Source organism: Xenopus tropicalis, chromosome 7 (genome assembly GCF_000004195.4).
Source record: "Xenopus tropicalis strain Nigerian chromosome 7, UCB_Xtro_10.0, whole genome shotgun sequence".
Taxonomy (NCBI): domain Eukaryota; kingdom Metazoa; phylum Chordata; class Amphibia; order Anura; family Pipidae; genus Xenopus; species Xenopus tropicalis.
The window spans coordinates 47,149,608-47,221,696 of NC_030683.2; the positions used below are offsets into that span (position 1 = coordinate 47,149,608).

At 37.8% G+C, this 72,089-nt stretch overlaps 1 protein-coding gene across 1 annotated transcript; it reads left to right on the forward strand.

The window, feature by feature from the left end:
- Positions 1-47,367: 47,367 nt before the first annotated feature.
- LOC116412355 (fibrous sheath CABYR-binding protein-like) lies at positions 47,368-49,896 on the forward strand. The gene is made up of 3 exons (XM_031906498.1): positions 47,368-47,411; positions 48,480-49,290; positions 49,597-49,896. The coding sequence occupies exons 1-3, from the start codon at positions 47,368-47,370 to the stop codon at positions 49,645-49,647; spliced, it is 906 nt and encodes a 301-aa protein (XP_031762358.1). The 3' UTR covers positions 49,648-49,896.
- The last annotated feature ends 22,193 nt before the right edge of the window (positions 49,897-72,089 follow it).

The following is a 72,089-nucleotide window of genomic DNA, read 5'->3' on the forward strand; positions in this document are numbered from 1 at the left end:
AGTGGGGTCCCTCAGGGTTCTGTACTGGGTCCACTTTTGTTTAATTTGTTCATAAATGACTTAGGGGAGGGTATTATGAGTAATGTATCAGTGTTTGCAGATGACACAAAACTCTGCAGACCAGTCAATTCTATCCAGGATGTGACATCCCTGCAGCAGGATCTTGACCAACTGGCAATCTGGGCAGCTAAGTGGCAGATGAGATTTAATGTGGATAAATGTAAGGTCATGCACCTGGGATGTAAAAATATGCAAGCCCCGTATACCCTTAATGGGACTGCACTAGGCAAATCCATAATGGAGAAGGACCTTGGAGTCCTTGTAGATAATAAACTTGGCTGTAGCAAGCAATGCCAGGCAGCAGCTGCAAGGGCAAACAAGGTTTTGAGCTGTATTAAAAGGGGTATAGATTCACGGGAGGAGGGGGTTATTCTTCCCCTTTACAGAGCGCTGGTAAGGCCCCATCTAGAATATGCTGTTCAGTTTTGGTCTCCAGTGCTCAAACGGGACATTATTGAGTTAGAGAGGGTCCAGAGAAGGGCAACTAAGCTGGTAAAGGGTATGGAAAGCCTCAGTTATGAAGAAATACTGGCCAAGTTGGGTCTGTTTACACTGGAGAAGAGGCGCTTAACCCTTTTACTGCCAGCCATTTTGGTCAAAGCGGAACTTGTATTGCCAGACAGTTTTTGAACATTTTGCACTGTTTCACTTTAGGGGCCTTTCCTCGGGGGGACTTTTAGTTTACCAAGGAAAACAATATATCGTTTTTTTCAGAACAACCTAAGCTTTCAAAATATGGTAGAATTTTTGTGTAATTCCAATTCTGTAACAAGATATAGGCTTCTAAATGTCTAAAAATGCAAAAAAAATCAAATTTTCCATAATATAATCACACATACTAGAAACAAAAATTATTTTATGCACGAATATACAACTGATTTGGAAAGTCCCATGTCTCCTGAACGTGCCAATACCAAATATATATAGTTTTATGGAGATTTCTCACTTGTATAGGTCAAAAACTCCCAGCAGTACACTACCAAATTCCCAAAGCACTGCTCCAAAAAAACTGCATACTTTGGATTTCAAGGCCAAAATTCCACTAACAGAAGGTTTATCCCAGAAAATTGTACATTTTTGGAAAGAACAGATTCTGGGGAATACAGAATAGGCACAACTGTCTGTCTACTCCAAACTATCAAGTCGCAATGCTTTCCTAAAGTTATTGGTTTTTATCAAAATTTGTGATTTTTTTTAAAAATCGCTTCAAAGCTTCCAGTCTATAGTATCTTATCTCCTACAGGTCATAAAGTAACCAAATAAAACACCCTAAATATGAATGCCTGGGGTCCACTGAACAGTTTGATGCCCAATATGTATAGGTTTACCTAAGTATGTGGCATGTAGGGGCCCCAATGTGAACATACCCCATATGAACTGTCATTTCTGTCATTTCAGCTTCTGCAAAATCAACACATTTACATCATTATATGTGGGATAAAGCTAGTAAAAAGTATGCTCACCCCAGAAAGTCATATATTTTTGGAAAGTACACATTCCCCCGAATCTAAAATGGGTACCCATGTCTTTCTACTCCAAAGTACCAAGCCGCACAGCTTTTCTAAAGTTAGCAATTTTGATGACATTTCCAAAAATCCCCTCAAAGCTTCCACTTTGAAGCATCTTATCTCTCACATAGCATTAGGTACCAAGATAAAACACCCTGAATTTGAACGCCAGGGGTCTACTGAACAGTTTGATGCCCAATATGTATAGGTTTACCTAAGTATGTGGCATGTAGGAGCCCCAATGTGAACATACCCCATATGAACTGTCATTTCTGTCATTTCAGCTTCTGCAAAATCAACACATTTACATCATTATATGTGGGATAAAGCTAGTAAAAAGTATGCTCACCCCAGAAAGTCATATATTTTTGGAAAGTACACATTCCCCCGAATCTAAAATGGGTACCCATGTCTTTCTACTCCAAAGTACCAAGCCGCACAACTTTTCTAAAGTTAGCAATTTTGATGACATTTCCAAAAATCCCCTCAAAGCTTCCACTTTGCAGCATCTTATCTCCCACATAGTGTTAGGTACCAAGATAAAACACCCTAAATTTGAACGCCAGGGGTCCACTGAACAGTTTGATGCCCAATATGTATAGGTTTACCTAAGTATGTGGCATGTAGGGGCCCCAATGTGAACATACCCCATATGAACTGTCATTTCTGTCATTTCAGCTTCTGCAAAATCAACACATTTACATCATTATATGTGGGATGAAGCTAGTAAAAAGTACGCTCACCCCAGAAAGTCATATATTTTTGGAAAGTACACATTCCCCCGAATCTAAAATGGGTACCCATGTCTTTCTACTCCAAAGTACCAAGCCGCACAGCTTTTCTAAAGTTAGCAATTTTGATGACATTTCCAAAAATCCCCTCAAAGCTTCCACTTTGAAGCATCTTATCTCCCACATAGCATTAGGTACCAAGATAAAACACCCTGAATTTGAACGCCAGGGGTCCACTGAACAGTTTGATGCCCAATATGTATAGGTTTACCTAAGTATGTGGCATGTAGGGGCCCCAATGTGAACAAACCCCCATATGAACTGTCATTTCTGTCATTTCAGCTCCTGCAAAATCAACACATTTACATCATTATATGTGGGATAAAGCTACAAAAAAGTACGCTCACCCCAGAAAGTCATATATTTTTGGAAAGTACACATTCCCCCGAATCTAAAATGGGTACCCATGTCTTTCTACTCCAAAGTACCAAGCCGCACAACTTTTCTAAAGTTAGCAATTTTGATGACATTTCCAAAAATCCCCTCAAAGCTTCCATTTTGAAGCATCTTATCTCCCACATAGCATTAGGTACCAAGATAAAACACCCTGAATTTGAACGCCAGGGGTCCACTGAACAGTTTGATGCCCAATATGTATAGGTTTACCTAAGTATGTGGCATGTAGGGGCCCCAATGTGAACATACCCCCATATATACTGTCATTTCTGTCATTTCAGCTCCTGCAAAATCAACACATTTACATCATTATATGTGGGATAAAGCTACAAAAAAGTACGCTCACCCCAGAAAGTCATATATTTTTGGAAAGTACACATTCCCCCGAATCTAAAATGGGTACCCATGTCTTTCTACTCCAAAGTACCAAGCCGCACAGCTTTTCTAAAGTTAGCAATTTTGATGACATTTCCAAAAATCCCCTCAAAGCTTCCATTTTGAAGCATCTTATCTCCCACATAGCATTAGGTACCAAGATAAAACACCCTGAATTTGAACGCCAGGGGTCTACTGAACAGTTTGATGCCCAATATGTATAGGTTTACCTAAGTATGTGGCATGTAGGGGCCCCAATGTGAACATACCCCCATATATACTGTCATTTCTGTCATTTCAGCTCCTGCAAAATCAATACATTTACATCATTATATGTGGGATAAAGCTACAAAAAAGTACGCTCACCCCAGAAAGTCATATATTTTTGGAAAGTACACCTTCCCCCGAATCTAAAATGGGTACCCATGTCTTTCTACTCCAAAGTACCAAGCCGCACAGCTTTTCTAAAGTTAGCAATTTTGATGACATTTCCAAAAATCCCCTCAAAGCTTCCACTTTGCAGCATCTTATCTCCCACATAGCATTAGGTACCAAGATAAAACACCCTGAATTTGAACACCAGGGGTCCACTGAACAGTTTGATGCCCAATATGTATAGGTTTACCCAAGTATGTGGCATGTAGGGGCCCGAATGTGAACATACCCCCATATATACTGTCATTTCTGTAATTTCAGCTCCTGCAAAATCAACACATTTACATCATTATATGTGAGATAAAGCTACAAAAAAGTACGCTCACCCCAGAAAGCCATATATTTTTGGAAAGTACACATTCCCCCGAATCTAAAATGGGTACCCATGTCTTTCTACTCCAAAGTACCAAGCCGCACAGCTTTTCTAAAGTTAGCAATTTTGATGACATTTCCAAAAATCCCCTCAAAGCTTCCATTTTGAAGCATCTTATCTCCCACATAGCATTAGGTACCAAGATAAAACACCCTGAATTTGAACGCCAGGGGTCCACTGAACAGTTTGATGCCCAATATGTATAGGTTTACCTAAGTATGTGGCATGTAGGGGCCCCAATGTGAACATACCCCCATATATACTGTCATTTCTGTCATTTCAGCTCCTGCAAAATCAACACATTTACATCATTATATGTGGGATAAAGCTACAAAAAAGTACGCTCACCCCAGAAAGTCATATATTTTTGGAAAGTACACATTCCCCCGAATCTAAAATGGGTACCCATGTCTTTCTACTCCAAAGTACCAAGCCGCACAGCTTTTCTAAAGTTAGCAATTTTGATGACATTTCCAAAAATCCCCTCAAAGCTTCCACTTTGCAGCATCTTATCTCCCACATAGCATTAGGTACCAAGATAAAACACCCTGAATTTGAACGCCAGGGGTCCACTGAACAGTTTGATGCCCAATATGTATAGGTTTACCTAAGTATGTGGCATGTAGGGGCCCCAATGGGAACATACCCCCATATGATCTATCATTTCAGCTCCTGCAAAATCAACACATTTACATCCTTTATGTGGGATAATGCTACAAAAAAAGTACATTCACCCCAGAAAGCCATATATTTTTGGAAAATACACATCCCCCCGAATCTATAATGGGTAAATATTTCTTATTGCTACAAAGAACCAAGCTGTAAAGCTTTCCTAAGTTTGCAGATTTATATGACATTTCGAAAATCGCATAAAAATGTTGCAATTTGCCGCATTTATCTCTCACAATTTCTTGATAAAGATCAGATAAAGACAAATCACCCCAAAAAGGAACACCAGAGGTCTACTGAACAGTTTGATGCCCAATATGCATAGATATACCAAAGTCTGCGGTATGTACTGAACCCAAAATGAAAATAGCGCATAAGGATTTCTCGCCTGCCAGCTCAGCTTTTGCACACAGAGCCCCCTGTCAGTGTATTATATGCCAAAACTTCCCCTAACCATACAGTGACCCCCACAAAACCATATATTTTTGGAAAGTACACATTCTGACAAATCCAACAAGGGTAAAGAGTCCTTTCTACACCAAAGTACCAATCTGCAGAGCTTTCCTAAAGTTATTGGTTTTTATGACATTTCAGAAAATCGCCTAAAAATGTTGCAATTTGTCGCACTTATCTCACACAATTTCTTGCGTACAAAGGCAAGTCACCCCAAATAGGAACACCAGAGGCCTACTGAACAGTTTGATGCCCAATATGCATAGATATACCAAAGTCTGCGGTATGTACTGAACCCTAAATGAAAATAGCGCATAAGGATTTCTCGCCTGCCAGCTCAGCTTTTGCACACAGAGCCCCCTGTCAGTGTATTATGTGCCAAAACTTCCCCTAACTATACAGATCCCCCACAAAACCATATATTTTTGGAAAGTACACATTCTGACAAATCCAGCAAGGGTAAAGAGTCCTTTCTACACCAAAGTACCAATCTGCAGAGCTTTCCTAAAGTTATTGGTTTTTATGACATTTCAGAAAATCGCCTAAAAATGTTGCAATTTGTCGCATTTATCTCACACAATTTCTTGCGTACAAAGGCAAGTCACCCCAAATAGGAACACCAGAGGCCTACTGAACAGTTTGATGCCCAATATGCATAGATATACCAAAGTCAGCAGTATGTACTGAACCCTAAATGAAAATAGCGCATAAGGATTTCTCGCCTGCCAGCTCAGCTTTTGCACACAGAGCCCCCTGTCAGTGTATTATGTGCCAAAACTTCCCCTAACTATACAGAGACCCCCACAAAACCATATATTTTTGGAAAGTACACATTCTGACAAATCCAACAAGGGTAAAGAGTCCTTTCTACACCAAAGTACCAAGCTGCAAAGCTTTCCTAAAGTTATCGGTTTTTATGACATTTCAGAAAATCGCCTAAAAATGTTGCAATTTGTCGCATTTATCTCACACAATTTCTTGCGTACAAAGGCAAGTCACCCCAAATAGGAACACCAGAGGCCTACTGAACAGTTTGATGCCCAATATGCATAGATATACCAAAGTCTGCGGTATGTACTGAACCCTAAATGAAAATAGCGCATAAGGATTTCTCGCCTGCCAGCTCAGCTTTTGCACACAGAGCCCCCTGTCAGTGTATTATGTGCCAAAACTTCCCCTAACTATACAGATCCCCCACAAAACCATATATTTTTGGAAAGTACACATTCTGACAAATCCAACAAGGGTAAAGAGTCCTTTCTACACCAAAGTACCAATCTGCAGAGCTTTCCTAAAGTTATTGGTTTTTATGACATTTCAGAAAATCGCCTAAAAATGTTGCAATTTGTCGCATTTATCTCACACAATTTCTTGCGTACAAAGGCAAGTCACCCCAAATAGGAACACCAGAGGCCTACTGAACAGTTTGATGCCCAATATGCATAGATATACCAAAGTCTGCAGTATGTACTGAACCCTAAATGAAAATAGCGCATAAGGATTTCTCGCCTGCCAGCTCAGCTTTTGCACACAGAGCCCCCTGTCAGTGTATTATGTGCCAAAACTTCCCCTAACTATACAGTGACCCCCACAAAACCATATATTTTTGGAAAGTACATATTCTGACAAATCCAACAAGGGTAAAGAGTCCTTTCTACACCAAAGTACCAAGCCGCAAAGCTTTCCTAAAGTTATCGGTTTTTATGACATTTCAGAAAATCGCCTAAAAATGTTGCAATTTGCCGCATTTATCTCTCACAATTTCTTGCGTACAAAGGCAAGTCACCCCAAATAGGAACACCAGAGGCCTACTGAACAGTTTGATGCCCAATATGCATAGATATACCAAAGTCTGCGGTATGTACTGAACCCAAAATGAAAATAGCGCATAAGGATTTCTCGCCTGCCAGCTCAGCTTTTGCACACAGAGCCCCCTGTCAGTGTATTATGTGCAGTAACCCCCCCTAACTATACAGTGACCCCCAGAAAACCATATATTTTTGGAAAGTACACATTCTGATGAATTCAAAATAGGTAAAGTTATTTTTGTACACCAAAGTTACACCTGGCAAAGCTACGCTAAAAACAGATCAGGAACACTTATATAGGGATAAAATGTGATAAAACCACAAAAATTGTGCAAATCAGTGAAACAACAAAATAAGTTACATGACAGTGTAATTAGTGGCCAGAATATCTGATCCAATAGTTACGCTGTCAAAATAAACAGTTTTTAGGTAAAAGAAAATAAAAACAAAGTGGTAAAATGAAAAAAAAAAAAAAAAAAAAGCAAAACAAAAAAAAACCAAAGTGTTTGTGTATACATGTGTGTACATGTGTAAAAGTTGTGTGATAGTGTGTAAGTGTGTATATGAGTGTAAATAAGTGTATAAAAGTGTGAAAAATGAAAAAAAATAAAATAAAAAAAATAAAAAAAATGCTAAAATGTGTGCTGTAAGTGTGTGTAAATGTATGTAAGTGTGTATAAATGTATGTAAATGTGTGTATAAGTGTGTAAAAGTGTGTAAATGCAAGAAAAAAAAAACTCCTTACCTGTTCCTGAAGACCGATCGCCTCCTTCCTCAGTTGGGCCGGCGCTGGGGGAGAGGGAGGAAGCAGGAAGCAGCAGACGCGATGCGATCGCGTCTGCTGCTTCCTGGAGGGTCCTGCGAGCGATCAGCTCGCAGGACCCTGATGACAGCCCCCCTGGCACATTGCCCAGGGGGGCTGTCATTGTTAGAAGCCCTCTGCAGCGGCAGCACATGCCGCCGCTGCAGAGAGCAGCGCTTAAACGCCAACGACGTACGAGACACGTCGTTGGCGTTTAAGCCCTTTTACTGCCAGCACGTATGCCATACGTGCTTGGCAGTAAAATAGTTAAGAGGTGACATGATAACTATGTATAAATATATAAGGGGATCATATAATAACCTCTCTAATGTTTTATTTACCAGTAGGTCCTTCCAACGGACACGAGGGCACCCACTCCGTTTAGAAGAAGGGAGGTTCCATTTAAATATTCGGAAAGGATTTTTTACAGTGAGAGCTGTGAAGTTGTGGAATTCCCTCCCCGAATCAGTCGTACTGGCTGATACATTATATAGCTTTAAGAAGGGGCTGGATGGATTCTTAGCAAGTGAGGGAATACACGGTTATGGGAGATAGCTCTTAGTACAAGTTGATCCAGGGACTGGTCCAATTGCCATCTTGGAGTCAGGAAGGATTTTTTTCCCCTCTGAGGCAAATTAGAGAGGTTTCAGATGGGGTTTTTTGCCTTCCTCTGGATCAACTTGTAGTTAGGCAGGTTAGGTATAGGCATTATGGTTGAACTTGATGGACGTATGTCTTTTTTCAACCCAACTTATTATGTTACTATGTTACTATGTAGTTCAACCTTCCTATTTGTAGTGTTAAATGAGTCAGGTATTCATTCAGTTGCACATAAAATGGGCAACAACAAGTTTCCCAAGGTTCATGCTGACAAGCTGGCATTAGGCTAATATCCCACATACTTTATTTCTTAATGGTGTAAACATTCTAGTGAAAATGCAATGTTGTTGTAAAAATATGCCTAAAGTATTGAGTCTACTTTTGTTAAACAAGGAGTAAAATGTTGCACTTTAGCAAATATGTATATAAGCCCTCAGTATTCAGACTACATTCCAAAATCTCAAGCAAGAGCAACATACTGTAGCATAAGGTGGTGCTGTCATTCAGAATCTATCAAGGAAAACTATAAAATCATGCAGATTGTACCAGGTCCCTAAAAAGCATTCCATCATCTTAACTGAGTTTTACAATGCAAGGCTGGTTTCCATTTTTAACCAAAATTCTCCTCTGCAATCTTACTATGGAAAGACTGGTGGTTCCAGCTCTGGATGTATTTGTCCCCTTGATGTACAAATTGTAGCAGACATGAAAAGAAAAATAAATGGATGAGGTTGGAATTTAGTTTAGGGTTATCTAAACTAAGTTAATGTCGATCTCCATAATCTTGGTAATTTACCTGTGTACTTTGAGACAAATATACCATATTCCTTCTCTTTTGCATGGGTGCTAATTAGGGGGTAACAAGCATACCATGCTGTGGCCCATAACCTTACCTTGTACACCCAATAAATTTCCAAAAATGACATGACAACATTTTGGATAAAATTTGTGCCACAGCTTTATTAATAACAGTTTTAACAATGAATAATAACATTATGCCAACAGCTGCACATGTAGCTGGCACGACTGTCCCCAATCACCAGGAGTCTCCTGCTGTGGCAGGTTCAACCCGTAGGCTGCTGAATGTGCTCAGCTTAACTCACCAAGTTTTCCATATTCAATTAGGTTGTGTGTAAGACCCCCTCTACTAAGATAAAGCTGTGACAACAAAATGTGAGAAAACATTAAACATATATATGACAATAGAAGCATTAAAAGAAGATGCGGGTGGGAGGGTGGGAATGTTGCCCTCTGCATGTTCTACCAAGTGCTGTAGGGTAGAGGGACTATTTAACTCCTTTGGTCCCAACACACCTGTGAATAATTAGCCACAGGTGAGCCAAAGGGGAGGGAGAATAATTAAACACCTGACTAAATGGTATTGTCTGTCACCCAGCAGCCATGCCTCTCCTCACTTAGTCAGCTGGTAGAGTTATCTTTATCAGGAGTCAGCACCAGTGAACCAGCTAATTCTTGGCCTGCCCTGTGTGACTGCTACGGGGAACTATAATAAATATGAACATTTAATACAAGCTTTATGTCATCGAAATATAAAACTTTCAAATTAAACAATTCTGTACTTTTCTGAAACAATCAAGTTACTCTTCACTATCAGCTACTCAATAATCTATCTCTCTTTAGGGCCATGGTAGACGGTAAGACTAGTCACCCGCGAGAATGTAAATCGACGGTGGGATTGCATACGTGGCGCCAAAAATACTGAAGTTTGCTCTCAAGGCAATTTACATTCTCGCCAGTGGGATGGCATTTTGGGGAGATCAGTTGCCCGCGATAAGGGAGATTTGTCGCTGGCAACTAATCTCCCCGTCTGCCACGGCCCTAATTCTCTCTTCAGGCAGAAGTCGAATTTTGATTGACAGGAAGGTCTAATACATCTTTAGTGGGGCTCCCTTTCCTAGCAGATGTGTTAGAGCTCACACAAAAAAACAACTCCAGTACAAACAAAATGACTCCAGTACACAGCCTGCATGCAGAGAAACAGGATTTCCATCAGAGACAGTTATTTTGAAAAAATGAGCTCTACTAAATCCTCTAGGTAAAGTGTTCAACCCCCCCCCAAAAGATCTATTAGATCTGACTGTCAACAAAATCTGACTCCAACTCCTGCATGAAAAGGGAATGACGAAAAACAGACGCTGGGAGGACGGTAGTGAAGAGTAATTTAAAAAAAAAAAATTAGAATTTTTTTACTTATTATATTTATAAAGTTTCTTATTTCAGTGAGATGAAGCTTTTGGTGATTTTTTATTTTACCCTTTAAGCTCTGCTTAACTGAGAAACTGATTCACTTTGATTGTTTCTGTTCCAGAACTTGCGGCAACAGTGTCAACTAAAATGTCATGTGCTTATTGTTATAGAAATAAGTATGTCAAATGTTCTTATGTTTGGAATGGGTCAGGCAAATTAATATAAAAGCAGATTAACCACTTAACATTTGTCTCTCTTTCTTAAAAGGCTTATTATCTAGTAATTATTTGTAATTATAGCAAAAAGGAGTCAACACTGGCACTAATGTACAATAATGATGTATAATAAGGATGTTGGCCCAGTAATATACTAAAATAGATGCTGATATAGCATGGAAAGTAATAACCTGCACTGCTGATTTCCTCCCATTTCTCAGAAAAAATCCATAATGTATTAAAAAAACAGTGTATGGAACAGAATGGAATACAGGTAATTACAATGTTTATTTTTTTTATATGTTTTTACTGCACTGAGGCTTACATGGTCACAACCACAATAAGAACAGAATATGAATTTAGCCATTATAATAATAGAGGTTTTCAGCTTTCCCTATTCCCTTCATTAAGAATTATCCTTTTGTGACATTACCGTTGTTGTAAACATTTTCTAGACCTATCTAGGCACATACTGCCTCCTCTTTTATTGTTCTAGAAATATAACTGTATGATATTTACAGAAAAATATAACATATTAATGCATGAGTGTGTTTATTAATGTGATAAAACAATACATATTCTTCATACATGCTATTTTACATACTGAGATAGACACTTCTGTGTTTGTATATAAAAGCTTTATGAAATAAACATGCTGCCATTCGCCTAAACTTTTCCAAGAAATAAAGTACCTTTAATTTTGAATGCTGTTGTTTTCTGATGCATTCTATTATACCGAGAATTCAGATTTAATTGGGCATTGCTTATTGTGCCAATATAGAGCAAATGATCAGATTGCATTCAACTGTGGAGCTCAGGACACATAGTACCGACATGAACTTAAAAAGACTAATAATTTAACACTGCTTTTATATTAATTTGGCTGGCCCTGTCCAAACTTTAGGCAGTGCAATTTCTTTCAATCGACTGTTTTCACTGATTGCTGAATAAATGGATTAGTCTTGTTTTAAATTAAATATGCCAGTATTTTAACCACAGAACCCAAAGAACCGCATGCTCTGCAGCAGCACTGAACACTAACACCCATCTAACTCCTCAATAATGTTTTACAAAGCAGTAATATCTCCAGTTTCAGTTTCAGATTTATTTCATAAGCAACTGTTTCAACTAAACCTGTTTGAAAAATATTTTGCATATATTATATTGCTGCTCTTAATTTGGTAAAATGATAAACAATTATAAATAGTTATTCCCATTTACCCGTGGCTGGCCTTTCTTGCTATAAAACTAATGTAAACACATCTAAAGGAGTGGTTCACTTACATAGTTACATAGTTACATAGTTACATAGGGTTGAAAAAAGACCATTGTCCATCAAGTTCAACCCATCCGAGTAAACCCAGCACACAACCTATACTAACCAATCTATACACTCACATACATAAACTATATATACAACCAGTAATACTAACTGTAGATATTAGTATCACAATAGCCTTGGATATTCTGCTTGTTCAAAAACTCATCCAGGCCCCTCTTAAAGGCATTAACAGAATCTGCCATTACCACATCACTAGGAAGGGCATTCCACAACCTCACTGCCCTCACTGTGAAAAACCACCTACGCTCTGTTCCTCTAATCTATAGGGGTGACCTCTGGTGCGCTGATTGTTTTTATGGGAAAAAAGAACATCCCCCATCTGCCTATAATCCCCTCTAATGTACTTGTACAGAGTAATCATGTCCCCTCGCAAGCGCCTCTTTTCCAGAGAAAACAACCCCTACCTCGACAGTCTAACCTCATAGTTTAACTCTTCCATCCCCTTAACCAGTTTAGTTGCACGTCTCTGCACTCTCTCCAGCTCATTAATATCCTTCTTAAGGACTGGAGCCCAAAACTGCACTGCATACTCAAGGTGAGGCCTTACCGGGGACCTATAAAGAGGCAAAAATATGTTTTCATCCCTTGAGTCAATGCCCTTTTTTATACAAGACAGCACTTTATTTGCTGTAGTAGCCACAGAATGACACTGCCTGGAATTAGACAACTTGTGATCTACAAAAACCCCTAGATCCTTCTCCATTAAGGATACCCCCAACACACTACCATTCAGTAGATAGTTCGCGTTTATATTATTTCTACCAAAGTGCATAACTTTGCACTTGTCAACATTGAACCTCATTTTCCAGTTTGCTGCCCAGTTTTCCAATTTTGTCAAATCGCTCTGCAAAGCGGCAGCATCCTGCATGGAACTTATAGTTTTGCACAAATTAGTGTCATCAGCAAAAATAGAAACAGTACTGTCTATGCCCACCTCCAGGTCATTAATAAACAAGTTAAAAAGCAAAGGCCCAAGGACTGACTCCTGCGGTACTCCACTAACCACACTGGCCCAATTAGAAAATGTTCCATTTACCACCACTCTTTGTACTCTATCCTTCAGCCAGTTCTCTATCCAATTACAAATATTATGTTCTAGCCCAATATTCCTCAATTTGATCATTAACCTTCTGTGAGGTACTGTATCAAACGCTTTAGCAAAATCTAAGTAGATGACATCAACTGCCATTCCAGCATCGAGGTTCCTGCTCACCTCCTCATAAAAGGCAACTAAATTAGTCTGGCAAGATCTGTTACGCATAAAACCATGCTGGCACAAACTAATAGTATTGTGAACTGCAATGTATTCAACTATCCTATCCCTTATTACCCCTTCCAGAAGCTTTCCTACTACTGATGTCAGACTAACAAGCCTATAGTTTTCAGGCTGAGAACGAGATCCCTTTTTAAATAACGGCACCACATTAGCAATTCGCCAGTCTCTCGGCACCATGCCAAACCTCAACGAATCCTGAAAAATTATGTGAAGAGGCTTGGCAATCACAGCGCTCAGCTCATTTAATACCCTGGGATGAATCCCATCCGGCCCTGGACCTTTGTTTACCTTTACATGTTCAAGTCTCTTTTGAATTTCCTCCTGAGTGACCCACACGTCTGTAGCTAAATTACTAGCACTGGGTATATTAAAAGGGAAGCCTTCATTAGGTGGCTCCTCAGATGTATAGACAGATGAAAAATAAGAGTTCAAAATTTCTGCTTTTTCCCCGTTCTCATCAACCAACGTACCCCCCCGTGATAATAAAGTTCCCACCCCTTCTTGCTTCATTTTTTTACTATTCACATAATTAAAAAATAATTTTGGATTCTTTTTACTCCTAGCTGCAATATCCCTTTCCATTTCTATTTTAGCTTGCCTGATAGCTTTTTTGCATGCTTTATTTGCTTCCTTGTACCTGATGAAAGTTTCCGCTGTCCCAGCTAACTTGAATGCTTTAAAAGCACGTTTTTTATTACCAACCTCGACCCTAACTCTTTTATTCAGCCATAAAGGTTTTGCTTTGCGCTGCCTCTCCTTGCTTACAAGGGGAATATACTGTTGTGTATACCTGCAAAGCAATGTTTTAAAGATGTTCCATTTTCCTTCTGTGTCTAACCCCATGAAAAGCCTTTCCCAGTTGACACATTGCAGAGATGCCCTTATACTGGCAAAGTCTGCACGTCTAAAATTGAGTGTTTTAGTGACTCCCTTATAGAGCTGTCTCTGCAGCATTATCTCAAAGGAGACCATGTTGTGATCACTGTTCCCCAAATGCTCACCCACACAAATGTTAGAGATGAGTTCATTATTATTAGTGTAGCCCACTTATTAAATGTTGTGGCACTACCTGCTGATATGTCACTATACTTGGCGCTTCCAGGAGTCCTGAGCCCCGCTTACTTTTGGGGAACAGCTATTACTTTGTTCTGTGGCGTGCCTCCACCCAGGATAGGGATAGAATGAACTATAACTCCCCTCCTGGGACCTTGATACTGTACTGCAGTGTGAGGACTCCCAGCACCCCTGGTACCTTGCCCCCTCCCTGGGGTAGTTGCTTACCAGGCAGGTGGATCCTCCAGATATGCAGAGACAGGACACTGGATGGATTGTTTAACCAGTGGAACTTATTTATTGTACAGATGTATCAGACAGGCAGATTATACACAGGAGCAATGAGGCAGTCAGGGTATACTCCCTCTTCCTTAAGAGACCCTCTCTCCACGAGATATTAGCAGTACTACACGCCAGATGATTCCCTTTAAGGGCTCCCTCCGGTACTTCTCGCCAGAAGCCCCTCTCTAGGGCACTTCCCGGTACTCCCGCCAAGCGGACACCCCCTCAGCAGACCTCACCCCGGTACTTCCACTTAGATACCCCTGGATTAGGCAAATCTCCTATACTTAGCACTTTATACCCTGACTCCAGCTATGAGTGCTGGTGGATCTTAATCCATTACACCTCCTGTCGGGGCCACGCTGCCCAACTAGATAACCTGTCTCCCACTCCTAGAGTGGTCTATAACAAATCTCTAACTGTCTAACTCTAACCTGTTGTTAACCTCTTCTCCAAGAGGGGTCCCAGGCTGAAAGACCTGCAGGCACATGGCTGCACAGCCTTATATACTGTGTGCACCCTGTGGCCTAACTATTGAACTGCAGGGAAGCTAAATCCCAGTTAACCCTTATAGTGCTAACCACCCAAGGTATCCCACTACTAAAGTGTTACCCTCCCTGGAGCCTATCCTGGGGGCAACCAACCTAGGGGACCCAATTTCTAGAGAACCCTACATTAGATATTACCAGGTCCAAAATAGAATCATTCCTAGTAGGTTCTTGAACCACCTGAAATAAAAAGTTTAGTCATTTAGCATGTTTACAAACCTACTAGCTTTTTCTGACTTAGCCACCCCATTACTCCAGTCAATGTCCGGATAATTAAAGTCCCCCATAATAACAACTTGACCCAATTTTGAAGCCTCCTCCATTTGCAAAAGTAGCTGGGACTCATCCCCCTCATCTATACGGGGTGGTTTATAGCATACACCAATGATCATTTTCTTTGTGACCTTCAGCCCTACTGAAATTTCTACCCAAAGAGATTCAACGTTTTCATTGGTAATGTCTTTATTACATGGCTTTAAATCTGACTTTACATAAAGACAAACCCCTCCACCCTTTTTAATCACTCTGTCCCTCCTAAAAAGCGTATAACCATTTAAATTCACAGCCCAGTCGCACTTTTAAGTTAACTTTTAGTATGTTATAGAATGGCCTATTCCTAGCAACTGTGCAACTGGTCTTCTTAATTAATTTTTTTGTAGTTCTTGAATAATTTGCCTTTCTCTTCTCCCTGTATACAGATTTCAAATGGGGGGCAAAAATTATTGCTCTGCGAGGCTACAATTTTATTATTATTATAATTTTTTATTACTTATTTTTCCATGCAGGCCCCTTAACTATTCATAATCCCATCTCTTGTTTAAACCTCTACCTGGTTGCTAGGGTAAATAAGACCCTAGCAACTAGATAGCTGCTAAATTACCGAATGGAGAGCTACTGAACAAAAAGCTAAATAACTGAAAAAACATTAAAAATAAAAGAGGACCAATTGTAAATTGTCTCAGAATATCAGTCTACATTATATTAAAAGTGAATATAAAAGTGAACTACCCCTTTAAACTAAGTCAGTGGGAACCGCAAGAGGTAGTTGGGAGATTAATTTTTTACACCAGCAGTGAATCCACTAAGTCTCATATTAGCTGTAGGTCAGTCTATGTATGGCCCATCTTTAGCCTTCCCAAACAAAAAGGTCACCCTCCGCCTATGTTTAAAAGGTAAATACATCATCGATGATGCTAAGACTGCTAGGTACATGATTCTCAACAATAGCTGTAAGCCTCCCCATGTAACCCCTAGCTAACAGTGCTATTACCAGTTAAATGCCACCAAATACAAGGAGGTTGAGAGAGCACTATTACTGGTCTGGCAAAGTTGAGATAAGCAGGCAAAAGAAGGATTGATCAAAGCACATTCCCTTCATCATTGTTTTACTTGTACTTAATTCTTTGCTAATTCAAATATTTTCAAAATCAGGTGTTTTTAGTCACAAATTTATGGTCATAAAATGAAGTCAGTAAACATATGTCAAGTTATTTCCCACATGTAGCTCCTAACTATTGCTGGCCCTTGGCTTCATTAATAGTGATGAGCGAATTGTTTCACCAGGCATGGATTTGCAGCGAATTTCCCCATTTTACCATTGGTGAATTGTTTTGCGGAAAAAAAAATATGTGGTCACGTCAAATTGGGTGCAACCGCGGCAAAATGGGCGTGGGTGCGTAAAAAAAAAAAAGATGCGCACAACAAAAAAGTAAAACGCGGATTCTGCAAATTTTCCTTTGTATGAAATGAAGATAACATTTGTTCGTTCTAATTCTGACTTTGTATTTACATATTTCTAACCCAAGTCACTTGTAATCCTAATCCCATTCATCTCATCACAGAGACATCAACTGTTCTGAACTGTTATGCAGCTAAGGATCCTTGTCTTTATAAGGAGAAATCTGAGACCTCCCATAGATATTATAACTTAGATATGATAATATATTATTGAGCCTTTATTTTAAATGGGAGATATGCCCTTCCTTTTCTGAGGACCTTAAAGAAGAAGGAAAGACATTCTGGCATTTTACTGCCAATAGATTTGCCACATTAGTGATACTTAGAACAATATATTTATTCTGCAGAAACCATTACCATACTTGAGTAAACAGATTTAGAAGTTTTCTTAAGATAGCAGCTGCCATTTTAAGTAGCTTCCTGCCTGCAGTCTAGCCATTATAGCTCAGATCACACATTCCTAAGGAGAGTTCTTAGCATTCTGGTGGGAGGGGGAGCAGGAGGGGGGAGAGAGAAGAGAACTGCGCAGACTCTGGCCATGGGAATTAAGGATGTTTCTGAGAGAGGAAGTCAGACACTGGAACACCATGTTTACAAAAAAAAAATACAAGAAATCCTGGGTTTCTTTTGATAGAGGACTCAGTACAGCATTACGGTAACTGCTTATGGCTGTATTTACATAGACCTTTCTAAAAAAAAGCTTACTTAGTTTTTACCTTTCCTTTTCATTTAACAAATGTTATACTTCTATGTTAAGATCTCTTGATAAGAATCTTCTAGATAGAACAATTAATTCAAAGAGGAATCTTCAGTGCACATACTGTATGGAATGTGATTTTATACAAATATTTTATATCTGCAGAATGTGCAAGAACCTGTTATACATATATAGAAATAAGATCTTTTTTTTTTGTTGTTGTTTTTTGTTGTCATTTCTTAACATAGTAGAGTTGTAAGATATATATAGAATAAGCCCCAAATTTAAGAGTGGTTTAATAGAATACAAGAGAAAAGATTCATCAAATAGATTAAATCTTCCATTGTCCTTTCAATTTTATTTTTTGTAAAATTCTGAGTTTATGGTGACTAACCTTGCCTGGCATTTGTGAAATAGTAGAACCCAATTTGATGCAATGAAACATGAAAGGTTTTGAAAGGTCAGTTATAATACTTATTCGGAAATAATTCTTCGGTTCAACGCAAGTGCCTTGGGACACTTTGTAAGGATATGTGCAATGACCATTGCATGTATGGACACTGCTTTATTTTACTTAATTAAATATGTAAGAATTTCATAAATTGTAATACAGAGAATATTAATTCTACTGATACAAAAAGCTTTATACAATCTAATATAACTTACAGTGCCCTGAATGCCCTAAAACAAAACCAAGCTATTATTATATATTATATATATTAAATGCAAAAGTACAGTAATATGCATTTTATGTACATTGATGTGCTAGATTCAGCTCGACAGGATTTGATATTTCTCACTGTGTTAGGAAAAGGTCAGTCAAGGACATACATAAACTTTTTCTGGATGTCTGTCAAAGGAGCACATTGAATTTGCAGTAATATATGGTGTCCTAGTGATTACCGGTTAAGCTTGATTTTAAAATATTTAAAATGACATGTGAACCACAGACTTTTCTCAAAATGTGCCAGTAACAGGAAGACTAAAAAAAAAAGCTAAAACAACAAACCACTTTGGTTAAAATGGCTGCAGCATTTTTATTACTATAACAACATAACATAGCCATTAACGCCAAATTAAAGCACCAATATGCTCTTTATATTTGCTATAGAAACATCAGAGCTTGAAATCAAGCACCTTACCCAAACTAACACTGCTCCTTCATGATATTGTGCATAACATAAGCACTTCCATAAGAAAAATCCTACGTGTCTCCAGTGCTCACTCGCCTTTATGTACTATAACAGATTAGCTATAATACACCATTACTCTTAACGCTGAATTCCAGTAATATGTATTGATTTGATTTTGTGCAATGTCAGCAGCCTTTTCAGAAAAGTGTGGTGGCCCAAATGTTCCATTGAAACCTAAAATTGTGAAGTTTTTTAAGCAGATTATGTGTGGTGTTATTTTTATACAACTTATTAAGAAAATATCTATATTGTATTTAAAAGAAGTTGAATAGACAAAAGTGATGCAAGGCAAAACACTATTGCTTAAACGTTTATAGTGCACATTTATAAATGCAAAAAAGCTTAGCAGGCTGTCGAGCAATCTGAATGGCGGAGAAGCCCAGTGTACATGAAGGAAAACAGGAGCACCCAGGTAGTGCCTTGCTTTGAAGCCAAATCCATGGGTTGGGCCAGTAGAGGTGATAAAGGATCTTCTGCTGCAGCAATCAACCAGAGTCAGATCTAGAGAAGGAGAGAGCAGCATTGAGAGTGGGAGTTATGTCCGGAAAGTGAAGGAGCTGTCAGTTACAAAAGAGGCTGCGGTGTGTCCGTCTTTGACCAAGCTTTGAGAGTACTCCTCAGTGCCCACTAGGTGGAGTCACATAGTAAAGTGGTTCAGGCTACTGTATTCCAAACAAAGGTAACCAACAAGAAAAGAGAGAGTGATCTGATTCTACAGGAGTGTGGTAAGGAAAGGGTTACACACATATATATATATATATATAAAAACATTTACGTCATGTCATTAGGAAAATGTACAGTATGTCTTTAATAAGCCGTCTCAAAAGTTCTGCAGTTGTTTTGAACCATGACATTCAAAAAACCCTATGGCAATTCTAATTTAGCTGCACATGCATATAATGGAAATGCACGTAAGAGATACATGGAGGTTGTTAATCTCTGATCCTAACAAGTCCTATTGGGTAAAATAACACTAACTTCATGCTGGCCCAGAAAGGTATCAAGCATTACTTGCACATAAATCATAATTTTCTCTGTTAATCAAAAAATTTAATTGATGTGATTAATCATGCTATGCTACAGGGTACACTTTGTCAAATCCGAGGTGCTATTAATATATATTCCTTAAATAAGAGACCAGTTTTTCAGTCTGAAAAATTAACCATGCAGAGCCAGGCTAAATTGTATTCCAAATTCTAGTTGTCCCTTTTCCTGTATACTGTATATGGAAATGGTCTCTCTGTTTCAAGTCAACAAATGACACCCCTCTGCTGGGATACTAGCATATTTAACTAACCTTTTAAAAGCTCTAAGCAACCAAGTTTCTGTTTGCAAACAAATGTTGTATTAACATAATGTTTCTATTTATAAAAACTCCTTATACTGTATAAGGGAAAAACCAAGACAGCAGGTTTGTTGGACAGTAATATAATTTATTGTACTCACAATAGGTACACACTGAAATATTTCATGAGTCGTGACATTCTGAAGGCAATAGACAGACAAAACAAGGAACAAGATAAAAAAGCTTGGCTCACCGATCATAGCAAACAAAATGTTCCTGCATTTTCAGATATTTTACACAACCCAGCATATTTATTTCCTAATATATTTTCATTCTTCCCAGCTTGCCAAATATTAATGTGCCCATACACAAGTGGCAATATATTAGCAGACCCCAATTATTTTCTATCTATGCACGGTTGGGCTAATGAGTCCAATTCTTAAGGGAAGCTTTAGGCTTGGACTCCAAAGCCCCTGCAGCATTAGATTCAATTACAAACTTCAACCACTTAAGCAAGACATAATTTTACAGAAAAAATGATTGCTTGGTTAAGACAATCAAGTATTTATTTACCTGTCCATGATAATTTTCTGTTCATTGGTTATGCATCTTTAAATTTTGTAGAAAACAATATATTCCCTCTCCTTTAGCAACTGGTTTTCCACTGACATTTTCAACCACTTGCAAAAAATGTTTATTACTGGTTATTGCAGTTTGCTTGGGTACCACATAAGAATACAAGGGACTAGAAAAAACAAATCCACAAACACAGTAATGATAAACGCAGTAAAAATGTACAGAGATTGCTCAACAAGAGTCACACAATAAAATTATACAGGTGTACAAAGCCCTACAGGAAAATCTAGGAACACCTAATTAAGGTGCATATATTCAAATATTTATTTGAGTCGTTTAGTAAAAAAAAGGCCACTATGCTTGAAAGAGGAATCAAAACAAAAAAATACATATATATATATATATATATATATATATATATATGGGGTATATAGAGCGCCACATAATAGGCTTGCAAGGATATGCTGTATTGAATACTCATTGCATAATGTAGATACAGATGCTAAAGGAAAAAAGCATACCAGAGTGCTGGTCAAGAGTGTTCGCACTCACTGACAATACTAGAAGTAACAATTCAAGGATAATAGTTGATTGATTTCTTGTTGTAAGAGTATCCAAATATATCATTTATGTTTCATTGCTGTTAATGGACTCATCATGGTGTTAGCATTATTCTTTAAGATAAATCTTGAAGATTCTCTTCAAACATCTATTCATGCAACTCTCGCAAGTAACATGTCTCTATGAGTTGCATGATACTTTGGTAATCCTATCAAAGTAACTCCACAGCATTCACACCTCTGTGAGTTTCAGGCATCACCTCTCTAAAGAGTTATAATGTGCCATTGCGATTGGATTAGTGGAAGAGTATATATGCTGAGGGCTTCTTATACCAGTCAGTTGAACTGAAGAAGTTGCTCGGATGAGTAGTGAAAGGTCTTCAATGATTGCTTAGCAAGTCCAGTTGCTTTAGATTCACTATACTAGATATTTTTGAAGAGTTAATCAAACTTAACTTTTCTAATAATTTTGTTTATCTTGGGTTACTATGCCTGTCAAAATAAAACAGTACCTTTTACTTGATCCAGAACTAGATAAAATTAATCATTGTTGGAGGCAAAACAATCGTTTTAGGTTTATTTAATGTTTAAATGATTTTTTAGTAGACTTAAAATAACATGATCCAAATTACACAAATACCCCTTTTTCGGAAAACCGGAAGTCCTGAGCATTCTGGATAACAGGTCTGATACTTGTATGCCATCTTTAACAAGCATTTAAGGACAATCACAGCACTAAGAAAAAGTCACAATTATGTTTACTATGCAAATCATTCTGTACTGCACAAATTTTATAAATAACCCCTTTTATTCTATGTCTTTATTCATCTAACACAGGCATTTTATACAGCCATGCCAATTAGTGATGAGCGAACTTTTTCGTCAGGCATGGATTTGCAGCGAATTTCGGCCATTTCAAAAAAAGTTGCGCGTGACAAAAATAGTTTTGCGATACTCACGTTTCACTTTCTCTGTAGTTTCACAAATTTTTCGCTCATCAATAATGCCAATGTCTTAAAGGAAAAACTTTAGATTGTAAGCTCTTTTGACCTCTTGATATTGGTTGTTTTTGTATGTAAACGTGTACGTTTAATGCTTGCGTCCATTTATTATACAGCACTGTGGAAAGGTTGATGCTTTTTAAATGGCTGTTGTTCCTCCTTTTCTTTTACATACCAACACAAGCTGTATGTCAGATTGTATTTATCTAATACACTATGTAAAGCTGGGGTTATGACATTAAATTATTATCGCCTTAGGAGAAAATTCTAAATGTGAGAGTAGAATGCTAGCAGTGTTCTATTTTTATTATTGGCTATGCAGATTTCTCTCTGTACAGTGTTCCTTCCTGATAAAATTATGCTAAGGCTATGGTCAAGACGAGCAAAAGGGACTGTGAATTGAATGCCTTTTCCCATATTATTACACTGTCCTCATTTATGTATAAATAAAAATATAGGTAGGTGTTAATTACCAAAAGTTTATAGAGGATATTCAAATGTATGGCAAAAGTTAACAATTTGTTATTGTTACTGCATATAACATAAAGTAGTTCTGTTCTGCATTGCGGCAGGGTCACACTGAATAGTAAAATAAGAGAGAAAGAAAGAAACTGCACTCACAGGAACTTTTCAAACAAAAAAGTGTTTTATTTACAAAATAAATATGGAATTTTTGTAAAGAAAACCCTTTTTTGTTTGAGAGCTTCCCATGAGTGCAGTACTTCTCTCTCTCCATATAGCATTTTGTGCTCCCTTTAACCAATTTTTATTTTTAGTAGAGTAATTAGTATTTTTTACAAATTTATACTAACTTCTATGTCTCTTGTGTACCAACACAAATAATTTAAAAATATAACATGAAAGAGTAGAAGAATATATATATATATATATATATATATATATACACACGTATGATTTTAACTTTGCTGTTTTTTTTCTGCCTAAATAATGAAACTGTGGTTTAAACCATTGCATCAAATTAATCCATTTTCAGATTTATCTCGGTATCAGTACAGACACAGACAAGAGCTTCCACATACTCTCCTTGCTAAGCTAACAAAATGTAATGCCATGGGATGGCTGGAAATGTCCCAAAGGTAATTTTGGTGTTAGTCTATACAATGGAAACAGCTAGTTCTCCTATTTTGTCAGAATGTGGATTTCTTTTTTTCCGCAAGGCTTTCTGATTTCAGTTCATTTTCATTTGTGATAAAAGGGGTTGGAGGGGAGCAGAGACAATTAAAAGAGGGGCATACATATTGCCCTGGATAGATTCAATGAATAATAATAGACATCAAGCTGCTAATGTGGTTAAGAACAGCTCAGTCTCAAGTGTCCAAAAAGCCTAGGGGGCTTCAGTGGAGACTTAATTTATTGTACACTTTGGAATTAATAGGATGGTGTGAAGCATAAAAAGGATAGAGATATGTCAAACTCCTTTTACTTTAATCCATGTGAAAAGAAAGGAACATACAACATTTGTTGTTTTTTTCTTTAAAATAAAAAAAGTTAAATGTTTATAAATCAGCTTGCTAAAAATCACCTCTGTTAAAGAGTGAGTTTTGGTGATGAAACAGTTCAGGAGGAATGAATATTTTAACGTACTGTATAATTATACTTCCAAATCAGCTTCATCTTTAGCCCAAAAAAAAGATTCAATTAGTTATCATGTTGTTATGATTGTGTGTCCTAAATAAAGGTAACACATCTTATTTAATAATAAATAAGCTTTTCCGATTTTTTAAATTTAGAATGAGCAAAAAATTGTATTCTAGAACCAGTTGAGAAATTCTGCTGAGCTGACAAAAAAAGCATGGACATGATCCCTACTTGTTTTAGGCAGGGTTCCATGACCTTTAAAAAGCCACATATTGTGTGCATAACCGCAATATTGGTAAGTCATACTAAGGCAGATTAGAAACGTATGACTTCCTCCTTATAACAGGAAATTCCTTTTCATTGTTGGATCATTTCTTGAAAGCTGCCAGAAATAGCAGCTCTGTACATCTATGGATGGCATTGTTTAACTCAATTGTTTAAGAAGTTTTGGCCTGTTTTTATTTAAACAGTTGTATTGTCTTTCCATTTAGTTAGGCTAGGGCGATCCTTTGGCAGGCAACCATAACTTCTTGCAACTGTTGCTATTGTTTTAAAACACTTTATTAAAGAAATGCATTATTATTTGAGATGCCTGCCTGAATTCAGTTTGCCAAAATGTTTGTTTAAGTGACTGGTCTAAAATAATGGAACTGTTGCTTCTGTTCAAGCATATTGTTTTTAGTAAGAAATATTTCTTTTGCAGGGCTAGAAGTCACTTACCCAAAATTGCAGTGCTTAGTCTTTTTTTCTCTGGGGTTTCCAGTGATTCATACAGTAAACTAAAAAACGTGCATTTCATTTTTATTTATTCCTTTTCAGTACATACAGTGGCATTGTATTATAGTGACCAGTAAGTCATATACCAGTAATTGTTGTTTTTATTACTACTTTTATTACTAACTGGTACACATATAAGTCTCTTACTTCTGGCAAAAACAGCCAAACAGTCTTGCTTTATTTAAAGGATTCTGAATACTCATGGTCTAAGCTAGTGTCTCATGAGACTCAGGGCAGGATTAATTTCCATTTATTTAAAAAGGCTAATTAACACATTTACTGCAATTCTGCCTAGGGTGGTCTCTGTCTAAATGTGAGCAAGAGAATCCAAAAAGCTTATTTAAAATAAAGCAAACACAGAACTTTTAAAATAAAAAGGTTTAGCTAGTGACACACAGGCCCAGACTGGCCCTTTAGGATCTTTTGAAGGGGTTGTTTGCCTTCAAATTCATTATAAACATTACATAGACATAAATATTCTTAGACTATTGCAGTTGGCTTTCATTTTTTAGTTTTTTGCTTTTTCTTCAGATGCTCTCCAGTTTGGAGTTTCAGCAGCTATCTGCTTTGCCAGATCTTGTTTACCTTAGCAACCAGGCAGTAGTTTAAATGAGAAACTGGAGGAAAGGGACTGAATAGACCAATAAGGAAGGCAATGTGAGGACAGGTTTAAGCATAAGCATAAAAGGTGACGGCCTGCTGACATATTTTAGGCCTGACTAGAGTTTGAAGAAATTATTTAGATCATTAATTGAAAGTAGTTTACAGATAAGTAATGCTTGTTTGCTTATATTTTGAGAACATGCTGAATAATTTACCATTACCCCATGTTCTGTATTGTAAGCTTACAGAGCAATAGGTTTTTTGGCTGCTGGGGGTCAGTGACCTCCATTTGAAAGCTGAAAAGATGTAGAACAGGAAGGCAAATAATACACAAACTACAACAAATAAATAATGAAGAGCAATTGCAAAGTTGCTAGGAACAGGACATGCTATAAAATACAAAACGTTAATGTAATTAAGGTAAAGGTGAACCACCCCTTTAAGTGCGCAAAGGCTCAAATTCGCCCCACTAGCTCACTAACTAGTAGCTGTCTGTAGCATCTTACAGCAGCCCCACTGGCATGTGCCAGAATCTACAGATTGCCAGTCCTGCAATAGGTATGTTCAGCCACTTTTCTCCACCTACATTTTCTGTGTAGACCAAGAAAAGCAGATGTGTTTCCATCCACTTCTACTGAGAGGCATTGCATCAGCCTGTGAGGGAGCACGTGGAGCAGATTTTGGCGCAAAAATACAAAGTTTCCCATTTTTGCATCAGAATCTGCTTTGTGTGCCCTCACAGGCTGACACCGCGCCCATCAATGCACTTGTTAGAAGTGGATGTTAGCGCATCATTTATCATTTATATTCTACTGTTTAGTGATATTTAAACATATTTCCTTATCCCCATCATAGATACCAAATACCAACCTTGCTTATGTGGGCACTGGGCAAGACCACCTTCATTACAAAATCCAGGCTTAGAAGAAAACCCCTGCAAGGAATATTTTCACTTCATATCTTATTCTTCCTAGGGACCATATGTAATTCACATATACAGTAAGACTCTTTTTTTTATTGCAATGACTGCAGCCCCAATAACGGATAAACCCTTGCAATTTTTTAACAGGTTCTGAACATTTTATGGCCATGGTCACTATGAAAGACTTATGTGTGAGAATTAAATTAATATCCTGTATTAAACTTTTAAGTTCTCATCCCAAGTGCTTGAAGATTTTAGCTGATTCTCTGCCAATGTCATATCAATGAAATACATGTGTAATGTGACATGTCATCATCCATAAGTTGTCACTCTCCCATAGTCAACTGCTAGAAGCTTTGAGCAAGCTAGTAAGGGACTATAAGATTGCTATACAGGGACTATACAATTGATTTGAGGTGGATGTCAACCAAGTCAGAAAGATGTCACATGAGATTGTCTTTCACAGGTGCATTTGTGAAAGGTCATAGTTAATGGTCTGGATGTTGCAAAAATATGTTTTTATCACTACTCACTTATATAGTCAACTATACAGTCATTTAATTCTACACTTTCCTGTAGACAAAATGGATTTGAAGAGACTCTAAACAGTTTCTCTTGCCCATTATGAAACAGCCTATTAAGGATTATACAAATTTACCCTTTGAATGTCTGGTAAAGATTTTAGTTGGATTCTTTATATTAATATTAAAGGACTTGGCTAGGGGTAGACTATGCCGAATGTCCAATGTGTGTATAAATTGGTATTGTTTTACAGCAACTGTCTAACAAATGTATTTATATAACAGTTCAGACAGAGGGGCTGATTTATCAAAGTCCAAAATTCTGACTTTTAATAGTATGATTGGCAAAAATTTGTATTATATCTGAAAATTTTTGATGTGCGCTCATTGTGAGAAAATTCGTATTGCGGTCGTACGAAAATATCGTGAAAATATCCGAAGGTTCCGAAATGTTCTTATCCGAACGATCGTGAATGACGCAAAAAACTTTCTGACTTTGAACCTTCAGTGCATGTTTTTTGAAGCCTCCCATAGGACTCAATGGCAGCTCCAACCTGGCCCAAGGAAAGTCTCCCATAGGGCTCAATGGCACTCTGCAGCTCCAACCCGGCCCAAGGAAAGTCTCCCATAGGGCTCAATGGCACTCTGCAGCTCCAACCCGGCCCAAGGAAAGTCTCCCATAGGGCTCAATGGCACTCTGCAGCTCCAACCCGGCCCAAGGAAAGTCTCCCATAGGGCTCAATGGCACTCTGCAGCTCCAACCTGGCCCAAGGAAGGTCTCCCATAGGGCTCAATGGCACTCTGCAGCTCCAACCCGGCCCAAGGAAAGTCTCCGATAGGACTCAATGGCACTCTGCAGCTCCAACCTGGCCCAAGGAAAGTCTCCCATAGGACTCAATGGCACTCTGCAGCTCCAACCCGGCCCAAGGAAAGCCTCCCATAGGGCTCAATGGCACTCTGCAGCTCCAACCTGGCCCAAGGAAAGTCTCCCATAGGACTCAATGGCACTCTGCAGCTCCAACCTGGCCCAAGGAATGTCTCCCATAGGGCTCAATGGCACTCTGCAGCTCCAACCTGGCCCAAAGAAAGTCCCAATACCGAAGCTTGAATGAATAATGGATCTTTTGTACTTGTTGCGACAAATACAATTTTGTTGCAAAGTACAAAAAGTTGCAGAAATTAACAAAGAAAATACGCACAGTTCTAAAAGTTAGAAAAAATACAAATTGTTTCCAGTTTTTTTGCATTTCAGTTTTAGAACCCATTATTAAACTTTGGTTATAACAAAAAGAATATATCTTTTTCCACAGACAACCCCAGGATGAATTTATAAAATCATTCCCTAGGCATACACTACAATGACGAGGATAAACTGTATGAGGCTCCATTCTATTTTAAATCCTGTGGAAGAGAGTGAAGCACTAAAAAATGCTGCCCAAATATTAAAACATAGTCATCTTTCAGTCTGATAAGGATGGCAGTAAAGCATGGCAGGTTCTCCATAAAAATGACTATATCGCTGAAACCCCTTTATGCAAATAAAATGCTGTATGGAAGAACCCTATTTAAACTAAAAGGCAACAAATCTAATTACAAATATACTGTTAAATATATGTAAAAGTTAAACTAAAGAAATGTCTTGCATACCAGGCATTCAGGTTTCACAATAACAAATACTGTATGGATACCACAGGCCAGGCAGAAACTCACCTGACATTCTAAATACATATTGTTTCGCAGAGTACATTATTTTCACTGCACACTAAAGTAGAGAAGAGTCAAGACTTATAAAAAGCATTTCATCTCTTATGACCTTGATATTGCCCTACAAATCATGCAAATATTACAGTGACAAAAAAGAATCACAGGCAGACATAGATCAATATTTGTGCAAAAGAGAAAGCTTGTACATCTTACAGGCACAAATTAACCTTTTTCCCACATTTGCACTGCATTTTCGGACTTTTTGCAACCCTGAATTCCCAAGAGTGCCTTTATTGTAAGAGAAAGAAAAGGGGAGAGCAGGACTGAATGAGAAAAGGTTTTCCTTTGTGTTTCTTTAGGTTATATATAAATTGCTTATTAATTAGCATCTTAATCTTATATAAACAGGATTCTGGGCTCTTGTCACTTATACAAAAAAAAAAGTGTGAAAGCCTGAATGAATAAGGAAAAAGAATTAGGCAGGTGTAAAAGGATACGCTTGCTTTCAGGGAATGCCTTAAGTGTTCCGGTAATGAGAAATATGACAAATGTTCAAGGTTAAGGATTTTTCTCCCCAGCTAATTGGACATCTCACTTGTACGCTTTGAAAGGAAATTTTCCCTGAGGGGAATTATACTGAATACGGCCTGTAGATTTTGTCTAATATCTAACTGTATGTCTTAAAAACTTTCTTGCTTACCAATGAGTCACGAGATGAACATTATTGTGAAGTATGGTTTCTTTGTTGCTAACTGGAAATTCATCTGTTTTGCAAAGAGCCAGTAAAATAAAATGCTACCAGTGCGTTAAAATGCTTTCTTTTAACAAAAACATAAGGACTAATTCACTGATTACAGTGGAATCTTATTTTTATTGTTTTTAAATGATCTGCATAGCAAATATCATAAACATCCCTGAAGTGTATTTGTCCTTGCACAATTTGAATATCTTGAGCATTCTTACTCTATCAAGTGTATTGCAAAAAGGAGACGCTGGACTCAGTTCTGCCTTTCATCTTAATTAAATTAGTAATATAAACTTTTATGTCTGGTTCCTATGTAGAATCAAAGTCCTTATTTCATGTTTAAAGGAAAAGGAAAAAATATTGTTTACAATTTATATTTTCTTTTTTCATCTTTAAGTTTGTTCTCTCTTTCTCCTATTATATGGTTTACTATGTAAGAAGTTTCTTTTTGTTCCACATAATTCTTCCTATGTTTTCTACCTCCTAGAAGTACACATGAGCACATAAAAGTGTTTTGTGATCTGTTATTTGATTATGAGTCAGCACTTGATTGGTTGATTCCTTGCGCCATTCTTATTGGCTCACTACCTTTGGTATTCTCTCTCACTCATTTATATTGGCCTTTATGTCTTGTACTGTGATTGGTCACCCATCCTATAAACAGTCTGTACAGAGGATGTGACCTTTAGCCTATGAGTAAAGTGTTAGGCTTTATATGTCACTAATAAAAGTGACCTTTTTATTCAAATAATTACTTCACTGCTGCCTGGATGCTTGATTGTTCTCACCTTTTAATTAATTTATTGGTGATTACATGGAAAAACATCCAATTGAAATTTGAATAAATAATGAATAAATAATAGAACATATACGTGCCAGATTGGATTAATATTAGATCTGCTGCAGTTATTAAATGAAAACTATACCCCAAACAATGTAGGTCTTTATAAAAACACATAACGTAAAACAAGTCATATGTGTAACCCTGCAACACCTAAATAAATCATACTTATAAAAATAAACTTTGTAAGTTGTAAGTAGTATCTGCCATTGGATAATCCTAAATAGAAAATGACAATTTAAGTACTAAGGGCTGCCCCCTGGGATCATTCAATTCACAGTGCACACAATCAAACCAAAAGGGCACACATACATGCTAGGTCACATCAGCCAATTAATAGAAAAAGTTCTGTCATTTACTCCCACACTTATTCCTGCTACAGTTAAACACAGGATTTCTTGTTTCCATTTTTGTAAACATGTTCTTAGGGTATCTGACTTCCTCTCTCAGAAAATTCCTTTATTCCTGGGGCCAGAGTCTGTGCAGTTCTCTCCTCTCTCCCCTCTCCTGCTCCCTCCTCCCTTAAGAATTCATAAAACTCACTTCCTCCACCCAGGAATGTGTGATCTGAGCTATAACAGCTAGAGCTGCAAGCAGGAAGCTATGAACACCAAGCTAAAATGGCAGCTGCAATCAGAGAAAGCTTCTAGGGCTCTTTACTCAGGTATGATAAAGTTTTCTGCAGAATAAATATAGTGTTCTACGTGGCACTAATGTGGCAAATCTATTGGCAGTAAAATGCCAAAATGACTTTCCTTCTCCTTTCCATTTTCCAATGTTAGAGATAGAAGAGGTCACTTCCTTCCTCATCTTTGAATCTTACTTGCATGCCCAATCCATTCACTAAGATTTTCGGAACAGAAGCATTTTTGGAACAATTGCATTGCAATAACAAGGTTGACAAATATGACATAATCTAATGACATTAAGCACTATTTCTAAGGTTATATTTTTCAGGTTGTTAATGTTTTTTTTTTAAATTATTTTTTGAGGTTGTGTTGGAGTGCAAATAATATTTCTTAAATCTATGCTTAGCAAAGTATAACAGCAATAAAGTTTGAATCAGCATAACACAGGCACAAGTACACATTTTTAATCTGACAGTGTACCTTTATCCAGAACTGGTTCAGTATCTGCATGTCTACAACAAAATGCTGAATGTTCAATATACAAAAATTGGATACTCTAATAAGAAACTAATGTATGACTTGATGAATCATTCAATTCTCTAACAATAACCCAGATACAGTTTCTTATATAATTATCTAAAAATGTGTTCTTGAGTTAATGTTGCATGGGACTGTAAAATAAAATGTACAGAGATTGAGTGTTAATTAAGATGTCCCTTGCAAGGATTTTGTTTCTTCTGAAAAAAAAAAGCATTTCACTAAGATTTTTCTTTACTAAATGCTTTGCTCTCCTATAAGGTGCTATACACTAGCCCCACCCAGCACATTTGCAAATAATTGGGTGAATGTCAAATGGTGCTGCCATTACTATCCTGTCCCTTTAGCCTTTATTCAATTCCATTGCACTACACGCCTTTTATTACCCATCAGCCTTCAATGCGCTAATGGAATTCACCCAGTTGCCAGCTGCGGACCCCATGCACGAGTTGGCAAACCTCCCACTGTTCATGTGGCTATGCAAACTTAATCCTTCTTTCTAATGCCCATTAACCCACCGCTTCAGAGAATAACATGATTCTTGTCCCCTTTTTTTTTAGTCCCTTAATAAGAATAAGAAATTATTTGAGGTGCCCTTGTTATACTTCCTGGATTGTATATTTACTTCCATATAGAGCACATCAAACAATCATTTTTTAGTGTCTATTACCAAGTGAAGGAGTGGATTCTATGCTTTCTATATATGTGAACGTTTGTATGTGTAAAGATTTTGTGCAACAAACAAATATAAAATATATATTAGGTGGCATATTTTAATGCTTTTTGTTTTTTCCGCAGTTTGATATATAGGCCCCTGTAAGGAGCGTTTTCATAGTGCTGTTTGGCACATGCACCAACAAACCAGCGCACATTTAGACATGCGCCCGTGTTCATACGGGAGCGAGCAGCGATACGCATGCTAGCATATATGTCAGGATGTGTACATCATTGCGTGCGTAAACACACATTGAACTCCACCTGCCCTGACTTTTCTAAAAATTACCATTTCCCTGAGAACTGGAGGATGCATCACTCTAGGGCCAACACATACTTGAAAAAATCCCACTGCAAACTCCATGTTGTGTTGCCAAAATCTCAGGAACCGCAACGTTGTTTAATTACAGCCTCCCCCAAGTAGGTGTTAATAGTCGCACAGATTAAAGCAATATTTTGCGCATTTAACACTTCATATGTGTTTGTGAATCATGCGTTAGTACAATTTCTATTTGCTAATTAACGCAATGCGTTAGAAACAACGTTCTGCGATGATGCGTTTTTTGGCGCATGTGATATGCGGATTAACACATGAGAAATGACTTTGATGAATCGGTACTTATTTATCGCATGCTTCTTAACACAAAAAAGCATGCGATAAGTGTTATCGACCTATAGTGAATCGGCCCCATAGTCTTTATTCACTCAAAATAAAGCAAAAAAATATGTGATATAAATTCAATACAATCAATTTAAAGAAAAGCCTGTTAGTTTATATATAGTACATTTACATGCATAGCATGTATATTAAATCAGAAAGCTTTACTCCCTCATAGGTTAAAAACAGCTTTCAACCCAAGCACATCAAATATAGTGTTTCTGCTCAGCTTTCGACTCAAACACATCCAATGTGGGTTTTTTACACAGTTCTTATTAATAGCTATTATCTCAATATAAACTTCCTTCTACGTATAATATGTCCACAAGTGCCTGGAGATACAGTTAACCAGTAAAGGATTAATATATTCTCCCTTTCTCCTGTATGGTAAGGACAAGGGGTAAGCACGGGTATTCTCCTATCTTGTATTTAAAAAATGCAAACAGATAGCTGCTGTAATAAAACCAAAGAGTCCCAAGTGATCTAAAATCTTTCTTCTGTTAATATAATAATCGTCCCGGGCGAGAATTTACTCTATTTCTCTATACTGTGCAGATCATTTCTTACCATGCGGTCAATGGTGTCTGACGCCATGCGCCTCCTCAAACTATGTATCTCCCCAGCAAACAAACTCGGTCTCTACGCGTTTCGCGCACATGCACTTTCTCAAGAGCTCTTTTGCTTTATTTTGAGTGAATAAAAACTATATATATCAAAACACACATTGGTGTTTGTAGTCATGGAATTAAAGTGCCAACTCTGATTGTTTATAAGAGCTATGATAGAGCTAAGTTAGTACAGAATTCTTTTTAATAAGTGTCAATTGCTTAATACATGCCAGAACTAAAAATATGCATTTAGCTGAAAAATCAAAACCAGGTAACTAAAAGTAAAATCCTCAAACAGAAGTATTACAAACAAGCAGTAACATTCTCAGAAAGAAAGCAGGATCTGCTTCTCCAGGAGCTAAGGGATGGTTTGATATTTTTATATTTGTCATGATATATTTTGTTGCTTTCACTGGAAGCAATTATGCGGTTATTTTCAGCATAATGGCTTAACCAGAATCTTTGTGATATAAATATGAGGCAGAAAAATCCCAGACATACACCAGAAATCAATTTCTTCACATCTACTAATTGTTTTTTATTGTACAAAGCCACCAATTTATCTACATTAAGTCCAAATTAGCTTAATATGAAAACAATAGAAATACGACAGAGGAATCCTGCAGCCCATAATGTTCTCATTAGCTGCAACTGTTTCTGATGGTTGTCTCATCAGGTGACGCTAACTGTCTGGTTTCACTTCATTAGCCTTAGGGTTAATTACTATTGATAGAGCCAGGGGAATCTCTTGTTCAAAATCATTTGTTTCCAAAGGCTCAAATGCGATCACTTACTGGATAGATGATAGATAGACAGATAGATAGATAGATAGATAGACAAAATGACTATTAGGGCAATGAGACATAGGGAGAGTTGTCGGCTGCTAAACTAAGCTAAAGCTTTTCTTCTTGAATGGTACACTGTCAAGCCATAATCCAGAGGAGTCAGGCTAGTTTTGCCGCAATTCTGCCTTTCTATTTTTACACATAACCACCTATTTTTACGTGACCTCGTCTATTTGCACACGGCCGTGAAATTTTGTAGCTAAATTTCACGGAAGTTTCGGGAAACAATTCAACAATGGCGAAATGCGGAAATTTGCTCATCACTATAGAGGACCCTTTGAGGAACTTTTTTGCCAATGAGCTACATTCAAATGTAAAAAGAGATGGAGAGCAACACAAGCATAAAATGGACCAAATATGGACCAATGTGGGCTGGCAGGCTACAGAAGGTTCTGTTTGTCAGAACAACATGTTTTTATGCAACCAAAATGTATCTCCAAGGCAAGAATTCAGAAATAAGCACATCGAGTTACTTGTAGCCAGCTACTTGTCACAGCTAAATACTAGACAATAATGATAATTGTCTCTGAGTGTGTTTTAGAAGAGACAATTACTGTCTATTAGTGATGGGCGAAAAGTTTCGCCAGGCATGGATTCGCGGCGAATTTCCGCGTTTCGCCATTGGCGGATTGTTTCGCGAAACGGATGAAAAATTTCGCCGCGGAAAAATTCGCCGCACGTCCAAAAATTGTCGCCGGCGTCAAAAAAGAATAGTCGCGGGCGACAAAATAATAGCTGCGGGCGACGAAACAATAGCGCGCGACGAAACAAGAGCCGCGCGACGAAACAAGAGCCGCGCGACGAAACAAGAGCTGCGCGCGACGAAACAATAGCCGTGCGACAAAATAATAGCTGCGGGCGACGAAACAAGAGCCGCGCGACGAAACAAGAGCCGCGCGACGAAACAAGAGCCGCGGGCGACGAAACAAGAGCCGCGCGACGAAACAAGAGCCGCGCGACGAAACAAGAGCCGCGGGCGACGAAACAAGAGCCGCGCGACGAAACAAGAGCCGCGTGCGACGAAACAAGAGCCGCGCGACGAAACAAGAGCCGCGGGCGACGAAACAAGAGCCGCGTGACGAAACAAGAGCCGCGGGCGACGAAACAAGAGCCGCGCGCGACGAAACAATAGCCGCGCGACAAAATAATAGCCGCGGGCGACAATTTTTTTTGTCGCACGACATTTTCGCCGTTTCGCGAATTTTTCGCCGTTTCGCGGATCTTTTCAAAGATTCGCGAATTTTTCGGCGAAGCGAAACGGAACAGATTCGCTCATCACTACTGTCTATGGCAGTATGTTTATTGGCATTTGCAGCAACGACAAATAGCTGGCTACCAGTAGCACTATGTGCCATAGCAATAAAGGCTACTGGGAGCAACAGTCAAGGGTTGATGTGCAAGTTGTTGTTCAGGAACCACTGATTGATCATTGATCTAAAAATGTGGAATCTTTTACCAAGTAGTAACTATCTACTATTACTGATCCATGAAATTTGTCATGCTTTTGTTTATTTGTTTATAAAGAGCATATCATTATTACTGCACACACACATGTGTATAAATACACATATATACAGGTATGGGACCTGTTATCCAGAATGCTCGGGACCTGGGGTTTTCCGGATAAGGGATCAAACAAATTGAGACATATTCTACAAATATGGTTACTGTGACTGCACACTACTACTTGTTTCCTCAATTAAATCCTACCCTGTAAGTATAAAAAACTTTTTAACATGCCCTTTATTGGTGATTGTTCCATTTAGAAACTCTGGTCAACATAGGATATCTTTATCTGATAAACTGACTCAAACATCTTGCCCGCAGTATAACATACTAGGCAATAATCCACACCAGCATATTGGTCAATTATTAGCTTTGCTCATATACATTAAGAGGCAGATTTACAAATGCACGAACACTCGCTCCGAGCGTATTTTTGCTGACTTTTTCGGCGCGTGTGCAACTTTTTCGACGCTTGTGCGACTTATTCGTACGATTGCACGACTTTTTTGTACGCTTGCGCATAAAAATCGGAAAGGTTTTCCCGCTGTTTACAATCATTTAGTATGAAAATTTTGTGACTTTCGGATCGCCAATACGATATTATTGTGACTAATACGATTTTTTTGTAAGCATTTTCATGATATTTGCGATCTTTAGAAATTTTCGTATCCAATCCGAATTTTTCCCATTCAGGATTCGAACTCATGATTTGATAAATCTGCCCCTAAGAATGTAGAGAATCTTACATTAGCCTCTTCTAAAAAATATTAAGCTTCCCTTTTCTTTTTTTAGTAAGTAAGCAGACATCAATTTACAAGAAATACAGAACAGTCCTCTGTATTACATGGGATCATTATGAGTTAGATCACTGCAGATTTTCATTACTATAATGGCTCAAAATAATAAATTGGGCCAATTAATATGAATAATGGAATATGCTGCAAAATATATTAATCACCAAGAACTCCCTTGGTTAAGCTTATACTAAACAGAATGTCAGTGTGATGGCTATTGACCAAATTATGTGCGGCAGAGGATAGTTCCTTTATTATTTAATAAATATGATAAAATGTGCAGATTGTCTATGTCCTTTTTCTGGAAATGTAACTTTGTTTGCAGCACATGCTCAATCCTAGAGATAAACATAAATTAGTAGAAAGGTTTTCTGACATAATATAAATTAAACTACAGAATTGTCCAACACTGTTGATAATGGATAATGATATTTGTGTTTTTGTTTTCTTTTTGGTACAATCCTTTGTCCATGTAACTCGGGACAGAATTCCTTGTACACTGCATTAATCACACTGCTTAATATTAGTGTTTAGACCAGAGTCAAAAAAGTACCTTAATTAACAAATGTACTTCCACAAATAGGATGCTCCCATTGACATCCATAGGAGGTGGCATGAGCGGTCTCAGGCTTTTTAATGCCATCTTAAATATGCCAGAGTAAAAAATACAAGAGGAAAGTTGTTATACATCTACCTGGAAAATCTGGAAATAAATATAACGGAAAATGCTGTATATTACATAACAAATTTTCCGTATTAATCCAGATGATCAGCAACCCTATCACCCTAACACTTTTGTGCCTTCTTTTGTCCACAGGAGCTCCCCATATTGTAATTTTGTTAGGCCGTCTTTTGATTTCCAGTGAATCTGTACACTGTGCTCTCATCTCATGTTAGATGTTACTGTCCCTGATAAAGCCTCATATTTATTCATCTAAACCTTTTTGATTCTTCATGTGAAAGCCCTGTGTGTGCTGTCAATCCTATATATATATATCTATATATATATATATATATATATATATATATATATATATATATATATATATATATATATATATATATAGATATATATATATATATATATAGATATATATATATTATATATATATAAAATTTTTTTAATGAAAACGATCCAACGTTTCGAGCACCAACTGTGCTCTTCCTCAGGGAGCTCAAAACGTTGGATTGTCTTCATTAAAAAAAAATTTGTTTTTTAACAAAGTCCCTGCATGTGCGGCTCATTGTCTTGCTATATATATATATATATATATATATATATATATATATATATATATATATATATATATATATATATATATATATATATATATATATATATACACATTCAGTCTTGCAAACAGTGTTTAATATTCTGAAGGGATTTGTCTCAATTATTTTTATAGCCCAAAAATCTATTTCTTGTTGTCTTTGTATGTTCTGCAAAGCAACACTGCAATGTGTCTAAACTCTAACGGACAAAAAATGGAGCCAGTGTATGACTGCCTTCAGCTTAGTGGGATACTTACTTGGGATGCAGGTGAATCAGTCAGACACAGGCCTTGGGACTGAGGGAAGCCTGCACCCACTAACAAATAGGCCTTTTATCAAGGGGAAAATTCTGTTAAGGTTGTTCAGGCTGAGTGGGGTGGGCAGAGGGAATGGAACTAAGAGACTGGTGGTAATTACTGGATATGAGTCTTTGGGGTTGACAGGACGGGGATCTTTCACCAATGTTGCACTGACACCCCTATAAGTTTATGCTCTCACCGCATTCACCAAGGAATTATTGACACTCATCAAGCAATCATGGCACTGCAGGCTCTGTTCACTTGCGCACACAGGAACACTCTTAAATAGAATAACAGTTATTATTGAACAATAGGGGATCTATTACCCAGAAACCAGCATGCTCCAAAATGGATGCTCCATAATACTTATTCACACATACGTTTTATAATTTGTTTTTTTATAGTTCTGAGATATAAATGGTTTCTCTAGGGGTTTTCTCAAACCAGTAAAGGTAATGTGAGATGAGGTGGTTGCTGCTGGCAGAGATACTAAAGCGCAGAGCAGGTACAGAACATTAGCAGCCTGAAAATGATCTAATGTGGGTTTTTGGTCCAAAAACCATCTCTGGGTTCACTGGGCAGATTCCATTAAATCTAAAGGGAAAGGGCACGGTGCTTGATATTAAAGCCAAAAGCCTTCATATAGTGCACGGGAGTGCAAGATGATAAACTGGTCAGCATGCAGAGTTAGATGTATTATGGCACAGTGTCTGGATAGACCCTAGGTATGTCTCTCCCAGAATGCTCTGTGAGACAGCAGATGTAGAGAGTAACAAGGGTTGTGTTAACTCTGACTGAAAAGCCAAGGTGCTAAAATCTACGAGATATCACTTGCGATAAAAGTGGTGAGACTAAGGGGCAGATTTATCAAAATGTGAGTTTAGAGCTTAATACATAAAAACTTACCCACATTCTGTTCATTCCTATGGGATTTTTAGAAGCATATTCATCAATGGGTAAAAGTTACAACTCACCATTTGATAAATACACTTCTAAAAATCCCATAGGAATAGAAAGTGGGTGAGTTTTTATGTATTAAGCTCTAAACTCACAATTTGATAAATCTGCCCCTAAGAGTTATTTTTATGGCCAGAAAGTAGGAATCAGGAAGTGGGGGATAAGTGCATGTATTTTTAGGAGGTCAAAGCTCTTAAACAGTGTGAGTGTAGTAGATGGGTTGTCATAATTGAGAGCTTTCTGGATAAATGGTTCCCAGATTACAGATCCCATACCTGTATAACTGTATAATACAGGTATTGGATCTATTATCCGGAATGCAGGGGACCTGGGGTTATCTGCATAAGGGATCTTTCCAAAATTTGGATCACCATACCTTAACCCTACTAAAAAACATTAAAATATTAAATAAACCCAATAGGATTGTTTCCCATTATGAATGAATGCAGCTTAGTTACCATAAAGTACAAACTAAAGTACAGACTACTGTTTATTACTACAGAAAAAAAGCAAATTATTCAAACAATTAGAATTATTTACTTAAAACAGAATCTATGGGAGTCTTTACGTTTTTATACTGTTTTTTTTTAAAAAAAGTTTAATCACAGTACAAATCAAATTTTCTATCCCTTTCTACAAATATGACTATTTTGAAAAACAAGAATATCAACAACAAAAAAATACCTTGAATGTTGAAAAGACACCTCCTATTGACTTGTAGATTTTTATCCATCCAGGCCATTAAATACAGTATTTAGGTGAAATAAGTGGAAAGCAGCTGGACTTTCTCCATTTCCATTTGCTTTAGATGTATTTCTACTAAATACTCCCTCTGACTTCTATACAAGCTCCAGGTTTTAGCACATTTTTAAATTTGCATTTCTGAATTTTTTTCTACACCAGTGGTTTTATTAGCAGGATTTTGGGGTGTTTATATATTATGGAAGTGGCTTAACTAAACATAATACCCAGAGTGGAGATGGTTAAACAGATGAAAATTAGGCTAATGCCGCACATGGGGGATTCTTGACCGTAGGATAAATCCTCCCCTACGCTTAAGTCAGCACCCTTCTGCCCCTGCACCTGGAGCCATTGTGTCGGCCTGGATGCAGTATGTATTTTGTGCTGAAATTCACTCCATGTGCTTGTGCCCAGGCCAACAAAATGGCTCCTGGTGCAGGCACAGAAGAGCGCTGATTTAAGTGTAGGATTCTCAGCCTGTGGATAAACGGGGCATTAGCCATACAGAGCTGAACACTACAGAGCTAGCAGCAAACTAACAGCAATAAAAACTAGGACTTTTGTTTCAAAGTGGCCAGCTTAAATGTTCTAAACAGAAAAAAATAGTATGTCAGGTAAATACTATATTTTTATTTTTGGTACTACTAGTCAATTCTTCCTTTCATAAGGGGAAGTTCAGCTTCAAATGAACTTTAAGCACGTTCTAGTTTAGACCAATAAGTAGATGCTTTTCAGTTGGTTCTTATCCTTTCAGTTATTTGCTTTTGCCTATTCTGCCCATCAACTACTACTGAGGCCCTCTCCCATTCATCATCAGACTTCTGCTTGGTTGCTAGCGTTACTGAAATTATAGCAACCAAACAATAGAACCCCCAAAAAGGGTGGCTGCAGAATAAAACTTAAAATAATTGCATAAAACATTTCAAAATGCATAAATCATTTCATAATATGTCTAGCCTTTCACCCTTTAAAATGCTTAATGCTAACTGCGTCCCAACATCCAACATCACAGTTCCCTATTAGAGCTCACTTTTGCTTATGTCCAGTAGATTATTTCCAAATGTGCATTTAGTAATAGTTCAGTTACAGCCTCTTTATATCCAGTTTGGCTTATGTTTTCTCTACACCCATCTTGGATAAGCTTCTCTATCTGAGGGGGACATCTGGGGTCATGATTAGAAATACAAATTTAAGGGGAAATTTGATGGCATCAATAAAAAATGAATTTCTGTGTTTTCACAGAGCTAGATAAACATCACTTCAGTATTGCAGGATGATCATATAAGAAGATGGCTGAAATGCAATGTGCAGTGAAGGAAAGGGATATAATCCTGCCATGTGATAAATCAGGCTACTAAGGCAAATAGGGTTTTCTTATGATTCTCTTCTAAGGAACCCCAAATGGCCAAACATTGAGCTCAGTTCACTACAAAGGATTAAACAGTCAGCTTGCGGCCGCCTCTTGGTACTGGTTGGTGCTACTTGTGTTTGTATGAGGTCATTTACAAGCCTGGCGCCCGTTAGTGCTCATTTAACAGCACTTGCACCCCCTGGTCCTGTTGCTCTTTGCACTGAGCTGCCTTTGGGCTGTGCCTCCTTGTGCTTGTGTCTAATAATGTAAAGAAACCTCGCACTACAGTAAATTTCGGGTGCACAGTATTTCAGAGTTCTCAGATATGAAATGTAGTGTTATAGACACCTTGTGCTTGTGTGACTAATTCATAAGGGGAGGGACATTTACTAAAATGTAAAGTTATTAGGTGGTAATTTACTGTATTCTAGTTGATGTCAATGTCTGTTTTGTAAATGAACCTTGCATGGCACGGGTAGGGGGCTCTATGTCTCACTAGATTCCAACTGCAGTCCCAGATCTTTGAAACAGAGCTCAGAGGCCTGCGGCTGTTTGCCCAAATGACCTACTCAGTGCACCAATAGCCTAAATTGGTAAATTGACTTATTTACATTAGGGACTCAGAAATAAGAGGTCAAATAAAATAATGTGCTTAATTTTTTTTTTTTTGAATGAGTCAGCTTCTGGTTCAGCAGCCCTTCTGTTGCTAGGGTCCAATTTACCCTAGCAAGCAGGCAAAGCTTTAAGTGAGAGACAGGAATGTGAATAGTAGAGGGCCTGAATAGAAAAATAAAAAGGAACAGTAACAATAAAATTGTAGTCTCACAGAGCAATAGTTTTTTTGGCTGATAGGGTTAATGACCCCCATTCGAAAGGCAGATAAAAAAATATAAAAAGTCAAATATGAGGACCATTAAAAAAAAAAAAAGTTGCCAAGAATGGGACATTCTGTAACATGCTTAAAGTATTGTCCCTCTGGATCCCCCTTCCAGCACCCATCCATTAAGGGGTTGGGCAACCTATTAAACTCACTGAGGGAAGTTCTGCCAAGGTGTTGCCTCCTTTTGAGTAGGCAGGTGTTATTTTTGGTTTCTATACAAAGGGACCGATTCACTAAAGGTTGTTAACGCAAAGTTTTATGTGTTAAAAAGTGTTCGATAATTAAGTACCGATTCATCATTTCAAGTCATTTCGCATGCATTACTACTCATATCGCATGTGCAAAAATCCTGATTATCGCAAAGCGTAATTATCTAATAGAAATAATACTAACGCATACTTCACAGACATGTGGCGCTAATTACTGTGAAACTTAACGCCTCCCAGGAGTGGGCGCTACTAAACAACATTGCAGCTGGTGATTGTCTGTGGTGACAAGATGGAGTTTGCAGTCGGATTTTTTCAAGTATGTGTTGGCCCTAGAGTGATGCATCCTCCAGTTTTCAGGGAAATGGTCATTTTCAGAAGGGTTTTCAGAAAGTAACGGCTACATGTGTAATAGCGTGCGCTAATATCCGTGCTACGAAATAACGTATAAATATATTGCATGGTTTAAAATGACACTTAAAAATATGTCATCGCCAGATAATGAAAATAACATCGCTTCTTAATTCAGGCAAGTGTCCTTTTAGTGAATCGATCGTTAATTCTCAAAATATAAGAAGTGAAAATATTTTTAATGCATGCTATAAATATCACTCGTTTTTTCGGCCTTTAGTGAATCGGCCCCATAATGTTTATCTGGCTCCATCAAATAAAGGCAATTGTTTCTAATAAAGGAGGAAGATGAGAGTTGACTTACACCGGAAGTGGTATGCTGGCTTTGCAATCATTTCATTGCAATAGAAGAGAGAGAGAGAGGAAAGAAAGAGAGAGAGAGAAAAGAGAGAGAGGGAGAGATAGAGAGAGAGGAAAGAGAGAGAGAGAGAGAGAGAGAGAGAGAGAGAGAAAGAGAGAGAGAGGGAGAGGGAAAAGATAGAGAATACAAGGAGGAAATACAAGAAGCAGTCACACAGACTGAATGAATGAAATGAAAATTTCCTTCTGTTAAAGAATAAAGCATAAAGAATAAAGATCACTGCTGTGGTGCGCACTGAAAGTTCAGACTACTGCCACTTATAGACAGGGGCACTGGGCTCATCTAATTTTTATTTCGCTTAAAATTATTGGTGCCCTCTATGGACCACATGCCACAGGCACATTCCCCTGTTTCATTATGTTTGGTTGAAAAACCTACTGTTCTTCCACTTCAGTTTATTCTTGCGCCTTTCCTTCTTATTCTTAGCGCCCCCCATTTTCTAAACCCTACTCCTCCTACAGTTTCGGGGTACAGCACTAGGGATGTAGCGAACCTCAAAAAAAAAATTCACGAACCTGTTCGCGAACTTCCGCCGAAAATTGCGAATATTCGCGAACTTTGCGAACCCCATAGACTTCAATGGGAAGGCGAACTTTAAAACCTAGAAAACCCATTTCTGCCCAGAAAAGTGATTTTAAAGTTGTTTAAAGGGTGCCACGACCTGGACAGTGGCATGCAGGAGGGGGATCAAGCAAAAATTTCTCTGAAAAATTGACACATGCTGTTTTTCGAAATGATCGGTAATTTTGCGACTTTTCGTATTTTCCGGCACTTTCGTAAAGTTATCGTAAGTTTTGCGACTTTTTCGGAGCTTTCGTACCGTTATGGTAAGTTTTGCGACTTTTTCGGATCTTTCGTAACGTTATCGTAAGTTTTGCGACTTTTTCGGGGCATTCGTACCGTTATCGTAAGTTTTGCGACTTTTTCGGAGCATTCGTACCGTTATCGTAAGTTTTGCGACTTTTCGGAGCTTTCGTAACGTTATCGTAAGTTTTGCGACTTTTTCGGAGCATTCGTACCGTTATCGTAAGTTTTGCGACTTTTTCGGAGCATTCGTACCGTTATCGTAAGTTTTGCGATTTTTTCGAATTTGTTTTGCGAATTTGCGGACTTGCGAACACCCGATGTTCGCGCGAATTAGTTCGCCGGCGAACAGTTCGCTACATCTCTATTGGGGGCACTGTGTGGGGGCTACTGTCTATGGGGAAATTGGGGCACTTTCCATGGGGGGGGGCCAGGTCTTTGTGGGGTATTGTGTATGGGGGCACTTCCTATTGGGGGCACTGTGTATGGGGAAATTGGGGCTCTGTGTATGAGGACACTTTCTATTGGGGGGCAAGGTCTTTGGGGGGTATTGTCTATGGGGACACTGTGTATGGGGCAATTGGGGCACTGTGTATGGGGGCACTTCCTATTGGGGGCACTTTGTATGGGGCAATTGGGGGCACTGTTTATGGGGGCACTGTGTATGGGGGCACTTTCTATTGGGGGAACTGTGTATGGGGCAATTGGGGCACTGTGTATGGGGGCACTTTCTGTGGGGGGGGCAAGGTCTTTGGGGGGTACTGTCTATGGGGGAACTGTGTATGGGGAAATTGGGGCACTGTGTATGGGGGCACTTCCTATTGGGGCACTGTCTAAGGGCAATTGGGGGCACTGTGTGGAGGGGGCTGTCTATGGGGAAATTGGGGCACTTTCTATGGGCAATTGGAGGCAATGTGTGTGGGGGGCACTGTGTATGGGGCAATTGGGGGCACTGTGTATGGGGGTACTGTCTATGGGGCAGTTGTATGGGGGGACCGTGGCCAGAATAGTGTTAGGGGGGCCTGGCCAGCATAGTGTTAGGGGGCACTGTGGTAGGGTGACCCTAATACTTTTTATGTCTGTGTGTCCTGTACTGATGGGAGGGGCCCCGTGATTTCTGATGGCGGCCCTGCCACCATGGGCAGCCACGGACGCACAGCTGAATCCACTTTTGACAATTATGACATGCGCACCGCATTTCAAATTCAATCAAAAAAAAAAAAAAAATTTAATGCTGCTTTTTTTATTTTGTCTATTTTTTTTAAGAATAACTAAATAGAGGGGCAGCAAATTTCCGGTCGGCCCCAGGCGACGAAAGCCCACGCTACGCCACTGGGTAAATGCAAGAGCATTAATGTCATCCCTTAGTGCCCATGCACTTAGCGATTGGTCTCTGCAGGCTGTTCTCTGTACCTTGTGCCAGATTCAGAATCTGCTGCAAGATACAGAATGCAGCACTGACAAGCATGGGGTATTTAATGTCTGACACAGACTTATGGTAAGCAAAGGCTTGTCATGCACCTTGTGGCATTGGTCCCCTCTGAATGAAGTGCAGGCCGGGGGTGTTCCAGGGGAAAGTCACATACCCCCAACCCTCTGTCCTCTCTGAAAGCAGATGTACCAAATGCATCACATGCCATCAGAAAAAAAAAATTCCTTTACCAAATGACAAAATATTATTTAGTGGCCTTTTACCTTTACTATTTGGGTCATTAAAACCTAATTATATCGAATAAACAGTGTCCAAACATCTGCAAACTGCAATGTTTTGTGTTTGACATCACATTATCTGAGATAATAAATAAGTGCCTCTATAGTAGAAATACAATGCAACTGAAGAACGTTTTATCAACGCTCAATGGGAACTAATTTTTTTTCAGGGAACACTTCCTTCTTTGCTACATCACTGATCGTGGTGAGAGTTCTGACGCAGAAAACATCGGCCACTTTCTGGCGATGATCAACCATCTGGTAAGGAATCCAAAATAGGTGTTTTAATAAATAAGGAATTACTGATTTTAGATTGTCAGCTCTTGTCCCAGCTCATTTTATGTGAATCTTTAAGATAAAATGGCATAAGGCTCAGACAAAAAGACTGGATGAGTAGGTCTAGAGCTGCACAGAACATAACTTAAACCTGCTGTTTTGATAACTATTTCCTTTATACAGTTTAAATGGTAATGGGATTAAACAGAGCCATATGTCAGTATGCATAAAGGTAATATATAATGGCTCCTAGAAGTCAGTAAGGGAATCACAATTATAATGAGGAGGCATGAAAACTACTTGGGTCTTGAAAAACTTTTCCTTTATAGGTCTGATTAAAAGAGGAAAAGCACCGATTAATAGATACCTTTCTCACACACGTTCTTTTATATTACAGGATCAGCTGGATAAGTTGGAGAAGACATACACCAACGTCTTCCATAATGTGTGTCTGAATTTTGTAAGTATCGGTTTTTTTTTATTGGAGAGGTTATTATTCACTGTATGACTCTATAATAATGAGGATCATTAAAGAACAAAAGGCTACATGGCCACAATAATGGCATTGGTATAAAGCAGTGCTTAACATTAGGTCTCTTTTCCTACAGATGACACGTAAAGGGATGGAGTATTTGGAATATCTGCTACTCCAGAAGGTAAGTTACCTGCTCTCTGCCCCTGATGCTTTTTTGGGTATTTATTGCCAAATTCTGCAATATACAGTTAGGGGCTGATTTACTAAGACACGAATTTGAATCCGAATTGGAAAAATTCCGATTGGAAAACGAACATTTTGCGTCTTTTTCGTATTTTTTGCATTTTTTCCGGCGCCTTTACGACTTTTTGGAAATTGTCGCGACTTTTTCGTTACCAATACGATTTTCGCGAAAAAACGCGAGTTTTTCGTAGCCATTACGATTCGCTCGTATCTTGTCGCGACTTTTTCGTATTGAGCGCTTGTAAGCGGCGGCCGAAACTTTCAGACTTAGCATGATTTTGGAAGCCTCCCATAGGACTCAATGGCACCCTGCAGCTCCAATCTGGCCCAAGAAAAGTCACCATACTGAAGCTTGAATAAATCCGAACGCTACGAAAAAATCGCAACATTTTGCGCAACTTTCGGAATGGCTACGAAAAAGGCGCAAGTTTTAACGCTACGAAAAAATCGCCAGATTTTACGCAACATTCGGATGGCAACGAAAAAGTCGCGATAATTTTCCGAAAAAATTGCCAAATACCGATCATTGCGAAAAAAACGCAATCAGACGCATTCGGCCGGTTCGTGAGTAAGTAAATGGGCCAATGGGACTGCTACCTGTTGAGGAGTACTTACTGAACACACTGGAAGCTACGTCAGGACGTCTACCTATATTTGCAGATAAGTAAATGGGCCCCTTAATGTACAGTATTTTAGAGTATAGGGAACATGAATTGTGAGTTTTGCTTTGTATTTGTTTTAAAAAAGAAATTTACTGTCCACCTGTTTAGGTACAAATATTTAAGGGAATATACAGTAATACTGCATTAACTCTTTATTTACTTGAATATATATATATATATATTGATGCCTATTCTTAATACACTGTAGATGCTAAGATCACTGTAGCCTTGGAAATTTTACTTGTCCAAGAAATGAACCAAGCCACTCTTACAGGCATGAATAGAATCTGCCATCACAACATCACCCCTGATGGGAAATTCCACACCCTCACTGCCCTCACCATGAAAGGGGAATTATTGTGACTATATTTATCAGCATGATCATAAATGTCTTTTTTATTTCCCCTTTGCTCGGACCATTGCACCTTGCTCTGTGCTTGCAGACTATACGGAAACACCTTGTCGACGTTATCATGAAGATCTGGGACAAGGAACAGGAGTTACAAGCAGTTGTTGGGTATGTATGCTTTGGTCATACTTATATTAAAAAACATTGAATCCTTGTCCTAAAAGAAAAACTTTACTTCCAAACAATGTAGGTCTCTATATAAATATATTGCATAAACAAGCTCATATGTAAAACCCTGCTTCATCTAAATAAACCATTTTTATAAAAATATACTTTTTAAGTAGTATGTGCTATTGGGTACTCCTAAATAGAAAATTGCCTTTTTAAGAATTAAGGGCCACTACCTGGGATCATAGGATTCACAGTGCACACAAACAAGCCAAGGCACACATACATGCTAGGCCTCATCAGCCAATGCATGGACAGAGTTCTGCCTTTTGCTTCCACACTTCTTTCTGTTACAGATAGAGCTGCATTATTTCTGGTCATGTGATCTCTGAGAGAGCACACAGCCCATCACAAAATGGTGGATTAAGGGAAAGGATGTAAAAGGGCAATATTTACCGATATATAAATATTCCAGTTTGGCAAGATTCTTTAATAGTTCACTTAACATAAAAAAAATCTGTTGGTTAAGTATTCATTCTGGGGGTATAGTTTTCTTTTTTTTAGGTACCTACAGCCATAGCATGTATTCTAGTTATTGCCCATGTCACAATATATGCTTTTATTCTACTTATGAACAAATTCAGGAATGCCATAAAAAAAGGTGGATGTACAGATATGGCAAGATAAATTGAAACATCTTGCACTTATAAACACATGCCTTTTTCCACTTTTATGTTTAGCAGTCTATCCATTTATACAATATACCAAGTGCCCCTGCCTCACAGTACCAGTAGGTGATTTCTAAACATAGAGCTCCCTCCTCATTAAAATGTAGCCTATCCCTACAGAAGAGCATGTTACACACTGAGAGAACTAACTTCCCACATATGTTACAGTAGGGACAGTTTTGTAGCAGGTATAATGTTTATAGATGGCCTTAAAATTATTAATATACTGTTAATGTAATAAAAGGCTATCTGTGTATAGTATTCATCCAGTAGCCATGATTGTAGTTTTATACCTCAAAAACAAATTACATAATTGATTCATTTACATTTTACCCTTCAGAACCATTGAAGAAGAAGAAGAAGAGGTAGCTCCTGCTGCAACGGGACAGGAAGAAACTTCTATAGGGCATCAAGAAAAGAAGTCAGAGGAACATCTAGAAGAAGAGGATCCTTCTGAGAAGAATGAAGAAAAGGAGGCTCCTGTGGAGGAGTTCAAAGAAGAACAGGCTATTGCTGAGGAGCCCCAAGAAGACCAGGCTCCTGCTGAGGAGCCCCAAGAAGAACAGACTCCCGCAGAGAAGCCCAAAGAAGAACAGGCTCCTGCTGAGGAGCCACAAGAAGAACAGGCTCCTGTTGAGGAGCCCAGAGAAGAACAGGCTCCTGCTGAGGAGCCTAGAGAAGAACAGGCTCCTGCTGAGGAGCCCAGAGAAGAACAGGCTCCTGCTGAGAAGCCTAGTGAAGAACAGGCTCCTGCTGAGGAGCCCCAAGAAGAACAGGCTCCTGCTGAGGAGCCCAGAGAAGAACACCAGGCTCCTGCTGTGGAGAATGAAGAAGATCAGGTTCCTGCTGAGGATCATGAAGAGGAGATTCCAGCTGAAGAGGACAAAGAACAACAGGTTCCTGCTGAAGAGGTTAAAGAAGAGCAGGCTCTTGCTGAGGAGCATAAAGAGCAGGAGGGTCCTCCTGCAGAACATCAAGAAGGGGATGCTTTTACTGAGCACCAAGAAAAGGATGCTCCTTCTTTAGAATATCAGGAAGAAGAAGCGTATGCAGCAGAAGAACACGAAGAAGCAGCTCTTCCTGCAGAGATGGAAAGACCAGCCCTAAGAAGGGTGAAGAGGGCAATTATGAAAAGGCTGCAGAGAATTTGGGTAATATATCTTTATACTGGCAATCACTTTAAATCTGCCAGCACCCCATGTTGGCCAGTGCAGCTCCATGAATGATCAATAGAAAGTGTATAGCTAATCTTACGAGGTACTGGGTTGCTGGGTAAAGATCTGGGCAAGTCTACAGATGTCACTGCTGATTCTCTAGTAGGCCAATGGGGTGTGTGGTATATTAACTTTCATAGGGCCACTATAGGTCTGGGTTGGATATTCACTTTTGGAAAGTATTTCTCATTGGGAATTAGACTGGCCCTAAATTCTTTCTAAGCTTTTTCATTATTTTTTCAGCATTCCACCAGAAGAACCTTTTGCTGCCACCATCATCATCCTGCTCCTTGAATTATTCCATCAATTTCTTTTTATGTGTGTGTATGGGTAAGTATGGATTTAGTTTGAAAATGATCCAGGGTTTAAAACCGACTGCCGTTTCTAGGAGTCAGGAAGGAATTTTTTCCCTTCAGTGCAAATTGGCCGAGCACCAGGGTTTTTGCCTTCCTTTGGATCATTTTCTGTATGCATGTGTTGAGGTTGTGTGTGTGTAAAGAGAGATGGATGCATGTTTGGGTGTGTAGAGGGTGGGTGCTTGTGTTGGTGTGCATGGGGTGGGTGGGCACATGCATGTGTATGGGGTGGGTTGCATGAAGGTGGGGGGGGTTCATGAGTTCATGTGTAGATGGGTAGGTTATTGGGTGCAGGGATGTGTGAAAGGAGGTGGGTGGTTGTGTATTGGGTTGGGTACTAGCTTGGGGGGTGGGATGCACAGAACATGATCCAGGGTGTTAAACCGACTGCCGTTTCCAGGAGTCAGGAAGGAATTTTTTTCCCTTCAGTGCAAATTGGCCGAGCACCAGGGTTTTTTGCCTTCCTTTGGATCATTATCTGCATGCATGTGTAGAGGTTGTGTATGTGTAGAGAGAGGTGGATGCATGTTTGGGTGTGTAGAGGGTGAGGGGCTTGTGTGGGTTTGCATGGGGTGGGTGGGGCATGCATGTATGGGGGGTGGGTTGCATGTAGGTGTGGGGTTTCATGAATGCATGTGTATGTGGGTGGGTTAGTATGTGCATAGATGTGTGTAAGAAGATGGGTGGTTGTGCATGTGTAGTGGGTGGGTGTATATGTAGTGGGTTGGGTTTGGGGGGTGCGGGTGTGTGTAGGGGGTGCATGAGAGTAGGGGGAGTTGTGAGTTAGAGATGTGAATAGAATGGTGCATGCATGTGTAGGGGTTGGTGGGTACATGTAGGGGTTGGGAGGGTGGGTGGTTGATTGTGTGTTATATATATAAAACCATGATCCAGGGAATAAAACCGACTGCCGTTTGGAGTCAGGAAGGAATTTTTTTCCCCTTCAGTGCAAATTGGCTCTGAAAGCACTGAAAGGGGTTTTTTCGCCTTCCTCTGGATCATTGGATGTTAGGAATACCACACCCCCTTTTGTTAATAATATTAATAAATCCTGTGACCATCAACAGGTTTTCCCGTAAATGTGGCTCTGTGTTTTTCTTGAATCCCTATGGTGAATTTATTAAGTTGACTTAATGCACGGGTCCATTATCATAAGCTGTAGTAGGAACCAGCAGTACTAGCTCTAGACAAAGTGTGACAAGTTTATGGCATTTATGCACATTCTCTTATATTTAGGCCAACATATTTCCAAGTGTTTTCATTTGAGTTTCAGGCGCAGCAACACACACACAAACAATAGGTCAGTGAGTGGATGCCCATATCAGTGTCCCCTAATAACACTAGCCCATTATATACAACTAGAATGGAAAGTTTGAGAACAAACTTGATGTTGGGTTAAAAAACGTCACTGAATGAAAAAACGTCACTGATTGAAATCTGATCTGTTGTTGACCCTGGCCACTTTTTTTTAATCTTGGACCACAGTTATATAGTAAAAACCACTGTGGAAAGTTTGGGGACCCTGGTTTTAATAGTGTCTGAATGGCAGCAATTTAAATTTCCCCACTGAAAGTCAACGAGTGACATCTGATTGGCGGTTGGTGGCTCCACCCCCTTTTTCTAACCTGGAACTGCAGTTACCCAGTGACTAATTCTGCAAAGTTTAGGGCCCTAGGATTAGTAGTTAGAGAATGGCAGCAGTTTACAGTTAAATCAATAAAAATCAATGGATGAAATCTGATTGGCCCAACCTTTTTTCCTATTTTTGAACTGCAGTCCGCCATTGACCAACTTTACAAAGTTTGGGGACTCAGGCATAAAAAGTGTGGGACTGACAGCATTTCACACTTCACCTTTGAAAGTAAATAGGTGAAATGTGATTGGCTGTTTTTCTAACTTTGAACCGCAAATACCCAGTGACTACTTTGGAAAGTTTAACAACCCTGGAATTAATACTTAAATAATGGCATCAGTTTAAATATAAACCAATAAAATTTAATGGGTAAGTGACTGACTGCGCAAAGTTTGGGAACCCAGACATAAATAGTGTGAGAAAGGCAGCATTTTAAATTTAAACCCAAAAAATTCAATAGGTGAAGAATGGCAGCAGGTTGAATTTCCCCATTGAAAATCAATAGTTAAAATCTGATTGGCTGTTGGTGGCTCCACCCATTTTTTCTAACTCTGAACCGCAGTTACCTGCTGACTAGCTCTGCAAAGTTTGGGGACCTTAGTATTAATATTTAAAGAATGGCAGCAGTTTACATTTAAATGTATGAAGTCTATAGGTGAAATCTGATTGGCTGTTGTTGGCCCTGCCCACTTTTCTACACTCGGAATGTAGTCACCCAGTGACAAACTGTGCAAAGTTTGGGGACCCTGACATTAAACATGTGAGAATGGCTGCAGTTAAAATTTTGCCACTGAAAACAATGAAAGAAATGTGATTGGCTTTTGGTGGCCCCGCCCACTTTTTCTAATCTTGAGTACGTAGTCACCCAGTGACTGACTGTGCAAAGTTTGGGTACCCTGGCATCAAACCAATAAAATTCAATAGATGAAATCTGATTGGCTGTTGGTGGCTCCGCCCACTTTTCCAAAACTAAAACTGCAGCCCCTTAGGGCCAACTGTGAAAAGTTTGCGGACACTGGTGTTAATTCTGAGAGAATGGCAGCAGGTTGGATTTCCCCATTGAAAGTCAATAGGTAAAATCTGATTGGCTGCTGGTGGCTCCGCCCACTTTTTCTAACCTTGAACCGCAGTTACCTGGTGCCTAACTCTGCAAAGTTTGGGGACCCTGGTGTTATTACTGTGAGAATGGCAGCAGGTTGGATTTCTGCCAAGTCAATAGGTAAAATCTCATTTGCTGTTTACAGCTCCACCCACTTTTGGGCATCCAACAATCATCATATTTTCATTCAGGCTGAGCCCATGACTATGTGATTCAAGTTTGGGGAGTGTGGCCTCAAAGCTGTAAGATTGGCAGGAGTTTCAATTACCCCATTCAAGTCAATGGGTGAAATTTGATTAACTATTGTTGGCCCCTCCCACTTTGGGTCATCCAATCAATGTTTTTTTTATTCAGGGTGACCACATGATTATGTTATTCAAGTTTGGGGTGTGTAGCTTCAAATCTGTAAGTGTGGCAGCAGTTTAAAAATCTTCCCTGTCAAAGTCAATGGGAAAATTGGGGGGTTCGGAGCGGCGCCACAAAAAGATGGGGGGCGGGGTCACTTAGAAAATCACAAGCAACCTGCTATAGGGCAAAGAAGTGTGGAGAGTTTGGGTGCTGTATAGAGATGTAGCGAACTGTTCGCCGGAGAACTAATTCGCACGAAAATCGGGTGTTCGCAAGTTCGCAAGTTCGCGAACTTTTAGCGATGTTCGCAATTTTGGGTTCGCCTTAGCTGGAGCCAAATTTTGACCTCTCACCCCAGAGCCAGCAGATACATGGCAGCCAATCAGGCAGCTCTCCCTCCTGGACCACCCCCGGACCACCCCCTTCCATATATAAACCGAAGCCCAGCAGCCATTTTACATTCTGCCTGTGTGTGCTTGTTGAGTTAGCATAGGGAGAGAGCTGTGCAGGGGTTTGAGGGGCAGTTTAGGTAGCTTTGCTGACTAGTAATCTACTTTCTACTGCTCTGTATGTAGCTGCTGGGGACAGCTGTCCTGCTGATCTCATCTGCTGTAACCCAATAGTCCTTGTAAAACGCTGTGTCAACAACGTATTTTTCAGAGAAATTTTTGCCCTTGATCCCCCTCCTGCATGCCACTGTCCAGGTCGTGGCACCCTTTAAACAACTTTAAAATCAGTTTTCTGGCCAGAAATGGCTTTTCTAGGTTGGCAGAACTTTTTTTCTGAGGTTCGCTACATCTCTACTCAGCAGGGCTTTAGTATGAATAGAATGACATAGCACTACAGTAGCACATCTTAGCCTCATGTTATTGAAGCAACAATCTTGACAGACTGCACCAAATGAGAAGATGTGTATTGTGGATATGCCTTTTAAGTTCTGAAAATCCCCAGGGAGTCTTGACTTAGCAAAGTCCAGCTACAAAGCTCAAAAGTTCTTAAGGTTGCTATATTTAACCTTAAGGCTCCCCATGTCAACTTAACGTGGCGTGTCCAAGAATTGGACACTGAAATAACTGTAACTGTAATAATCTTTGCCTGTGAGTTGAAAACTAAGTGTGAATATTGTTTATAAATCTTTTTTATAGTAAATAATGGATTGAAATGTAGTATGCCTTAAAAAATATATTACTTTAAATGTAATGTCATATTGCCCAGGGAACCCTTGGGTACCTCAACTACTGTAGTTATAAATCACTACAGGACAGTTTAATGTAAGGTGTGTAAAGGACAATCAAAGTTTCCTCTAAACTCCTCCTCTATTTTATTACAATACAATATTACAATATATTTACAATATATTTGAATTGTAAAGCTGAAAGCTCTAGAGGTCCGTCCGATGACATTGCTACAGGTTTGTCTTCCAAAACTTTGAATAAAGGCAGCCATACACATTATGGTAACAATCTTTCGTTCATCCACTCTATTCCACTAACGTTAAGAGCTGCATCATCAAATAGGCAGGTAGAAACAATATAATTCTGCCCTTTTCTGATGAATAAGCATTAACCCACTGCCGATGTTCGGGAGTAGTGATGACTGAAATTTTTCTGCAGGCATCGATTCACAATGAATTTTCGTGTGATTTTTTTGCGAAATGTGCACAATTTATCCCTCTGGCAGATCAATGAGATGACCGATATCCAAGGCTTTTGTCAATAACGGTTGACTTGTCAACCCAATCGATATAAAAAGTGTACATTTGAGAACAATGTAATACTAAGGGGGAGATTTACTAATCCACGAACGGACCGAAAGCATCCGAATCGGTATTTTTGCAACTTTTTCAGATTCATTCAAGCTTCGGTATTTTGACTTTCCTTGGGCCAGGTTGGAGCTGCACAGTGCCATTTATTCCTATGGAAGGCTTCCAAAATCATGCAAAGTCGGAAAGGTTTTTCCGCCATTCACGATCGTTAAATACGAAAAAGTTGCGACTGCAACTAAATAGTCGCGCAAAATACGAAAAAATTGCGACGGCGCCGAAAAAGTCGCAAATATTTCGCTTCCAATCCGATTTTTTTCCATTCGGGATTCGGATTCGTGGATTAGTAAATGTGCCCCTTAGAGTTGGTAAATCAGTAAATTTCAGAGGTTCAGTTATAAGACTTTTAATTGGTATAATTGTTACAAGGAACTCATGGAGCGAGCAGTTTGAGAACAGAATTCATCCAAGTTAGGGGGGCCTGTTGGTGAATCTGCACACTACTAATTGCACAAAGTCATATGACTAAACTGGCATTCTTCTAAATAAACCTTATTATTTGTATTCATTTTTTATTCTGAGGGTATAAGTTTGTACCTGCTAAAAAATATCTGGATATCCCCCTCCCCATACTGATGGCTTGGGGCATGTGTACCTGGGCCACTGCCCAAGTCGGTGATTCTATATTGCATTATTTCTCCTATAACTTTAATTTAATAAAAGTGCCATATTAAGTTGATAGATTTACTAAAGAAATGCTAAGAGTTGGTAAATCAGTAAATTTTAGAGGTTCAGTTATAAGACTTTTAATTTATATAACTGTTGCAAGGAACTCATGGAGAGCTAAAAGGCCACCAAACAATAGGTTTGACTTCAGACTTAAGGGCTATACCACAGGGGAAAAAATTTCCGACCGGTGGATGAACCCATGCCAAAAATCTACCCCACGCTACAAATACCTTATTGTTGTGCCTGCCGCAGTAGAATTTGGTGCAAACTGCATGCACAAGCCATTTTGTGCCGGACTCTGCTCTGTGTGCCTGCACTGGTTCTGGGTGTAGGCACGACAATAAGATATTTAAAGCATAGGGGCAGATTCTCAGCCTGTGTTTATCTGCAGCAGGCTAAGAATAGGCCCTAATACAACAAGTTTGTGTTTTCGTGCTGAATGTATAGTATACACAAGATATTTTATGTATCCCATACCGTATTTCATGATAGCATGGATTTCTAAAGATATCTTAAAAGACATGTAGCACCCTTCCTAAAAATGGCATCATGTCCCTGGGAAGGGCAGGTCTATTATTCCAACCTGACTACCCAAATAGGCTTCTAAAAATCCCATAGGTATGAGAAGAAAGTGGGTGAATGTGTCTGTGTGAGTGCTAATCTCACATATTAATAAATCTAGCCATGATATTTGTGGCACAAACCCGAACCAGATAAAAAAGTTCACTCATCTCTAGTTAGACTTGTAATAAAATCAGCTTTTCTTACAACTAAATTCTGACAAGGACAAAAGCTTAATAAGTAGCAGAAAAATGGCTTTATTCGAGTGTGCATAATGTTAGCAGGTACAAAAAAACTTCAAATGTCAAATTCCTCTTGAAAATGCTAACTTCAGATGCTAAGTATTAGTTAAACAAAGCAGCATTTTAAACAATTGGGACTTGATGTATATCAGGGAGTTATAATTCATTTTATCAAGAACATTTTTCCTGCAATTTGTGACTGTGAAGCAGTAGGCAAATATAATGCTGCAGGGAGGGAGAAAAACATTATAGACGTTCACATTGCAAATCTTATTTTTTTATGATTCAAATGGGAATATTGCACTGTTCACATTTGTACTCAGTATAGTGGAACAGATGGTATGGGCATGTTTTAAAGTGATATTCCCACCAATGGCAAAACAATGAAGTTAAATTCAGAATAGCTAACAATAGTTTCCTTTTTGAGTTCTATGCAAATTAATGCTCTCTTTCTGAAATGAGAATAATCCCTTAATGTCTTACTGATGGTTTTTACTGTGACTGAACACTATCACAATCTTAAATCTCCCAAATCTTTAAGACATCAAACTAGAATATAATAAATCCATATTTAAAATGTGTTTTCATTATAGTGCTATATAGAACATAATTTTATTTTATTATCCTTATAAGAATGTAACAAATCACAATTCTGGGGAAACAATAATACAGGGGGGGCTGCTCCCTGAATTTCTCACTTCAAATGCATTGAAGTCAATAGGATTTTTTTTCTCACACCAATTGCATTGAAGTCAATATATATATTTTTTATGTTTCTTTTCCCAGCAAAACAAACTGCATGCAACATTTTTGCACAAATTGCAAAAAAACACAAATCCATACAAGGTGAAAAAAATTGCTATCTCTATGTTTTATAAACATGTCTTGTATTTTGGCTTTGTGGTTAAAAAGCAACAATCATAGCACAAAGATATGTTAATGGTAAAAAGGAATCTGACATGGATTCAGTGGTTTAATTTACATCTGCAGTGCCTAACCAAAGTAAAATATAGCCTAAAATAATCCAGCACCCATGATTTTTAGAACAGAATGTCTAGCTGGGGATGATTGAGGGATTCCAAAGCAGTGCAAAATGGACTATTGACCTAGGAAAGAAAGAATAGAACACATGGGAAATACATGCTGAGCCCTGTCACACCACATACGCGCACACACACAACTGGGAGACTTTGTAGCAATTTAGATGCCGAGAACTAAAATGATGGATGACGTTTGTGTCACCTCTGTGCGACATTCACCTTTTCCCATTGTCTCGACATAACTTCATCAAACCTTCCCTTCCATTTTTTCGCGTAAATTACCTGTGTCAGCCAACAGTCTAGTACAGAACCGATCAGTAGCAGGCAGACTTGTAACTGGTCTACCTTGTGTAACTTCATTTCTGTTTGTTAAAAACAAATACCCGCAAAAGGATACATCATATATATATATATATATATTTAGCTAGACGTGATATGAATGTCGGCTTGACCCAAAATGTTTGTGGTTTCAGTTTTTTTTTTTTTAAATAAAATTAATTTAAGGGAACATATGGGCCTATTTAATTGTGCTTCTCCCTTTATTTATTTATTAAGATTATATACTTTAATTTCTTCTCCTTTTCCTTTTTTAACTAAATGAGCAATGCATAAATCCATTTGCATAACTCTTATGGTGTTTAGCAGCAAAGATATTCCAACTGCTCATAGTTCATTTCAAATTAAGACCAACGTGAACTGTCAGGTAATAATATCTGAGTTTATAAATCATTTTGTTAGACACAACTTTTGTGTTTCCAGTGTGCAACTTTTTTAATTGCTCATTTGCTCTACAATGTGACAGAGTATAAGTAAATGTAGTTTAAAAAAAAGCTTATCAATGTTATTTTTAAGATTCAGATTTGTTTAAAAGGTCCTGACCAGTGACGTTACAACAGCCATTGTAGGTGGGGCTGCAATTTTTTATGTCTCACAGGTGACCCGTAATTTCTGCCGGGGTAGGGCTGGGCCCCCTTAGTTATGGCACTGGTCCCGACATTTTGCAACTTAAAAGAAAACTATATCTCACAGTAATACTTAACCAACAGATTTATCTCAGTTTATCTCATATTAAGTTACCTATTAAAAATGTTACCAAACTAGATTATATATCAGTAAATATTGCCCTTTTACATCTTTTACCTTGATCCACCATTTAGTGATGGCTCTCATAACCAAAAATAATGCAGCTCTAACTGTAAGGCGAAAAAGTGTTGAAGAACATGAATCGCACATGAATCGCACTATCCCAAGAGGCCGCCCTTAATTCTTAAAATGGCAAGTTTCTATTTAGGAGCACCCAATAGCACATTATACTAATAAAATATATATCTGTATGAAAATGTCTCATTTAGATGAAGCAGGGTTTTACATGTGGGCTGTTTTATGCAATATATTCACAGAGACCTACAGGGGGAGTTATCAAAATTCAAGTTCGAGTTTTTGAACCATAATTCCAATTCAAGTTTTTTTTAAATAAAAAATCAAAAGTCTGGTATTTATAAAGTACAAAATTAAAATTTAAATGTAAAAATTCACCATCTAAAAGCTTGTGAGTTTCTATGTATGATGTCAGATACATAATAGTTGAACATATATAATCTACATATATATACAAAAAATGCATAAAGATTAATTGTTTAAACAGTAATTAAATCCAACAGAATTGTTTTGGTTCCAATAAGGATTAATTATATCTTAGTTGGGATCAAGTACAAGGTATTGTTTTATTATCACAGAGAAAAAGGAAACCATTTTTAAAAAAGTGAATTATTTAATTAAAATAGAGTTTAAGTAGCGCCTTTCCATAATTCGGAACTTTCTGGATAATGGGTTTCTGGATAAGGGGTGTGATACCTGTGTGTGTGGAGATATATATATATATATATATATATATATATATATATATATATATATATAGCAAAACAAAAAATATAAATGCCGCACTCACAGGACTTAAAGTGGAAAAAATTAGCTTGTTTATTTCAAATGTGAGAAAGGCTGTGGAAGCAGCCGAAATGTTAGATTGACGTTTGAAATAAACAAGCTAATTTTTTCCAGTTTAAGTCCTGTGAGTGCGGCATTTATATTTTTTGTTTTGCTGTTATACCAATTTTCAATCCTGTACCCAGGCCATCTTATATTACACTCAACGAGAGTGCCTGTTGCTTTGGACTTATTTTTATGAACTTTGTGAACTGCTGTTCACAAACGCTGTCCATCTAATCTGACTGAGCTGGAGCTGTTTTGCAAAGAAGAATGGGCAAGGATTTCAGTCTCTAGATGTGCAAAGCTGGTAGAGACATACCCTAAAAGACTGGCAGCTGTAATTGCAGCAAAAGGCGGTTCTACAAAGTATTGACTCAGGGGGCTGAATAATTACGCACACCCCACTTTGCAGTTATTTATTTGTAAAAAATGTTTGGAATCATGTATGATTTTCGTTCCACTTCTCACGTGTACACCACTTTGTATTGGTCTTTCACGTGGAATTCCAATAAAATTGATTCATGTTCATGTGGCTGTAATGTGACAAAATGTGGAAAAGTTCAAGGGGGCCGAATACTTTTGCAAGCCACTGTATATAATGAGAAAGATATAAATATTAGTTTTATCTATAAAAAATGTCTCATGTAACTCAGTAGTGGCCAGTACGATGTGAAGTTTAAAATTACTGATAAGAAAATGCTACCTGTTGATTGGTTGCTATGGGTTACTAGACTTTAGACCATTTATTATATTCCTGAAACTAAGATATGATATTACTATTCTGGAAAATCAATGTGAAAAGCTGTAACCCAGCCCTTCCTGCCTTCCACTCCAAATTTAGTGCTGCTGTGCCTACTGATGCAGAGGAACCCTGAGCTAACTCTTAACCAGACTATAGCTTCAGGGTTCCCTAGGCCACCTCGACCCTGCACCCCAAATCACACCCCCCCCCCTCTCTTTTGGAGCGCAGACGCAGTTGCGTCGATTTTGCATCAGTGGCATATTGGACACAATTGCTTCAAATGCATTGTGCTCCTTGCAACTGTTATGGTGCTGGAATTCACTGCCTTGTTACAATCCATCAGTGTTGGCAATAGAAATGCAGCATTGTTGGCAATTGTGCTCAAAATTGCACTATTCACTGCTCTTGTGGATACACACGTGTCCTCACATTTCTATATAATGATGTTCTTGGATATAGTAAAAAGACAATGAAGAATGGATAATATATTCTGACATATGAATAGCCTCGGCTGCTTCTCAGTGGAGAGCTTTCTCTGAAAAGTTAACTGAAAAAGCTCTATTAACTAGCAATGGATGCAATGCTCTTTAAAGAATTAGCCCTATTTTACTTTAACAGAACATTTATAAGATGCATGGGTCACAGTTGCATTTTTTTTTTTTACATTTCTTTAAAAATACCAAACCCAGACTGTTGTACAATCACAATGCCATGACTCCAACTTCAGTGGGCTATATATGTATGCTTCATTGCTTGGACCATCTGACATAGCTGTCTTTCACAGACCTCTCATCAATAACTCTGTTAATTTATTGAGCAATATGTGTTCATTAATGCGGTAGTTACAAAGCCATTACAATGTAATTATTCTTTAATTAGATTATAACTTATGGGATTTCCTACAAAGTACCTAATGCATATGTAATAAACTAAGACACAATATGTGCAAGGTGAATAATTTATGCATATCCTAGTGGTTTGGATATTGGTATGAGACTTTCTTATTGCAATCTGATGAAAGTTAATCATGGCCTCATGTTCTCTGGCCTTCAGCAAAAATAACAAAATATGTCCAAAAATACAGGAACTTGAAACTGAATTATTTTCTAGTTGTTCTTATATGTTAAATATTTCTTCTTGGTTTTGCATGTTATTTGTTAAGAAACAATGGGAGAAATTCTCTGAATTTATCTGTAAATAAAACACGGTATTTGCTGATGCACTAATATTTGGTCCCATATTTCTTCATGCTGTCTAAACATTGGATTTGAAAAAAATTGCAAAACAAACTCGATGGACAAAAGTACATGGTTTCCCAAAGCATTACCAAACTGCTGCTTCCGTTTACACCCAATTTTTACACAGAGGTACGCATTTGCTAAGCTTTTTACACAGCGATGCCTGTATAACAAGTGTTGTGCATTATACCTCAACAGATACATTATCACCTGGTTCCAAAAATAACACAAGAGGCATGACTTTTTAAGAAAAGACTTGATAATTCCAAACCAACCTGCAGATTGGCCAAAAATAGGCCTCAAACATCTTAGTGTTGATAAGTCTAAAGCTCTAACTGTTCATAAAGAGTTTTTACTAAACAGATATACAGTATATTTTATTTTAGTCGCAGTTGTGGAAACAGAAGGGCTTATCTATGAACACAATGTTTTTTAAGCACAATGCAGCTTTTTTTTCCCCACAATTCCAGGCAGGCACCTTGGTTTTAAATGAAGAAATAATGACCGTCTTTTAGCAGACTCTACTCCTCCAGTGTGCTTGATGTTCCTTTAACAACGTTCAATTCCAGCATAACCCTAGAATCTTAAATTATTTAAGTTGAGTTAATTGTAGTAATTACACAGGCTAATCTAATAATAAGAGCAAGAGGAGGATCTTTAATATGGAACATTAGACTGAGATTATGGCCCCAGCATTTCATGATACCATGACCTCAGCTATTTATGACCCAATAGCTACAGTATTTCATGGCCCAGTAGCTCCTGCATTTTAGGACACAGTTGCCCTAACAGTATATTACACAGTGGCCCCAGCATTTCATGATACAGTGGCACCAGCAAAATATGATTTAGTGCCCCCAGTATATTATGAGTGTGTCCTGGCAGTTCATGACACTGTGCTCCCAGCCCCACAAGATGCCTGGCCATTCACACCAGTCTAAGGTATTATGTTCTAATACCCCCTGCATGCAATTTTGGGCCAGTAGATTATTTTTGGTAAGCGCCTATTTACGTACATATCACTTGGATAAATTGTACAAGCTATATACACTTGGTAAATGCCTATTGACAGTAATATGAATATGTCACTATGAAATATAAAATTATGGATGAAAGTACTAGGTACTGTTATATTATTACAGAAAAAAAAGGAAATCAATTTTAAAAAATTTAATTACTTGATTAAAATGGAATCTATGGGAGATGTCCATCCCTTAATTCGGAGATTTCTAGATAACGGGTTTCAAGATAACAGACCCCATACCTGTAGTTACATTGACAATGGCAGTTTCTTAATTTTTGTGGATACTCTGTTATTGAATACAGAACATGTCAAAGCAAACCTACATTCTGAAAAACTAACACAGATATTCCTTTTGGTAAATGTGTCAATATGTTAAAAACTTTGGTAATTAATTGAGATTAATTGAGAAATGGTAGAGATGTGAGCTAAATACCAGGTAAGAAGTGGAACAGAGCCAAAAAAGACTTATGTGCTCACCAACAGCCTATACTGCACACTAACAAACATACAGTAATGAGGGACAAAGAAATATGTTTTACAGCGCTTTTTGTATATTTTACTGTGAACCAGATGCTCTCAGTATCTTACATTTTCAAAATATTTTCCTATAAAAAACGAGTTTTGATACCTCAAAAGCTACAAGGAAATCAGACTAGCCAGCTGCCCTTTCACGTTAAATGAAACTCATCAACCATTACATTGTTGTCTTGTCTCATTCAGCCGAGTGAAAAAGATGCTTTAAGGATGAAAAGGGCAGCAGCTGGAATGGATAGCTACCCAGGGCTATAGATGACTTTCGTCTCAAATCTGAAGTGTTCAGTTAGGGCAATTTATAATTAATTTGCTTGTTATCAGTGCTTTATTTTCTGATGTAAAAAATATGAGGCAACAGGATAAACATGTTTAAAGTGGTTGGTTTCTATCTAGATCACTATAGTTAAAATGCATACTGTCATGGGAAAACATGTTATTTACAAAATGCATCAGTTAATAGCACTCCTCCAGCAGAATCCTGCATTGAACTACGTTTTTTAAAAGAGTAAAGAGCAACCTGACACTTGCATTGCTAAAAATCCTCCCATGCCTCACTTAGTGATTAATATGAGAATAGCACTCAATAGTAAAACACCCAAGTCCCGCCATCATTCCTCCAGTTACACTAAGTAGGAGAAACAATAGCTTATCTGAAAGTACTTTCATTGTGTAGTACTGGCTCTTTCTAAAAGCTCAGAATCAGACACAAAGCACTGAGATGGCTGCCTACACACCAATATTGCAACTAAAAAAATACATTTATTGGTTCAAGAATAACATTTTAAAAAGTAGAATAAATTATTTTAAAGTTTTTGTTATATTGCATATAGCAGGTTTCCAAAGGGCTCTTTAGCAATGGTTATGATGTTTTAATTTCTCCTATGAGCCAGTATCTTATTTTCTTCATATTTCATATATGCTGTCTTCTATGTCTTAATAGTCTACTGCCTAATAACATTTTTTGTCTGTTTTATGTAAGCCCTTAAAAATCAGAATAGTACGGTCATGTATGTTTTGAAGTTTTCAGATGTTGGAATTATGAATTGAGTTATGAATAAGACAAATTCAGATTTTCAGGTTCTTGGTTTAAACAATGACACTCTAAAGCAGTTGTAAGATTCATTTACCTTTGACTCTGAACACTCTAGGAAAATGCTTTATTTAACCAACTGAACTGGATTGTGTACATTTGCTAAATAGGCATGACACAGAGTTCATGTCAGGTGTCTATCTCTATTGATCCTTTACTTCTTAGTGCCCCCAAGATACACAATGGAATTATAAGATATAGATATCATATTAAGGACTTCTGAGACCTCATGTAACAAGAAAATGAATTCAGAAGGCAATTTTCTCATTCCCATTGCATTTAGATTGCTGTGCATGTTTACATTAGAGAAACAGATTCTTTTTTTTTTGCATCTTACTAATCAAACTGTCCATGTGATGTAACAGTTTTAAGTGTGACAAACAGAATAAGAACCCAATTACATTTAATGTCTGGATACTTTAGAAATAATATTTGTAGGTCCTTCAGGGTAATATATTCTGTGGTTCGATTTGATCTATATAATTTGATTTCATAACATTTATCTCTTGGGGAAAATACATGCTCAGTTTGCAATACCATGCTTGGACCACGTAGTAGGCATCTACAGAAATGGAAGATTCATGAATTGTTTAATGTACAGAGTGATACAATGTTTTTTTCATGGGCATTCCCTGTAATATTCAATCTATATGAATATAAAGCCTCACTGCTCTTGACTTCTGTGGTGAGCAGTTAGTGACATCTAATTGCAAGGTAAAAGCAATAGGAAGAAATGAGGCAAGAGAAATCAAAAACAATGGTTACTTTAATACCTTAATGTTGCATCACAAAATTACATAGAAAAAGCAAATAGTGCGATTATGAATTCCCTAAACAAAGTAGATTCTTCCTCTGCAAACACAACAATATTTTTTTCTCAAACCTTACACAAACTACATTAAAAAATTTTCATTGGGTGATCAATTATACAAACTCCTGCAATTTAAACAGACAAAATGTATAGTACAGGTATAGGACCCGTTATCCAGAATGCTCGGGACCAAGGGTATTCCGGATAAGGGGTCTTTCCGTAATTTGGATCTCCATACCTTAAGTCTACCAAAGAATCAATAAAACTGCAATTAAATCCAATAGGATTGTTTTGCATCCAATAAGGATTATTTGTATCTTAGTTGGGATCAATTACAAGGTACTGTTTTATTACTACAGAGAAAAGGGAAATCAGTTTTAAAATTCTGAATTATTTGATTAAAATGGAGTCTATGGGAGACGGGCATTCCATAATTCGGAGCTTTCTGGATAATTGGTTTCCGGATAAGGGATCCCATACATGTAGTAGGTGACTTAAAATCACACTAGATCCCCAGATAGATAAAGAGAAAACACATTAAAATCCCTAAAGCTAAATCCCAGTTTAAAGAAACTTAGAGACTTACCACTTGTAATGAGCACATTTTTTTGGTAGGCTTGAATTCACAGCAAATTTCCGCATTTTGCCATTGGCAAATTGTTTGCGAAAATTCACCGCTGAAAAATTTGTCGCGTGGCAAAAAAGGCCCAAATTGGGTGTGGTCACGTAATAATGGGTGAGGTTGCAGCATAATAGGCACGGTTGCATCAAAAAAAGACGCATAAGAAAAAAATTGTGCGACAAGCTCGTTTTGCAGATTTTTTGCTGTTTCTTGAATTTTCCTGTTATCTCACAAATTTTTCAGCAAAGCAAAATGGGACAGATTTGCTCATCACTACTTACCACATAGTCACTAACTTATAGATGCTTGAGGAACTTAGCAGTGGTGAACACAGATATTTTTCTGCAAGACATACCCCTCATACCAGAATAGAAGTCTTTCTAGCAGACCCACTGACTACTGTACTGACCTTAAATGCCTGGATAGTAATAAAAGCATAGTCCAATCATGCCCACATAGGAATAGACTTACCAAAAATAGCATCTAGAACCAAGAGGGCACCATGGAGGTTAAATGATTTCCTAATAAGCAAAGAGGAACATCAAGCACAAGTCAAACAATACTTTATACAGAATGCCCCAGGTAATAATAACCCTCAAACAATATGGTTGGCCCATAAAACTGTTATAAGGAGTGAAATAATAAAATTAACTAAAGAAATTAGAAGAATTCGAGAACAAAGCCCCCCAGAAACAACTATTTCACACTGAACCCCAAAACCTTTTCAAGAGCTAATGTAAACTAGAGTAGATGTGAATAAACTACTAGCTGGCCAAACACAATACAGCCTTAAACGATTACGACAATTCTTTTATTAAAGTAAAGAAAGAAATTAAACAATTAGCAGCAAAACTAAAACAAGCACTGCATGTATGTATGTATGTCTTTATTTATATAGCACTACTTATGTACGCAGTACTGTATAGGACAATAAATTAATACAACAAACAGAGTGTTATTACAATAATAGCTAAATAGCAAGTATGATAATAAATACAAGGTACAGTTGCAATAAGTTAAGAATCAATGAGATAAGAGGATGAGGTCCCTGTCCCATAGAGTTTAGAATCTAAATAGGATTTCAAATGTAACCACCCTTAAGCAACCCCTAAAACAATAGTCAATCAATTTGCCATATATTACGCCCAATTATACAATCCACCCTTGCAATAATTAAAATATATTAGAGAAGAGCTAAACAATGTTATACAGTTTATACAGTTTACAGTGTTTAATTACCCAAGTTCCAGATAGATTTACTAATAAGTATTACAAAACCTTCAAGGGAACCATAAGACCCTATTTAGTGTAAGTGTTCCAAAACATGTCCCATTAATCCTGTTAATCTCCAAACCACATAGTAACAATCCCAAAAATAAGAAATGAATACAAATTGCAAATTACTGTCTACATCATACTAAAAGTTAATTTAAACTCGGTCAAAACTTTATTAAAGCCATAAACCCTCTAAATTCATAACCACCTGTTCAAGAACTCCTATTCCAAATACCCAAAGAAACAGAAAAGTTACCAGAAACTACAAAAAGTCGCTCCTGGTAACTTCACGAGTCAAACTTTCCATTTTTAAATCAGAATTTCAGTTCTTTTAGAGCCCGATATTGCGCTCTTTGCACTAGCAATACAGACGCCACTCACCCCCTGTGATGCAAAAAAAAACTAAGCATGGAGGGTTGGGGGGGCACATTCCCCATGGCCTCAGGGGGGCATAGTTGCCAAAACTCCCAGCCCAACAGCTTTTGCCAACATGGTTATCCCATTAGTACATAAGATTGATACTGATAACATTATTGCTGCTTTTCTGCCTGCACAGGGCCAATGAAAAATTGGTATTTTGCAGACAACATAATATTGGCTTTAACAAATGTAGCAATATTCTTATCTATCCACTTAAAAGTACTATTTACATTTTATTGTACTACATGGCAAAAAACAACAAGCAATACAAAACACATTTCTCAACACACATACAGGGATATAAAAGTAAATTTAAATTTTTACTTCTACTAATTTTAACCTACATTCAGCATTTGGGGATTAAACTACCGAAATTCTATAATTATAAACTGAACTATTAGACTCTTACAAAAAACTGATATGGCAAAAATAAAATATTCTTTGATTTGTACAAGTAGTATCTATAAAGATGAATATTCTTCCTAAACTTTTGCATCTATCTGTTTAGGACTTTGCGAAACGCATTTGTTGTGCGATTTTTTTTGTTGCCCGTGCTTTTCTGATGAAAACATGCCTTATTTATGCTAATGCAACCTTTTTTGTGACGCGACCACGCCCGATTTGCCACGACCATGCCCAAGTTGATGCGACTGCGCCCAATATGATGCACAACAAAAAAAATTTCCATGCGGCGAATTTTTTCGTGGCAAATTTTCACTGAACTTTCGCGAAACAATTCACCAATGGCAGAATGTGGAAATTCACTGCGAATCCAAAAAAATTTGCTCATCACTACCTGCAGTACATTTTAAACATCTCCAGAAAAACATTAACAAATACATATTGGATAATAAACTTCCAACGCTGCCCTCAACTTGCCAGGAGCAGGGGGATCTAACAGTAACAAATATGAAAAGATATTTTATTGCATCAGTTAGAAACAGCAGGCAAAATGTATTCTAACCCAGGAAATAAGAACTGTGTAATTTACCGAAAGGCCTTTGCCCCAAGAGAGGATACAAGACAATTTTTTGGGGACTCTAAGCAACACCAGCCATCACTTACATTCACTTAAAGGAAAATAAAGATATGTGAAAATAAAAAAGAAAATATGCATTTGGAGAGTCCATCTGACTTTTAACAACCATAGGAGCACCAAATGTCCTCATCCCCAACATTAAAATTTAATGATTGAGCTCAAAAGGGATTGGCACAATTGAAACACTTTATTTTATTAAAACATTAAAGTTAAATGAAACAAAAACATAAAATGTAATAGCCCTGGAGAGGCCTCCCTCCCCCTCCTGAACCATATCATTGTGGCCCCATAGCCCTCTTTGCTCTACCTGTTCCCAAAACACACAGTAGCACATCAGACTTGGTAGACAGCAAATCAATACAAGAGCCCATATTATTTATATTAAAGGTACTCAGAGCTTACTTTATGTATGCCCCTTTCTCCTCATGACATTGTGTCCTTTGGGGTCCAATAATCAACGTTCAGTTTTGGAGAATATCATGTGATTTATACAGAAACACATTTTGGAAAAATACAACACACAGATTCCTATTGTCCTTTATAAACATGAAATTATTTTACAAATCAAAATGCCTGGTGTGATGTGTCTTGTTTGATAAAAAGCTATTTTTTTGGAATGTGTCCATTTATTTAATCATTTATTATCTGTGCAATTCAGGTAATGCTTTGGGGCAAAAGTTATAGGGAATGGGTACACAACACAAGGATGTAAATGTGCATAACAGCCCAATATATCATTAAGGAACAGCAAAAGATAAAGCTACAAAGCAGATAGAAAGCAGATGTGTAATTCATCAGTGTAAGACTTAATAATAAAAAATATTTTTCCTTCTGCTTGATTTTCTCCTTTTATTTTGTATTTGTACCAATGCCTTTACCTCCGCATCAAGTGGAATCAGATCTGATTTAATGTAAGCTAATTAGAGTGTTTCCTGCAGGCCTTCAGTACCTCTGTATCCACCCCTCACCACCACCCAAGCCTGCAGGGCTACTTTAGCTCTCTGCTTTCAGTGATAAAGAATTAAACTGTCAAACAAACACTGTCTGTGTTTCCTAGGTCAGGCCTGGATATATCCTGTTTCTGAATAAGAATTGTTTTTGTAATGAAACACTGAAATGGCTTGAATTTGTCTGGTACTTAGATCTGGTCAGTTGAGATAACAGATAATTCTCAGTGAAAGCAAATATCATATTTGCAGTTTAATTACTGATTTGGTCCTTCTGAATTATACATTTAAACACTGCAATGATTTTGTTTTTTTCTGTTAAAATATGTTGATAATACAAATTTAGTGCATATTCATTTTCACATCACACAAAATCCATTTGCGTATTTAGGTTTCAAATATCCAGACCTGGCCCTTCCCCTCTTTTAAGAATGTTTGATTTTTACATAGACGTGTACTTAGACAACCCAGTTATTCGTTAAACCACCCCCACTCCAGTGATCTCTTTCGGATTAAAGACTTCCCTTTGCCAATAGTGGCAAACATAGGAAAAATTAAAACCACTCTTTAAATATGACTTTTTCTGGGCTGGTGTTTGTACTTAATTTAAATAAATAATACTGAGTCTTGAAAATAGAAATAAAGAAATATACGCATATACGCAAGGAAAACTGCTAAATTATCTTTAGACTCTTTCTAATGCATTTTTGGTTTTGTTTTGTATTTTTGACTGCAATATACTATGTATAATATATACTTATTTAAAGGAATTGCTAATCTTGGGTCCAGTTTTCCAAAGACCAAAAGGAAATTCTTTCAAAAATTGCAAGATGAATATTTCAAATGCCCATCTAGCCATTCCTATAGCTCCAAATCCAAAAGAACCCCAAAATAACTGTTTTTACGTAGTTAAAATATTAACACAGAATGAAAAATACAGAATCACCAACCTTAAATACTATGCTATATACAGAACAACTGTTGTTTCCAAATTGTATTGCTTAAAAGGATATTAGTCACTTGAACTGGTTCTAGAATATACCCTGTTTATCTACTACTAGTGATGAGCGAATCTGTCCCATTTTGCTCCACAAAATTGCTGAAAAAATCACGAAACGGCAAAAAATAAAAGTCAACGTGCAACAAATTTTACACAGAATTTTACGCGGGTGGCATTTCTTGTATCAGCGACATTTGTGTCTTGGCAACATTTTTGTTGCGCAAAATTTTTTCCAGTTTCACGAAAAATTCGCCAATGGTGAAATGTGGAATTTTGCTGCGAATCTATGCTTGACAAGAAAATTTGTTCATCACTATCTACTATTGTTTATTTACTTAGACATAAACACTCACCATTGAAGTCTGCTTAACTGCTGATTAATGTTAGAGGATCATGTGCAACAGATTAATTATGTGCTGACCAGGGATGAATTTTTTTTTTTTGTCTGATACACATTTGCGTTTAAATTTGCTGTTTTATGAGTGGCTACATTTTTTGGGAACCTGTGCTAGAATTTCACCATGTCTTTTTTTCATGTACCAGAAAAAAACAGGAGAAAATGCTCATTGACTCCAATGCATTTGGGCCGAGAAAAAAATGGCTGTTGACTACAATGTGTTTGGCGCAAGAACACATTTATGAAAAAATGTTCTTTGACACTAATGTGTATGGTGTGAGAAAAATTGTAAGAAAAACACCCATTGACTAATGCATTTGGGAAAATGTTGGTCCGTCTTTGTGGTTTTGCTAATTTTTTTGGCAAAGTGAAACAGGGAAGTTTTGCTATCACTGGTGCTAATATTTTCCATTACATTATCTTATTATTATTATTATGTCCTCTACAAATAAATGATGGTATATTTATTATTCAGGATGATTCCACTTTAATATTAAGAACCCAGAGTGTTCCAATAATCAGGAGGATAAACAAACTAATTTGTATTAAACACCAAATATTACTTGCTTTTTACGTGATTATCCAATCATATAGTGTATACGTGATTTTGAGTAAAGAAGGTCAGACACTGGCCGATTCGAAATCACGTATACACTATATGATTGGATAATCACGTAATGGTTTAGCAATGGGGATTGGACACTTTTTCATTGTTTGTATTATGAGTGTATTTAAAGTGGTTTAGACACTGATGTACTATCTTTGAAAAAGGTCCTGTTGAGGACCGAAACGTTGAACTACTTCTGCGCAATGTGTTCGCAATAAAGTTGTGATTTTTTACATAGGGTGTGCCGGTCATGAAATAATATTTGATATATATATATAAATATATATTTTTTAATTTTAAGTTGTCAGACATTCCTTAAATTATTGTGTTTGTATTGAAACTGCAATTGTTTGCAAATAAAAATATACCACAGGCATACGTATGTACATGTAACATTATTTGTGAGCATTGGCATGCATATGTTAGGACTATACCTTAAAAGTATGTTTAAGGTTACTTTTTGCATTCTGTAGTCTGCTCCAAGAAACTAAGAAAGCAGGTAATATTTGGTATTTAATACAAATTAGTTTGTTTATCCTCCTGATTATTGGAACACTCTGGGTTCTTAATATAAGTGCTTTAAAGTGGAATCATCCTGAATAATAAATATACTATAATTTATCTCTGGAGGACCCTTATTTCAGATTATTAAAAACAGAACAATAAGTAGTGTGGAGAACTGTTTTAATTATATCAATTTTTTCCTGCATTTTCTAAAACAAATCATACTTTCCGGAATTTCCAATTCCCACTTACTGTTATGTAATTACCCAAGACAACAAGAAAAGCTAGTAATTAAGAAGGATTATACAATAATAATCATCTCAAACCTCACCACAATTTCTATTCTCATATTGGTTCTGCTTCTAAAAATATTCATTTTTATATTCAAGATATCTTCAGAAGAACAATTTTAATTATGTATTTTCAACTCTTGGTTTACTTGCCAAATATGTATAAATAGTGCCATAAAACGTCTTATCAAATGTAGTTTTGAAACACAAAATTTAAAAGCTGCTGTTATTAGTGAAAACAAAACAAAAACCATTGTTTAATATATCTCAGAACCTCAAGATCACTTCAAGACCGGAGTTTTAATAACATAGAAACAGGGAACTTTACGGCAGAAAATTGTCTCATCTAGTTCTAATATTGCGTGATATGTATTATATTGTAGTTACACAACGTACCAATGGCAGTGGACTTCACTGGTAATGCACACTACTGCAACAAA

Bases quoted from the DNA above. Each gene is read 5' to 3' on its own strand.
- LOC116412355 (XM_031906498.1), top strand. From the start codon at position 47,368: ATGAAGATCTGGGACAAGGAACAGGAGTTACAAGCAGTTGTTGG. The intron at 47,412-48,479 runs GTATGTATGCTT...TTTACCCTTCAG, and splicing joins GAGTTACAAGCAGTTGTTGG to AACCATTGAAGAAGAAGAAG. The intron at 49,291-49,596 runs GTAATATATCTT...TTATTTTTTCAG, and splicing joins AAAGGCTGCAGAGAATTTGG to CATTCCACCAGAAGAACCTT.